The 60,948-nt window shown below is 42.2% G+C and overlaps 1 protein-coding gene across 2 annotated transcripts; it reads left to right on the top strand.

Moving 5' to 3' along the window:
* The first annotated feature begins 205 nt into the window (after window positions 1–205).
* Window positions 206–59,740, top strand: NUF2 (NUF2 component of NDC80 kinetochore complex). Of its 2 annotated transcripts, XM_043490850.1 has the most exons (15): window positions 206–344; window positions 5,318–5,449; window positions 6,161–6,235; window positions 8,101–8,177; window positions 10,711–10,772; window positions 12,169–12,266; window positions 14,299–14,372; window positions 18,441–18,537; window positions 19,874–19,936; window positions 21,937–22,074; window positions 23,559–23,699; window positions 24,770–24,945; window positions 28,470–28,605; window positions 50,458–50,536; window positions 57,704–59,740. In XM_043490850.1, the coding sequence occupies exons 2-14, from the start codon at window positions 5,327–5,329 to the stop codon at window positions 50,527–50,529; spliced, it is 1,332 nt and encodes a 443-aa protein (XP_043346785.1). In that variant the 5' UTR covers window positions 206–344; window positions 5,318–5,326; the 3' UTR covers window positions 50,530–50,536; window positions 57,704–59,740. The 2 variants fall into 2 exon arrangements, with proteins under 2 accessions (XP_043346785.1, XP_038269197.1); XM_038413269.2 differs by lacking the exons at window positions 50,458–50,536; window positions 57,704–59,740 and adding an exon at window positions 29,964–31,467.
* The last annotated feature ends 1,208 nt before the right edge of the window (window positions 59,741–60,948 follow it).

Below are 60,948 nucleotides of genomic sequence, written 5' to 3'. Positions count from 1 at the left end.
ACGCATCCGCACGGGGCCAGCCTGCACAGCAGCCTGCCGTAGGGGGCGCTGTGCGCACACGCGCCCGGAGGCCCCCCCGACAGCCTCGCCAAGCTCCGCGGCGCCCCGGGCACGCGCAGGGCGGCGTGCGCGCGAGAGGCGCCGGCAGCTCCCTCGATGGGGGCGGGCCCGGAGCGTTCAGGCACCGCCCCCCACCGCTAACTCGTGCGGCCCGGCTTGCGGGCAGGGACGCAGTCGCGCCGGAAGTTACGTCGCCCGGGGCGGAGCGCCCGCCAGATTTGAAAAAGTGACGTAACGGGCGGCGCGGCGGCCCAGCTGGGTGGACCTCACTCCTCTCGCGTCAGGTGAGCGGCGCGCGCGCCGGCAGTCACCCCTCCCCCACGCCGGGGCTTGCCGCTGCGGGCCCCCGGCTGCCCGGGGGGAGCGCGCAGGAGTGTCAGCGCCTCGCGGGGGGCGGGGGTGCCAGTGCCTGGTGCCCCGAACATAAGAGCGGCCAGACTGAGTCCCACCATCTCGCCCAGCATCCTGTCTTCCCCCAGCAGCCAGCGCCAGCTGCCCCCGAGGGAGTGAACAGAGCAGGGCAGTTAGCCAGGGATCCGGCCCCTGTCGTCCGCTCCCCGCCTCTGGCAGTTGGAGGTTTTGGGACACCCAGAGCATCGGGTGGCGTCCCTGACCCTCTTGGCTGCCAGCCGTTGATGGACCTATGCTCCATGAACCTCTCTGGCTCCGTTCTGAGCCCTGTTCTAGTCTTGGCCTTCGCAACGTCCCCTGGCAAAGAGTTGGCAGCTTGACTGTGCGCTGTGTGATGACAGGTGTCCGAGTAGCAGCCGTGTTAGTCTGTATTTGCACAAGGAAAAGGAGGGCGTGGGGCACCTTAGAGACTAACCCATTTATTTGAGCGTCAGCTTTCGTGAGCTACCTGCATCCGATGAAGCGAGCTGTAGCTCACGAAAGCTGATGCTCAAATAAATGTGTTACTCTCTAAGGCGCCCCACGCCCTCCTTTTCTTGGTGCCTCGTATGAAGAAGTACGTCCTTTTGTTTGTTTTAAACCTCCTGCCTATTGATTTCACTATGCGAGCCCTGGCTCTTGTGTTATGAGAAGGAGTAAATAACGCTTCCTATTTGCTTTTTCCACACCATTCATGCCTTTATAGAGCTCTGTCCTCCTTCAGAGTCTGTCTTCTAAGCTGAACAGTCCCAGTCTTTTTAATCTTTCCTCATATGCAAGCTGTTCCATACCCTGATTCATCGACCTTAAGGCCAGAAGGGGCCATCATCGCAGGCCACAGAACCTCGCCCACCCATTCCTGTAATAGACCCCTGACCAGGCTACAAAAGTCCTCAAATCACAACTGAAAGAATGCAAGTTACAGAGAATTCACCAAAAAGAAAAGGAGTACTTGGGGCACCTTCGAGACTAACAAATTTATTTGAGCATAAGGTTTCATGAGCTACAGCTCATTTCATTGGACACATGCGATGAAGCGAGCTGTAGCTCACAAAAGCTTATGCTCAAATAAATTTGTTAGTCTCTAAGGTGCCCCAAGTACTCCTTTTCTTTTTGCGAATAGAGACTAATATGGCTGCTACTCTGAAACCAGAGAATTCACTCTTTACTCTGCTTCAAACCGGCACGTGACATGTGCCCTATGCTGTACAGGAAGGTGAAACTCGCCCACCCCATCCCCAGGGTCTCTGCTGATGTGACCTGGGGGAAAACTTCATGACCCCAAATACGATGATTTAAACCCTCACCGTGTCTGAGAGACCTACCGGCCAGACTTTCCAGCTGGGAAAGAATTCACTGTAATAACTCAGAGCCATCCCCATCTAGTGTCCCATCTCTGGCTGTTGGAGATATTTGCTACTAGCAGTTGCAGATAGCCACATCCATTGTAAGCAATCTAGCACACCATCTCCTTCTTAAACTTATCAAGCACAATTTGAAGCCAAGTAGGTTTTTTTGCCCCCACTGCTTCCTTGGAAAGCTCTTCCAGAACTTTACTCTTCTGATGGTTAGAAACCTTTATCTAATTTCAAGCCTAAACTTGCTGATGACCAGTTTATATGCTTTTGTTTTTGTGCCAGCATTGGCCTTTAGCTTAAATAACTCCTCTCCCTCCAACCATGTATTTATAGAGAGCAATCATATTTTCCCTGACCCTTCATTTGACTAGACTAAACATGAGAGGAGACTCAAAGAGCTTGGCTTAAGGTAGGTTTTCCATTCTTCTGATCATCCTACTAGCCCATCTCTCCACCTGTTCCAGTTTGATTTCATCTTAAATATAGGAGACCAGAACTGCACACAGTATTCCAGATGAGGTCTCACTAGTGCCTTGTATAATGGTAATAACACTTCCCTGTCTCTCATGGAAATACTTGCCTGATGCTTAGAGCCCTGCGTGGATACAAAAAATGTGGATCTGCATCTGCCAGAATCAATGTGCATCCGACCTACTATCCACTGGCTGTCTTTTATGTGTATTTGCACCAGCGGCAACAAGCTGTCTCACAAGGGCCAAAGCTAGTGACAGGGCAGAGAGTGCAGATGAGTGAGCAGGGAGCAGGGTCTTGCAGTGAAGAGGTGGTATGAGGGCAGGGACTGGGCATAGGGGGTGGCACGGGGGCAGGGTCTCAAGGAGAAGGGGTGGCATGGGGATTGGAGGGATGGGGCATTGCATACCGCTCCCTGGGGGCTCGTGTGTGATGGCAGCAGCATGGTGTGTTGCATCACAGCAGGGCAGAGGGATGGGGCATTCGGGCCCCACCTGCTCCAATCTCTGTGGCTGGGGTAGGCCCTGCTGCCCAAGAGCCAGCGGGCTGGGAGCGTGGCCAGTGTTGCCTGGCTGGGCCACGGTGGGAATGCTGGCGTTGTTTGAGGGGCCAGAGCTTCTGGATAGGAAATGGTGCGGTGACCAGGTGCTGGACATCAGTGACTCTGACCTGCTCCCCAGCTGCTGGCTGCCGGCCCCGAGCACACTGCATTCCCCTGGATGCCGAGGGTCAGGCGCCGTTGGTGAATAGAGCCATGCACAGTTGTCTCCACATCCAATCCACTAACTGCAAAAATGGACTGCAGATATGAAGTGGATATCCGTGGATTTTCAGGGCTCTACTGATGCATCCTAGGATTGCATTAGCCTTTTTCATGGCTGCATTGTATTGTGGCTCATAGACATCCTGTGATTGATCAATACAGCCAAATCATTCTCTTCCTTTATCACTTCCAACTGATATATCCCCAACTTATAGCAAAAATTCTTGTTGTTAGTTCCTATGTGCATGATCTTGCAGTTCACACTATTACATTTCATCCCATTTGTATTTCTCCATTTTTCAAGGTCATCCAAATCTTCATCTATGATATTCCGGTCCTCTTCCATATTGGGAACACCTCCCAACTTTGTGTCACCTGCAAATTTTATTAGCGCACACCCACTTTTTGTGCCAAGGTCATTGATGAAAATGTTAAATAAGATTGGTCCCAAAGCAGAACCCTAAGGAACTCCGCTAGTAACCCCTCTCCAGCCTGACAGTTCACCTTTCAATATGACACATTGTAGTCTCATCTTTAACTAGTTCCTTAGCTGTCTTTCAATTCTTGTATTAATCCCCATCATCTCCAATTTAACTGATAATTTCCCATGTGAAACTGTACCATGTGCCTTAGTGAAATCTAGGTAGATTGTATCTACTGGATTTCTTTTGTATAATCATTTTTGTTGTCCTTTTCTATATGTTCACCAATTCTAATATATTTTTTTTTGAGACTGGCTGACCAGAATTGCACACAGTACTCAAGATGTGGGCATTACCAAGGATTTATATATTATATTTTTATATTATCTATCCCTTTCCTAATGATTCCTAACATTTTTAATTTTTTTGACTGCTGCTGCACATTGAATAGGTGCACATTGAATAGGCACATTGAATAGCCCATCCTGGAGCCGGAGGGGCTGTCAGTGCCTGCAGGAGGAGTGATGGGGCCCTTTGGGGTGCCTGAGGTCCCTGTCCCTTGGGCAGAGATATGATGGGTCCCTTGCGGGGGGAGGCGGGGCACGTGTCAGTGCCTGGTGGTGGTGGCAGTGCACCTGGGGACCTGGTGACTGGGGTTAAGGGTAGGATGGGTCCATGGGAGGACCTGATGCGGTGGGGGGCTGTCAGTGCTTGGTGGAAGGTTGATGGGGGCACTAAGAATCATAGACTTTAAGGTCAGAAGGGACCATTATGATCGTCTAGTCTGACCTCCTGTACAAAGCAGGCCACGGAATCTCACCCACCAACTCCTGTAACAAACCCCTAATTTATGTCTGAGCTATTGAAGTCCTCAAATAGTGGTTAAAAGACTTCAAGGTGCAGAGAATCCTCCAGCAAGTGACCCCATGCTGCAGAGGAAGGCGAAAAACCCCCAGGGCCTCTGCCAATCTGCCCTGGGGGAAAATTTCTTCCAGACCTTTAAAGGCCATCAAGACAGGTGTTATGCTTCACGGCACAGTTTATTCACTCTGAAGTTTTAGCAATGGGACAACATTTGGTGGTTGTGTCTTTGGGCCCCAAAGTATTGGGGTTATCTAACATCATGAGTTTAGGCTAAAAAAAAAAAAGCAGTTATTTTTTACCTTTGTCCTATTTTGTGCATACAAGCTGCAAAAAACATTAAACACAAAAACTTTTTCCAAGAAATATGGCAAGGGAGTAAGGAGTTTGATTAGGTCAAAGGAAAGTGTATTTGCTGTTTGATCGCTGATCTGTATGCATCATAAAATAATCCTATAAATAAAAATAGATCACATCTTAATCATGTCCCATCAAATTCCAAATGCTTCCCAATTATTTTCTCAATATGTGTCATGTAACCTCAAGATTTAACATTTTATTTTAAAGGTTTACTGCTGCTTGATGGTAATTTAACTGGATATACGCTTTATCTAGCGCTCTTCATGTCTGGGTCAGGTCTGTGGAGGGCCCTGGAGTGGTATAGGGGGCCGTTAGTGCCTGGGGGAGGAGTGTTGGGCTATGTGAGGAACAGTTACAGGGAAATGGGAGTGGGTGACAATTCCACATGGGGAGAAGGGATTTTCTGTGGTGGTGCTGGATCTGTTTGGGACCAGAGCTAGAGCCCATAGCAGCCATCTACCTCTATGATAGTTCCATTGAGGACTCTGCTGGGAGGCTGCTTGGTGTCATGCAGAGGTCCTGGGGAGATCAGCCAGTGACCTGTGCTCCTCTGCATAATCTCCCCAGCCTGTGCTCTGACAGTTGTGGGGCTTTAAAGGTGCATTCTTTGTGCTGCTGTTTTTTCTTTGCAGACCTGCAAAATGGATCTCTTAACGTTTCCCAGATATAATCCCAATGACATCATAACTCACATCCGCAATCAGATCCTAACAGGATCCGAAGCTAAAAACCTCTCCAAAAATGACTTGTTTCCAAATCCCAAGGTAAGAATGCTCTGGAAACAGAGTAGCTTGCTGCTGGAGGACAATGTAAATAGAATAGTGTATTCAGGATTTTACCACATAACACTTATTTGCAAAAGTAGTCCCACTGGCTGTGGTAAAAATATTCACGTGAGAAATATTACAGATGTGGTCTGCCATCTTACAGGTGAGCAGACAGACCCCTGCATCTGCATGCAATTTCATGATTAGGACACTGGAACCCATAACTTGGTTTTATGAAATTGGGAAACCTGCTTTACTAGGCCATCCTCTGCGTAACAGATTTAGCCTAATGATAGTGAATGCCATTTGTCTGTTGCTTAATTGTTGTTAGCAACAGTTCTTAAAGTCTTAAAGACTATGCATTTAGCCAGGTGAAGGTGCTTAGCCATGTATTCAGTAATGTGAAATTTGAAGCTCTGGTATTACAATACAGAAGTTGCAGAATTCAGATAATGGAATGCACTGTATATCTGAATTTCTGTATATTTACACATTGTCATAAATCTTCGTAGTCTTCATGAAAAAATGAAATGGCTCTTCATTTGTTAAAGGCAGAGTACTACTTGTTTGTGATATATTCTGTGTGCTATAAATCACAAGGAAGTCCTAAATAGTAATTTATGGAGGGGAAGCTCATCAATAGGAGTCACTTGGTATTAGTGTACTTCTTATTACTAGAACTAAATGTTCTCTCTCTCCCTCTTGTAGCGTGAGGTATTGCACATGATCTTCATGAGAACCTTGCAGAATGTGTATGGAATCCGTCTGGAGCACTTCTACATGGTGTGTATACAGTTGTGCATAATTCAGTGGAAAAAAAAGAAAGTGAAACTCAGCTTCCAGAATAATGAAAATTAACAGTTATTAAAGCACTGGTTTTTTTGAATTTTTAATTAGCTGATCCTTCTAGTACTTTGTGTAGCTGAATGTGAATTTGAAAGTCCTGTGGTATTTTGCATTGAATCCACAGCATTTAGTTAACAGATAACTTCAGGTATAATACAGCTAGAAATACTGGATACTATTATTTTCCCAGTCTGCTGTGTTTTGGGTTTAATCTTTCTTTCTCAAGATAAAATAAATATAAAAAGTACTTTAAAAATACCACTAAAAATAGAGTTGAGGACAAAGCAGTCAATGAAACGGACAGCCTGGGCAAACTAAAAACTGATTCCTCATTAATTTAACATTATATAGATTTCTATCTCCAAAGTTACAATAATAACTAATCCCTAACAGCCCTGTGGCTAAATAAGTATTAGCCACATCTCTCGTATGGGCAAACTGAGGTACAAAAAGTTGCAACTTGCCAAGGTCAAGGGAAGTCTATCATAGCCGTGAATAATGTAAGGATTCCTGGCTTCCAGAAACTTTGGTTTCAGGGCAAAACTCCAAAAATGAGCCTCTGCAGAATGTGCGCAATGCATGTTTCAGTGACCACAGAATGTCACCTTGAGTCACCCAGGTACTGTGACAAGACTGCCTGGAAACCTTGCTTCAGCAGAGCCTGAGACTTGCTGCCTACTTTTTTAGGCATGTCAGTTTGACATGTGCTGATCTGGAGTTCTTAACTAACATTGAGTACCTTCTTCAGTATAATGTCCTCCCTTCCCACCAGGGGCAGTGGGTGCCATGCTTTAGCGGAGATAAATCCAGAGCAACTGAGATCAGTCTGGGGAGGATTAGAGCTGTAGTCTGAGCACCAGATATGTGCAAAAAAAGTAAGAGGAATAAAATGATTTTGTGAAATGTTGTTTTTTGGGGGTAGGGCTATTTCTTGGGAGCCACTTTCTCAAACGACACCAACTTGGCTCACGGACTCTACTCAGCACCCCCATGAGGCATAGCAAATTTCAAAACAAGCCTGAGCCAGCATGTGGATTTTAGAGCACTTAGAATAGTCTGCTTTCAAACAGAAAGCAACACTCAGCCTTTAATTATAGTGGAGTTGGTACTACGCTGTAATATACTTGAATGAGTGCATTAAAATGTAATGCAGGCTTGTAAAAAAAAAATACTATAACATTACATGGCAGCACAGGAATCCAGACCCACATTGTTTTGAGGGGGTAAACCAACTATTTCCTTACTAATTATCAGCTTGTGCTAATATCTAAGGCTCAATTCTAGTCTGAAACATGGCAGTGCATCATAAATCTGTTATTGCACTTGAACATTCACACCTGTTCTAGCCTGTAATGTTACTTGACCATAGCCTTAGTTAACTGTATTTCTTTGATTCCGTCTAAAGGATTCAGTGGGCCAGTTGATTATTTTTTTTTAGTTAGGATGCTGTATTTTTGTATTGTGTGAGCAAACTGTTCTTGTTTCCAGGTGGTATTGACTAGGCAAGAACCTTCCAATGTTATCACTTAGCAGCTGTTTGAGAAACCCCCTCCTGGAAACACCAACCTTCCCACCCTGTCCAGTTTTCAACTACTTGGTTCTCAAAACATTATTCTGTGAGCCACCAGGACAGGGATCCACAGGCTGCAGTTTGGGAACCACTAACTTGCCTTTGCCTTCACGTTTAGTGATAGTTCCTCACCCATGTTTATCACCTCTGAGTCACTTTCCCATAAAAAAGCTAGTATTTTCCCCATATGAATACTCCTTGTAATAGTCTATTTATTGACTCTTGTGTTTAGATGCCGGTCACTGTTGACATAATGTATCCACAGATTGTTGAAGGCTTCCTACCTATTTGTAACTTGTATATTAATATGTGAGTACAACAAATGGATTTTTACAAACCGTTCATTCATTATTTGATTGTAGTTTAATTAATTTTAGGTGATTGGCCTCTGTGCAATTGTGGTGGTCCTTCAACTTGTTGAGCTTGTGTGAAATAAAATTTATCAGACTAACAAGAGGCAGTTTAAAGCGGCTAACAGTTTAGTAGACTAATAATCTGCTGCCAGCTGCTTTTTATCCGAATGTGTGAGATAGCTTTAATACTTTAGGATTGTGAGACTGAGGTTTAGGTCAACAATAAACAATGGCAAGCTAGTGGGCATGCAATTGCATTGGGAATAGCTTGAAGCAGTTCACGGAGACCTATGGCATATGATATGGAGGAGGATCTTAGAGTAGCTGTTACTTAAGCCTGAAGTATCACCCCAGTTACGTCTATCATTGTTAGCGGCATCTAACGGACATTGCTCTATTCAGCGTGTGGTGGAATAATTGACATTGGGCAGAATGATTTATAAGTTTCATATTAGACCACTCCTATTTCTTTTTCTGTTTCCATTTCTAAGGCTCTGTCTACATTGCACAATTACGTCAGTGTACGACAGCTTATGTCCAATTATGTCAGTGTACACTACACTGTTTTCCTGCGGATGTAAGTGTAGACACTGTTTTACTTAGGCTGTTGGCTGTCTTGTCAATTTCATGCTGGAGCCATGAAATTGACAAGAAAGCTGGGCAGCTAGAGGCCTGCTGCCCTTGGCTCTCTGCTCCCAGCCAGGCTGCTGCTCATGGAGATCAGTAGCCGTAAATGGCTGCCCCCATTTCCTGGCTGGGAGGAGAGAAGTCCCAGGTGGCTGCCACCTCCCATCTCTTTCCCCCCATTCCTGGCTGGGAGCAAGGAGATGAGAGCCTGGAGGGGCACCTGTGGTCACAGCAGGAAACTGTGCAGAGCTGAGAGCCCTGGCTCTCGGCACCCCATGCTGCTCCTCTTCAGTTGATGGAAGTGATCATGGTAAGGCCACACACCACTGACAGAAGGAGGATGGTGTGGACATCAGCCACAGCAATAATTACTGCGGTGGCTGTAAGTTGACCTAACGTAGTCGAGTAGTGTAGTGTAGATATGCACTAATACACTGAAAAAATAAATTTAAGCTTCTGAGAGAAGCTGGAGGGTGTACTATGTTAAAAAGGAAGGAAATTACAAGAAAACAGTGCAAAACTGAAGAATGCATTTAATGTGGTAGTCCCCACAAGAAGAGGATGTGCTCTAAATGGGCAGTTAAAACTCAGCATTTACTAAAGATATACTAATATAAAAAGCTACAATAAGAGAATGTTAAGGTTGTAAAGTAAATTGCTCCATGGTATCTGTCTCCTTGTGTACTTACTTTCAACCTTGAATAAAATGAGCATATACTATTTTTTTTTTCTGCCTTACCCCTCCCTATTTCACTGTGCACGGTGGGATGGTGAATGAGGCAAAGATCTACAGTGGATCAGCATTTGAAAACCATCTTAGCAAAAACACAACTGAAAATTAGTATGCTGGATATTGGAGATCACTTTCGGGTTTGTCTACACAAGCACTGAGTTTTTGGGAAGCTGGGGTGTATATCTACCCTGCTCTAATCTGCTGCTCACAAATGTCCATGTTGACCCTGCTGTAGCTCACTAAAAGTTTCCTAATGCACTTTAATCCATTCCTGTTCAAGTCAGGGTAGATCAAAGCACTCTACAGAACTTTGTTTGCCACAGTGGAGTTTACACGGATGCTTGGTGCATGGCAGGCTAGTGTAGGATATATTTACACCTCAGCTGGCCATGAACTAAGTTGACAAGCCCTTAGTTGAACAGAATGTGAAGGACATCATTCCGATTTGGTAGGCTAGTATAGAAAGTTTTCCAGATCTGACAAATATTGTAGTTCTTATATGCCAGTTCGTGGAAGAAGCATTGAAAAATCCCTTTCTTGTTCTACTGCACTAATAAACAACCCAGGTGTGTAAAACCAAACATTCTGTCTATGCAGCATGCTGCAACAGAACCAACTGAACTGAATACACTCTTACAGAAGTTTCAGAAAATTTAAATTGAGTCTACTGAGAGACCTATTTGTTTTGAATAAGTTATCCATCTTTAAAGAAAAGATCCCACAAAATAAAACATGAATGGAAGTTCTTTCTTCAAATATCTGCTTAAACATTACTAGCACCTCACAAAGCATTGGTTGATACTGCCCACTAAAATGCTCTAAATTTAAGTGTCCTGTGAAAAGTAACTTAAAAAAAAAAATCCTTAAGCAAGGCACTGTAACAACTCAGGATCTATAATGCTAGTTTGTGAATGCAGTACTATTAAAATGCTATTTGTGAGTTTATTCTGCCATATCTGATCACCATTGTGTACAGTACCAGGATACATTCAGACTCTACTGTTGTGGGAGAACATCCATGTACTCTAGATTTGTATAGGGCAAAAGTACTGTAGTGGCCATTTGAAGTAGGCTTGTTCACAGAACTAATAACAGTCAGTATCTTTAACATTTTTTTTTCTTCCCACAGGGAGCGTTTTCTTCCAGTCTGCCGTATTAATGACTTTCAGCTTGCTGATGTCATAAATCCAAGTAAGCAAGCATCTGTTAACTCATCCATGTCTCCACATGCTCACACATGATGCCTGGGCCATTTCTATGAAATATCTTTGAAGATTCTTGGGTTTTACTTTCTACACTGGGGTACATAATTGTGGTGTAGTGGAGCCAGTAGCTGCCTATTTTTGAACCTCATGTTATGGCCTGCAGAGAAGACCAGTTCAGTAAAGAGTTCTTACAATGCTTTAGCCAATCCAGTTAATGCTAATTAGTTGTTAAATCTCAGCTCTCTTATAAAACATTACAGTTCTGTCTTGCTACTAGGTTAGATAGTAATCTTATGTTTTACAGTAGTTTTGCAATATATGGTGGTTATAATTACTCTTAAAAAGTAGAAATAATTATTAGTAGGTGACAGGATTGGAACTTGATAATGTGGATTTCCTGGGGGAAATATTTCTATAGAAAACACTTGTATTTCTTCCTTTCTTCCACTCTCTTGCCAACACAGTGTTGCAATTCTGGTGTGGCACAGGCCATTCAGGAAAGACTTTGTGAATTTGCTAAAGAAATTTCTTTAAGTTGATTTTTGCATCTTCCTGTTTTCCTGCCAGAGCATTTGAGGTTGGCCAGGAGTGTCCTTGTTCTCTATTCCAAAATTCAATTTGAATTGAGCTCCGAGAAGGGCCTTCTCAGTTCAGGGACCTAGCTGTGCATTCTCTTTGAATATGTTTGCTGAAGTCCCTGTGTAGCTGTCTTCAGGGTTTAGTACAAGGTTTTTCTGTTTGGGTTGCTGACCTTTTTTTGCCTCCCTTCTTTCTTTTTATCAATATTTTTTGTACTGACATTAGTCAGTGCTCAGTGTTTTCAGGGGAATGGCTGTTTTTCTGAGACGTTATGCCCAGTTTAAAATTTATTTTTAGATTGTATAAGGTCCTTGACAATGCATTTGGATGCATCATAAATCCATGGCTTGGTGCAGTTGATTGTACAATCAAATTATATCTTTTTCAGATACTGGTAAGGTAATAGCTATAAGACTTGGGTTTTGTTTAATTTTTTTCGGAGATTGACATGACTTAATCGTATCAATTTAAGTACATTTCATGACAGAGGAAGATTTGTTCCTCTCTAAAACATAATTGGTTCAGTAATAGATACTCTTAAAATACCCCTCTCCCCCCAACTGGCATTGAAATTCTGTAAGAAATTCTCTTCTAAGTCAATATGGGTAAATTAACCTCCTAACTTTCTTTGGAGTATAGTACATTTGTAATATTAAAATATCCAGAGCTATCTTTAACATGGTATTTTTCTTCATTCAATCTTTGCCTCCATTTAGCTGTTTGAGTTTTGCTATGCTCAAGTTTTCCAATTATGGGGCTTATAGAGTCCAAAACACTCATTCTTTGCTATTCCTCTCTTTTAGAAGCAAAGCGGACATCTCGTTTCTTGAGTGGCATTCTTAACTTTATTCACTTCCAAGAATCGCGCCGCGAGATCTACATGGAATTCCAGTGGTCATATGTAAGATTATGTATAGTTTGTAAGAAACAGCTCAGATAAGACCATCAAAAATATAATTAATATTAATTTATATCTGGAAGTTTAGAGGTTTAAGTACTGTTTGGAAATTAGACTAGCCTGCCATGTATTACAACTTTTTTCAAAGGGGCTGTAACAACTTTTTGTCTTTCTGTAAGACAGATCTTGAAGAGAAAAAAATATAAAATTCCAGGTGACTCCTGCCTATGCGTTAGGGAAAACATTTAAGTGTTTTTATAGGATAGGAAGGAGTCTTAATTTTTTCCAGCTGTTGGAAAGGCAGCACCTACAGGTACCAGCTGAATACAGGCAAGTCTTATTGTGCCATTGAGCTATAGGCTTTGATCAAACATGAGGCACTGGTAAATGGTTTCAGAAACACTTTGGTGTGGTACTCTGGGGAAACATGTCAATTCTTGTTTTCATCTAACTTCAGCCCATTTAAGCATGCCTCATGTCTGGAAGAAATAAACATAAAGCATGTCTGGAAGAAATAAACAGCTGTATAAAGGACAAGCTGGGTCAAAGTCAGTCTAGGAAAGACAGTAGTGGTGATAGGAGGAAGGGGAAATTAGGAATTTGCCTATTCTCCTACCTCACCACTGAATCAATGTTTTAGACCACATATTGTGATGGAAGGTTATTACATGGTTTCCTGTTGGATGATCGGGCTTGGATGATGTACACTTCGATCACCTCCAGGTAGACTACTCTACCTGCTGTACCTGGTGTTGAATCTGACCAGTATGTGGAAAATTCAGCTGGTGAAGCACACAGTTCTCTGCATCCTAGCCAACAAAATCTGACTAGTGCTCCATGATTTCCTCTGGTTTCTTTTTCATTTCCAATCTGAATTGGAAGTGGGAATGCTAACCTACAAAGCCACAACTGGTTAGAGCCCATCTGTTATACGGACTGCCTTGTTGGCCATGTTTTGACAGTTGCACTTACAGGGATGATGCAGCTGGTGATACCCAGGATAAGACTTGGGCACTTAAGGCAAGATGCTTTCAGCTGATAGAGCTTGGGTATGTAACTTAATGCCAGAGAAGATCAGATTGAGCCCAAACCTAAACACATTCAGATCAAACACTTAGACCCACCTTTTCAATAAAGCCTTTGCCTAATAATGGCTTCTAAAAAACTATGGTGTAGAAATGAAAGGGGAGTGTGTTTCTACTCAAGACTTGGTTATTTCTAATATGCTTGCTGCCTTGGGAGTTAAGATAAAGTACATGAACTGTATATAGCTTTTCTGCTGATTCTGATATACATCCTAGATTTCATCACTTACCTACAGGGTCTTTGGCAATTGAAAGGCACAGGATAGACGTAACAAACATTGGTGACAGACCCTTGCTAACTATGTGGAACAGTAACTTTAAAAGTCACATTTCTTACAGGAGAGAATGGGGGTTTCTGTAGGCATAGGAGCCCATTCTGTGACAGTATCTTAAAGAACACCAGTTGCCACATAACTGCAGTTTGTTATAATCAATATTTGAATATATCCATCCTTGTAACTTGGTATGAACTAGACCACCTGTCTATCAATGTGCTTGTTTTTCCTGTTGCACGTTAAATTTAGTATTTGGATATTTCTGGAAATAAACATGCTTACTGGGATCTTTAAAATATGGGCTTCAGTACAGGGTAATTGTCAAGTCAGTTTTTAGGCCTAGCAATTGGGGCCCTCTTCTAGTATCTCGTGAAATATTCAAGCACAGGGAGCAAAAACTTGGACACTTGGAAATCTTTCACTTTAAGGAGAGCGTGACAGGTAACAGTCACTACGCAGAAACTATGAAGCTAGAACAACAGACCAGTAACTACCAAGAACTACCAGTAATTATCTCAACTGGGTAGGTTAGCAGTACAAATAAATTATGAAATGCACATGGATTGTAGGACCAACCTGGCTGTGTGACGAACATGTTGTAGGTTGATTATAAATCTGCTTGTTCTCCCATATAATGTAAACCAATCACTAAAATACCTTAAATTTAATTTACAGAAATCAGCTCTGGAAAAAATACAGCAACTGCAGACAGCAAATCAGGAGGCAGCAGTGAAGCTAGAGAAACTTGAGTGAGTATGGAGTTTAGTAATTGACTGCTGTGGATTTTGCAGTTATAACATACATGCACGTGACATCTAACGGGGAATATTAAGCTGCTGTCTTAGAACAGAAGCGATGTGGCTGTTGACTGACTTTTCTAAATCAACTGAGGCATTATATGGCCTCATCAGTGTCTGAGAATCTATTTTAAAGATAGAGGTAGCCATCTTTCTTCCTTCCAGGCTGTAGGAGAAATAGCTTGGTTAAGTTGTTTTTAAATTGACTTATTTTTCTGTGTAAAGCAATTGAGGGGAAAGTTAAAAGATGAGGTTTGCATTTAATTCTGAAATTGATGAGGCAGGTGATCAGTTTTTCTTATTTCCATAGTTGAGGTCCAGCTCCTATGAAAGTTCTGTCTCCTGAGCTGATCAACCTTCTTCTGTTGGTCAAATGTTTCATAGCTGTGAAGAGAGGGAGGGACTCTCTTGTATCTAGTGCTAATCCTATGGGTGTTTTGATTAGCTAGCCCATAACTATAATTCAGGCAAATGTAAAACTTTTCCCATGGCATCTTTCTCTGTTTGCTGGTGGTTGCTCTTTGAGTTGTTTCCCTAAGAGCTTGTGGGGGTTACTTTCAATGCCCTAGTGAGTCATATTCAGAGTTAGAGATTTGATATTCTGAGCATCTTGTTAGCATTGATTGTGGGAGATAGTAACTTCAGAAACATAGTACCATTTTATTAGAATGAAAGAATGCTGTGTTCAAGAGCATATATACAGTGGATATAGTTTAAAGTACTTTAAAGTCCTTTTCAGAACTTAGGATTCATGGTGGATAACCAGCTAAATGTGACCTTCCATTGGCTGATGGCCAGTGTGACTGTTGGATATATAAGCAGAGGAATATTGAATAGGAAGTGGTATTCTCTGTATAACCTTTGCATTAATGAGACCATTGCTACACTAGTATCCATTTCTCATGTCCACACTTCAAAATGGATGTGGAAAAGATTCAGAAAAGAGCTATAAGAATGATTCAAGGTCTGGAAAATATGCCTTAGTCTGAGCTTACGTCTGTCACTGTATTTAGCTTAATTAAGAGAAGGTAGAGAGGTGACTTCATCACAGTCTAAAGGTATCTAGATGGGGGAGAAGATGGCTGATAGAGGGCTCTTTAATTATGCCTTTGCCTGCTTGACAAGATCAATAGCTGGAACTTGAAACTAGACAAAATCATACTAGAAATAAGGTACACATTTCTAATATGGTAAGGGCAATTAACCATGGGGACAAGAACTAAGCTGGATGTGTAGTGGATTCTAAATCACTTGAAGTTTTTAAAGAACTAAACAGATGCTCTAGCTCAACCACAAGTAACAGACTTGCTACAGGAATTTTGTGGCCCATGTGTTTTCAGGTGGCCAGATTAGGTGATCACAATAGTCCTTTCTGGTGTTAAATCTGTGAATCTATTAATAAAAAATGAAAACCAAAATGTAGCATAACAAGTAGCTGTTTGACAGATAGGAGACAAAGGATAGGAATAAATGGTCCATTTTTACAATGTACAGAGGTGACCATCGGAGTCCCCCAAGGGTCTGTACTCCTATCTGTTGTTCACTGTTCACCCCCTTTTCCAGATGATTAATAAATATGTTGAAGTGGCAAAGTTAGCAGATGATTCATAATTATTCAAGAGGTTAAATTCAAAGCAGACTGTGAGGAGTTAGAGGGATCTCATAAAACTGGTGACTGGGCAATAGTAAGGCAGATGAAATTCAACGTTAAGTGCAAAGTAATGTAAACTGGAAAAAATAATCCCAACAATCCCTATACAGCTAGAGTGATGGGTTCTAAATTAACTGTTACCACCCAAGAAAGATCTTCGAGTCAGCATGAAAATGACTGCTGCATGCACAGCAGTGGTCAAAAAGGCTCACTGTGTTAGGAAATGATAGAAAATAAGACAAGTAGCATAATGCCATTATATAAAGTCATGGTGTGCCCACACCTTGAATATTGTGTCCAGTTCTGGTTGCCCCATCTAAAAAAGGATATAGTGGAACTGGAAAAGGTTCAGAGAATGGCAACAAAGATTGTCACAGGTATGGAACAGCTTCCATATGAGAAGAGACTAAAAAGATGGGGTCTGATCAGCTTAGAAAAAAAATGGCTTGTGGGGGTTATAATAGAGGTCTATAAAATCTTGAATGGTGAGGAAAAAGTGGAGAGAAGTGTTTACCATTTCATACAACACACAAACCAGGGGTCACTTGATGAAAGTAATAGGCAGCAGGCTTAACACAGCAAGAGAGAGTGTTTTTTCACACAGCGCACAACTAAAACTGTGGAACTCATTGCCATGCGATGTTCTGATTGCCAAAAGTATAACTGGGTTCAAAAAAGAACTGGATAATTTCTTGGAGCATAGTTCCACTAGTGGCCATCAGACAGGATGGTGAGGGATGCAATCCCATGCTCGGGGTCACCCTAACCCTCTGACTACCAGAAGCCAGCAGAGGAAGACGGGTGGATTCCGCCATAATTGCCCTGTTCTGCACACTCCCCTGGAAACTCTGTCACTGTCAGAGATAGGATACTGGGCAAGATGGACCATGGTCTGACCCAATATGGCAGCTCTTACAGTTGTATGTAAATTTCCAGTCCTGCCTCCATTTACCTTCTCTACTAATAGTTATATTTATTGTATACATTAGTATGTGCTGCTTGTATTATCTGAACCAGAGTCAGCTTTTTTTCCTCAAACTGCAGCATGCAGAGGAAGGGGAGCCACATCAAAGCGCCTGCTCTGCAGCTGTACTGTCTGGTAGCTCTTGGTGAACACTACTGGAGGAGGGAGCACTGCAGGACCAGCTAGCAGTGTATGCAGCTGCTCGCCTTAAAGGGAACTATGCTACTTACCTACCTCACAGGAGATGTTGAGGGTTAATTAGACTAGTATTTGCAAAGTACCATAGAAAAGCTAAATAGTTGTCCTGCATCAAGTTTTCAGTGTTCTGTTCTGTATCTTTAAGACTTTGTCCCGCTTTACTTTTTTGTCTAGTGTTACTTCTCTGCTCTTGATTTCTCGTTCTTTTTGCTCCCTTGTCTTACTCGCTCCCTTTGCATATTTAAGCAAGTCTGCATTCCTCCTGTTCCATGGACTTTCCCTCTCCTCCAGCCCTCCGTTAGCTTCCACCCCATCAGATGGGGCTCTCTTATGCCCATTCCTTTGGAAGAGTACTCAAGTTTATCATCACTATACTTTGTCACTGTTATGGACTGCAGGTCAGTTTTTCTCTCTCTGGGATGTCCCATCAGTGACTTGCTCCACTATCAGTCACTAGTTCCAAATTCGGGTTGTTTGAAATAAAAGTATATTAAAGATGAAGATCATATTTTAAATATGCCTCAGACTAATATTTGTAGAGTCTTAGTTACAATTATACAACTACTTCTGACTCCCTCCATGGGGTTAGCTGCCTCCTTTACTCATGTTTTCTGGCCAATTCTCATCAGTCCAGCTCCCCACTGTATCCCCCGTCCCCTCCCCCAATATCCATAGCCACTTCTTGTTCTTCTTTGCTAATTTCCAAGACCAATTTGAAAACTGAGAAGTTTTCCAGTACCCAAGAATTGCTCTCAGTACTCACTGGGAGAGTCTCCTGTCTGATGTTAGCCCTGTGCTTTAAGTCTACCACTTTAAGCTATAGTGCTACAAAAATATTGCATTTTATAATTAAAATATCTAGATAGATCAATGTGTCATAGTATCATTCCCTCACTCTTGTTTTTGCACTTTTTTCCATGTTGCCTCTTAAACATACAGATCTCACTCCTTGTGCTCCTTCTTTACTTAAATCACTCCTTAAATCATACTGGAGCTATGAAATCTTTCAACAATAACCCACCAAAGCAAGATTAAAAAGAAAATGATGTGAGATTAGGTCTTCAACTGTTTATCCAGGTCACTGTCTGTAGCTGATCCTAAGACCCTTCAAGGCAGGAAAAGTGTCTTTCTTTCTGTACTACACAGCCTTAGCTCACTGACACCTGACGTGCACTAACAAGATCAAACATCATATCTTTGTGTTTAGCACGATTCCAGTAGAGCAGAAAGCAGAGTTCAAGCAGCTGTCTGATGATATTAAAGAACTGCAGCAAGTACTAAACCAGGACTATCGTCAAAAAACGGTATGCCCTATTTATGTGTGTCTCTGAAGTTCTGTCACAAAGTACAACTACTATGGCTTCTGATTGCGGGCATTTATTATTTCTTTGGATTTATCCCATGAAAATTTGATTAAAACTAAAAGCAAGTCAAAATATTTAAGGTATTTACGTCTATCCTGGTCTGAGTCCTGTGGTACTCCCTAGCATTAACTTGTGCTGGTACCTATGAGGGAATGAAGCTATCGGCTGGGCCCATAGGGATCAAAAGCAGTGTGTGAAATATAGTCTGTTTTTCATTACAGAAAGACATTGCTTGTGTGAGGAACTGAGATCTGCTGCATTATAATGAATATTGTGAGACTGTTTCCTCGTTTGTGTTGCTGCCTACTTGAACTGAAAGGGTTAAGTCAAACCAGAGCTGGGGATTGGTTTGGGCAGGAAATAGGAACTTAAGGATGAGTCTGCAATGGAGTTTGCGGTGTGATGGCAGCTTACGTAGATGTACCTGTTCTAGTTTTACCTGTGCTAGCATGGCTAAAAATAAGTGTAGATGTTGTGGCAAGGGCTGTACAAGCACACCAGGGGCCCTGGCTACCTGTTCAAACCTGTGCTGCCGCATCTGCACTGCTTTTTTAGCCAGGCTAGCACAGGTGTGTTTACCCAAGCTGCAATTACTCATTTGATTGCAGTGTAGACACCCTAAGAGATAAGACAGCAGCAGGTACACATCTTCAAAGCAGCTAAGAGTACCATGGGGCTATCACTGGGACATGCTAAAGATCAAAAGACCCTGACTGGCTAAAAGATGTCCCTAATAGAAAGGGAGGGGGGGAAAGTAGTCAGCATGCGCACATGGTTGGTGGGGGGAAGAGATAGGAACTGCAGGCAGGCATGTTCTCTCTAAGCAGGGCCTAAGCATCTAGGCCAGGAGTAGTTAAAAGGCAAGATCCACGTAGTTAGGTCTCCCTTTTTGTTGTTTGTAGCCCATCATGTTTCTGAAAGCTGTTCTGTTAATATTCAGCAATACTGTTGGAGAAGGCTGTGTGGCCCCTGTGCATAAATCAATAGTAACCACTCCCAGATGCATCAACGGCAAGATCCAAACCCCAGCTGGACTTGCTGGTTGGTACTCGGGGGCTGTAACACAGGTCCTCGTTTAAGAGTGGGTGAACTGTGGAATTCCACCCAAAGTCTGACACCTGTGGGGTGCACTTGCTGAGAAGGGATAGCTGTGCAGGTAGCTGTTAACTGCTTTTTTCAGTAGTCTTTTCTCTGTAGTAAAAGTTCAAACTTAAAACCAGAATCCATACTAATAATTCTCCTCTTTTAACTGTCAAACAATTGTTCTCTTCATTAGACAGCTTTGCAAGAAGTGACTTCCCAAAAGAAAGCAGAAGTTGCAGAGAGAACTCGAAGTCTGGTAAGTATAACTCAATTTAAATGAGATTTGAACAGTAGCCTGCAGTAAGTAATGGAGCTTCTTTTAATATAGCATCAGATTTTTCTGCCTGACTTCTGCTAGTTATGTGCAGTGTGAATGGTTCAGATAATGAAACTTGATTGCATTTTAAAAACCATGTCTATATTTGTATTTCATGGAAACTTGCATGATAAGAATAAAGTTTGGTTTTGATATATCTGGGACTCCAGCCCTTGTAACTAAGGTTTCTAACTCCAGGTCTAAACACAATTTTTGTACCAGTATAGCTGTTTAGTTTAGGATGAGACTTTTATATACCAAAATAATTATCCCAGTACAGACACTAACGTAGATGCAGCTATACTGGAATAATGGTGCTAATACCAATATAGCTTATTTCCTTTCCCTTACAGGAATAGCTATACTGGTATAAGCATCTTTATACTAGTATAACTGTGCCCACACAAGAGGTTTTGTAACATTACTACTGTACTAATATAGTAAAAGCAGTACAACTTTTGTTTGTAGCCAAGGCCTAAACACTTCCATTCCAAACCCCTATTTTCACCTTTCAGGCTGAAATTTTCCAGGCTTGATCTCTGCCCATAAGTGATACTTTGGGCAAGCTTGAGTTGAAAGATTTCAGCCATTTGCGTGTGAAGAGTGCGGGGGAGGTGGGAAGCTATAAAAACCAAAATCTTACAACTTTGTGAACTGCTGTAATAATGCTGACAGAGCTGGAGATGTAAAGTTGAAATTTGGCACAGAAGAAGCCCTCATGGAGAAGTCCCTTTAAGCATTTGAAAATTGGGTTTTAACTTGATTAAATTATGAGCCTTTGAAAATTTCACTTTATATGTGCATAGTGCAGTTGGTATGATGCCCATTTTGTATGTTGCACATCAAATGAAGCTGAGCTCCTTCTTACTGATCCTGTAAGGTGACTGGGATATATTATTCCCGTTGTACCTTGCCTCCATCTTTCTTCTTTGGAAAGAAAAATATGTAGGTGTTAAGTACATCTGGTCCTAAATCAGAAAAGATAATGGACCATTATAACACTTAAAGTTGTGTAAGTATGCAAGGTGGAAATATTGCTGGTATCTAAAGTTGTAGAACAGCTGTATTTTGCACTGTATTAAAGAAATAAATGATCCCATAACTGAAGACTATATTGTTTCATGCAAATAAAAGGATAGCGTTAAGGCTGGATATGCTACCTTTAGAAATTCCTGATTTGAATGCCTAACTATAGAACTGTGACATCCTTTTAAAGTAATTAATTCTTGATGGACTAGCTATATCACCTTTAAGTCTTCAAAGAATGTGAAAACACTCTAGAATGAGTGGGAGGAAACAGGGCATCCCCTAAATTCTTAGCAGTAGCCCGTACCTCTTTAGATATTACCTATTTTACACAGAGAGAGAGAGAGAGAGAGAGAGAAAATTGGCCAGGACTAGAACTGGGCAAATGGAGGAAAAAAATTATGAATATTCTTGTGAATACAGCTGGCTGTTTAGCTCTACTGGTATTTGTGACCTCTTATTCATTAACATTTGGGTAGTGAATTTCATTGGCATGAATGTTTGCAGCAAGCATGAGTGCAGCAAAAAATAACATGCAGTCCTTAACTCAAAATTGTACCATAACACACATACAAAAGGGAGCAGAATTAAGGCAGCCTTCACTTCAGCATTTGCTGACCTGAGTGCTTTGCTTGGCAACTGTAACATTCTTAAGAGAATTTAAAAGAATTTTGTTTTTTTTAAAGAAAAATACTAAAACAAAAATGTTATGATGTAGAACAACTTGCTAGATAGCAGTAAAATGCTCTCCTGCACAAGATGCTCACTGCAGAATCCTGCCTCACTGAACTTCTTTTCTCCCTTCTACTTAAAGCATCAGAAGGCAGATAGTAGCTGTATCACCTTTAAGTCTTGCAGCATTATTAAAATTGAGTAAAATTGAGATATCACATTTTAATTGTCTTGCTAATTAGAATCAGCTAAAAGTGACAATGGCTACTTTGAAAGAAGAACAAGAGCAACTGAAATCAAAAATTGTAGAGTCTCCAGAGGAACTGAAGAATTACAAAGAACATATGAAGGAGACTGTCCAGAAACTCAAGAAAACCAAGGTGAGTCTTGATCGGTATACTATGGCTGCTTTGTTCTTAGTACAGTCTATTAAATTTCCTCTGTGATGGCAAGACATGAGTCTTGATGGCAAGATAAGACTCTGTCTTCTGGCATAATATTGAGAGCTGCTTGTACATCATTTTCAAAAAGATCAGCAATAGGTGACTAGCAGGAAATTTAAGAATTTAGTTTATAATGAAAGAAAACAAAGACATCTGATATTTAGAGAACACCTCCTTTAAAGATGGGATCATAAGTAGTGCTATTGATCGTTCCACCTGTAACACTAAACTTAGAAATGTTGGGTCCTTGAACCTGTCCAGCTGATTGCATCCATCATCCTGACACTACCACATATGGCTGGCACTGTTTTGACACCTCTTCCTAGGCCCTGGCCTTTTGACCAGGTGCTCCAGGGTTACCTCTGTTCTCACTCAGTAGTTCTGAATCTGGAGGCTTGCTTTCTTCTCTCTGGGAACACTTTATCCCTAAATAACAATCTAATTCCAAAATCATCTCACATAGGTTCACTCCAGTTAAAATAGAGGAAGTAAATCAAAAGGAAGCTGATAATTTAAGGTACACAATCAACTTGAAATCTTAGTAAACTGCAAAAAAAGGCAATAGTAGCTTCAGGAACTAAGCTGAGTCCCCTTTCCACTTTGTGGTTTTCTAATCGCTTCTTTGTATTCTTAAATGTTTGACTCCTGCTGATGTGTGAAGACTCATGATAAACAAGAAGAAACTAAGTGGCTATTCAGGGGCAACACTGGAACCTGCCCCTCCCCCCCTCTAGACATATAATCTGTGAAATGCACAAACTAAATAGGAGAAAAATACAGGAAAACATTCCTCTACCTTCTTCAATTATATACCTATCTTTTCAGTTACCTGTAAAAATAGTTGGCAGAGAAAGTTCAGACAGTATATATTTAAGTACAACAGCCATGAGGTTCATGTTTGGCTGTGTCTTGTGAGCAGACTGATTCATCTATGCGTCAGTGAAGCTCACAACGTGCTCTTCAGATTTCTCTCTCTGTTTGTATGGTTTGTTTTTAAGGTGTGAAGTTGTTGCCATCTGACTCTAATCAAACATTCCTGTGTAATGCTAGTTGAGGCTGAATATAATTGCACTTCTACTGACATAGAATTTTCCATTGTATAACTTGCATTCTCTTCCACAACAGGCATTGTAGCACATTTAATGGATACATTTACTTCCTTATATCTGAAGGTTGAGTATCGCATCTAGGTGTCATCCCTGTCTTCCCAAACCAACGGCTTTTTCATCCGAAGCATAATCTTGTTAGCAAACTCAAAATTTAATTATTTTCAGCAACAATTGTGAAGTTACTTGATTTCTTTAATTCCAGACATTGAAGGGTTAGTTACAAGAGCAAATATGCTTACTACAGAACATAACAGAAACCACATTTCACTCATTTCTTTAAGTAAATATCTTTTTCTTGTTTTTTTTGTAAAGCAAGAGGTTATTGAGAAGTATGAAGGTTATCGAGACCTAGTTGAGATTCTGCCATCATGTCAACTGGAGGTGCAATTATACCAAAAGAAAATGCAAAGCCAAGGCGCAAATGTGGAGAGAATGGCTAATATCTCATCAGAGGTTTGTATTATGTACTTGTGTGTCCCCCTCTAGCTGCATGTAAGAAATAAATTGCTCTCAATTAAGTACTGGGTTTTAATTTCATGCAAGTGCTGCTCCCTGTTGCTCTAATGTTTTTGCTTAGGATATGAATCTGAAAAAACAAACTGCTATGCAACAGTACAAATGATATTTGCTAAAGTGGAATCTGTTTCAAAGCAAAGCATGTTGCCTTCCAGCACCTAGACATAACAGCCAGTACCGTAGCTATTTTCTTAATCATAATCTTCCATTTCAGTAGTTCCTGTTATCCTAAAGGATCCGAAGTTGCTTCAAAACTATTTATAAGCAGCCCTATCAAAATGCAGCTACTGTTGGGGTTGAGTACAGTAACTTCCCGTAGCACATCTGTAGGTAGGAGGGAAAATTTTGTTTTAAGGTCACAAGGACAAACTCCTGTAAATTTGTTGCCATCTTTAATAGTTGAAGCACTTATTACCATAGAAACATAAGCCAAAATAGCATGTAATGTCTTCTCTTTTTCTAGAAGGTTGTTTGTTGGGAGGAGGGAAGTTTGAATTTTAAATTGTTCTTCTTCTGGGAAGAGCGGAAGCCAAAAGGAGGAAATATCATTGTACCCAAAATGATCATTTTAACAAGCACCTTAATTTTATCAGTATTACCAGCTCATTTTTCACTGGACAAAATTTTTCATCATGATATATGGTACCTTCTTAATTAGGACTAACAGTTTTGGAGAATGATAGAGTATTTTAGTAAGTGAAAAGAAAAATAGCTACCTTACAGTTCACTTCTTTTGGCAAAGCATAGTAAAGTTTTGAATATTTGTCCTACATAATTTACTGTTGTATATTGCAGTAATTACTGGAAGTCTAAGTGATGTAATCCACCAAGCCTGATCTGTAAAATATTTACAAAGTGTGTTAACAGTTGCATTTCTAGGAAGAATTAACTGGGTTATCAAAATGAGAATGAACAAAGTTCTATTTTGGCAAATATCCAATAGAGGGACATTGCATTTCTTTGATTTTATAGAATTGCTTTTCAGTCTTTCTTTGAAAATACTGTAGGTCAGAAATCTCGAGGACCAGATTGAGAATGGCCAGATAGAGTTGAAGAATGCTGCGACAGATGAAATGTCCTTAAAGAGACTGGTCAACGCTAAGCGTGAGAAGCTGTCTACGGCTGAAATAAGGATAAAGAAGAAACAGGAGGACGTTGAGCAGTACAAGCGCACAGTATTTGAGTACGGATGAGTTGGCATTTCTGCCTGGCGCTACTTTATCTGACATACACTTACAAAAATTCACATCCCTGATACAAACATGTAACAAGTAGTATAGATGGAAATGGGAGTGATGGGGGATAGTTCTGTGAAGAACAGTAATGCTGTGGGCAAGCACTTGGGGACTTGGATCAATAATTGCAATGTGAGTTGACAGCAACTCTTTCAGTGGATTACTAATTCAATTTATAATGCTTAGGCTTGATTTTTTTAAATCTTTTTAAAGAAAATGTCACACTGGGATAATTTTCCAACTCATCAGACTTCAACAAAGCCCCATTTGCCTTTCATGAATTTTTCATAATTTCCCTTGCCACTTTTGCTCATTATCAAAACCATTCAAGACCCACAGGGAAATGGGGTCTTGTATCTCAGGGGTGTATTATCCTGATGTGACACGTCTAAAATAAAAGGAAAAGTGTCATTTGATCAAAGCTTCCCAGCTCATCTTCCTTCCTACGTGATGCTGCAGGCATGTCGTAAGGCTGAGCTTGGAACATCACAATCCTTTCCATGATGGCAGACTCTAATATTGTAAACACAGGGCTATGATTTTACTACAAGACCTAGGAGGAGCTGGCCCATGATTTAATTTTAAACTCCAATCCTCAAAAGTGTCAAAGGGGATACAGAACATTACTGGCCAAATGAATGGAGTGTTGTATAGGAAGCATCTTCATTTAGATGGGGAAAGTTAACTGAGTGCTCTGGTCCTACTTAAGGGCTTCTGTTCTCTGCAGAAAGCTGGGCCTAGAATTTGTGGCAGATCCCCCTGATTTCTGTCACTCGTCTACTAAATTTTGAAGTAACTTAAAGTAAATGGAGGTTTTAATTAAATCAAAAATGAAGGCAGCACAATATAGAATTGTTTGCTTTAGATATTAAATGCTCTTCTCAATTTTTAGTGTAGCTGTAGATTTTTGCATTAACACATAATTGCCTTGTAGATGTTTCCTGTGTTTTGACAATTATGGGATTTAGCAGTGAAGAAGGGGAGGGAGGTGGCTTTGGGTTTTGGCATCCAGGAGAGCAGAAGGGTTTTTGGTGGTGAGCAGAAGAATGCATCTTTTCTTTCCCTTTGTGGGTAGGGGCAGAGATGGCTTAAAACTGTTTATTAAGCTTGAACGCCTTGTCCCATCTGACAGCACACAGCTGCCTACTGCCCCCACAGTGGGGTGGGTCTACCCTGCACTGTTCTGGGTCCTGGGGGATGCTGGGGAGGGGTGGCATTGGCTGGGCCCATTTTACCTCCCCTCCTACCCCCACAGTGCATCTCCAGGAGCTAGAGACTTAATACAGTAACTCCTCACTTAAAGTCATCCCGGTTAACATTGTTTCATTATTACATTGCTGATCAATTAGGGAACATGCTCGTTTAAACTTGTGCAATGCCCCCTTATAACGTTGTTTGGCAGTTGCCTGCTTTGTCCACTGCTTGCAGGAAGAGCAGCCCTTTGCAGATAGCTGGTGGGGGCTTGGAACCAGGGTGGACCGGCAGCCCCCCTATCAGCTCCCCGTTCCCCTAAGTTCCCTTTGCAGCAGCTGCCCAGCAGGCTATCAATTGCCTGCAGTTCAGCGGTCCCTCCCCCCGGCATTGTGCTGCTCCTGCCCTCTGCCTTGGAGCTGCTCTCTGAGCCTCCTGCTTGCTGGGGGGTGGGAGAGAAGAGGGGGGATTAATGTCCCCCTCCCCCTTGCTCGTGCCCCCCGCTTACCTCATCTCCATAGAGCAGGGGGACACATGACAGGACTCAGGATGGAGGGAGCTTCCTGGCAGCAGCTGTGGTCTCAGCTTGCTGATTAACTTAACAAGGCAGTGTACTTAAGAGTGGGTCAGCGTACTTAAAGGGGAAATGCACATCACACACACACACACACACACACACACACACACACACACACACACACACACGGTGTGTGTCTCTGTCTGCGATGCTGTCTCCCCTCCTTCCATTCCTGCTGCCTTGTAGAATGTGAGGCTACATTAACAACGAGTTAACCCCCTGAGGGCTCAGCCAATTGCTAATTCATCATTTAGCAGTAAGGCATTCCCTAGGAGATATCCCACCCTCTGACTTCACCACCTCAGCAAAGCTTCACAATCATCATTGCTGTGTACAGTATTAAATTGTTTAAAACTTGTAGTGTGTGTGTGTGTGTGTGTGTGTGTATAGTCTTTTGTCTGGCAAAAAATATTTTTCCCTGGAACCTAACCCCACCCCCCCACTTACATTAATTCTTATGGGGAAATTGGATTCGTTTAACATCGTTTCTCTTAAAGTTGCATTTTTCAAGAACATAACTACAGTGTTAAGTGAGGAGTTACTGCACTTTTCAAATTAAAACTTATTTTGTGCAGCACAGCTTTCTGGTTGGTTGAATTGTATGGCCAGTTCCATAGCTAGAGAATGGTGCAAAATACACAAGTCTAGACACAATAGCAATTTCAATTAGTGATGGTGCAAGTTCAGTGCAAAACCTAGCTATATTCTGTCCTGAAGTATTTTTTGAAAACATGAACTATCCAAATTCTTTTTCAGACCTTGCATTGTCAGACAGCTAATCTTTAAACTGTTTTTGAAGCACAATACTAGCTAATTCTCACATCAGTGATATGGATCAGTATTAAGCCCATTTTAAAGATGGAGAGACTGAGACACAGGAAAAGTTGAGATCACATAAGCCCGTGTCTGAGCTGGCCTTTGAACTCAAGATTCCAGTCCCACTACACAATGCTGCCTCTAGTGCGGAGGTTCTCAAACTGGGAGATTCAAAATGTATTCTGCAGGGGCATGAAAAGCTTTGGGAGAATGGTGGCTGCTGTCGGGATGCCCAACTCTAAAGGCAGCAGTGGAGAAGTAAGGGCGGCAATGCCATACCATGCCACCTTTACTTCTGCACTGCTGCTGGTGGTGGGGATGCCTTCAGAGCTGGGCACCTGGCCAGCAGCTGCTACTTTCCAATCTGCCTTCAGAGCTGGGCAGAGGTATATGTACTTCAGTGGCATGTGTGTTTGTAAATGACTATAGACACAAAGAATGGGGCACAATCAAATAAGTTTGAGAACCTCTGTTCTAGAGTATGATGAATGCATCACTCAACAGTAGAAAAACACTTAGGGCCAGATTCTCAGCCAGTTTAAATTAGTGTAGCTCCACTGAAGTCAATTGAGCAATTTCTGTTTGACAAGTTATGTTAACTCCTTTGAGTTTTGTTTCTTGATGCTATATAGCTCTAGGATTTAAGAATGAGTCAACTTTTCTGATATCAGTGTGATGGAGATAAATTGTACACCTAGATGGATGAATGTTACTTATCCCACAAATGCAGCTTTTCCTTCACTCTTGCAAATGACTGTTCTAGCTGCAACTTAGAAAATCACTTTCCTTGACATTCATATTCAATGTAGAATCCATATCGGTGTTTGTATTTAATTTGGGATGATGTGATTGGTTCAGCACGAACTATTTCATACCTTCTTTCTTTAGGTATTGTAACAGAGTTCAGGAGAAGAGAGGGGCTGTCTATGAGAAGGTGACGGTGATTCACAAGGAAATTCAGCAAGTCAGATTCAAAGTCCAGCAGCTGAACGAGAACACTGAAAAGGAAAAAATGAAAGCACAGGTAAGCAGGAATTCTTCTCTATTAAGTACTGGGGAGAAGAGTGGCCAAAACTGTTTTTATTTGCCAGAAAATGCAGTTTCAGGTGACCAGAAACTTTGTGAATTTGACATAAAATTGCCAAATAGTTTCACCCCCTCCCCCCCCGCCCAAACCACCTCTTCCCCCTCCAAAACCTCTTTGGCACTTAGACACTATTCACAAACCAGGGTGCGGAAGTGATGGTTCTTTCAGAACTTTAACTAAGTACTTAGGGCACTCACTTGGGCTGTGGCAGACCTAGGCTGAATTCCCTTCACTGCCTGATATGGAAAAGGGATTTGTATTTGGGTCTCCCACATTGCAGGAGCACACCTTAGCTATTAGGCTATGGGATATTCTGGTATGAACGTCTGTCTCTCCTGTTGAATCTGTTCCACTTCTTATAGTCAAGGAGCAAGAACTTGAACGTGGTTATACCAAATCCTTGGGGAGTACCTTAACCACCGGACCATAGTCATTCTTACTCTTTCCCTGGCCCAATGACTGTAAATGGACATTCATAGTGGCAAGTCACAGTGATGACAAAAGTTCTGAGGGCCTGACCACCTCTTCCTCCTGCCCTTTAAAAATGCCTGTAATCAAATATTTTGGGTTGAATGACTTGTTTTGTTCAACCCCAAATGGATTTTTTTGATTCTTCTAAATTTTTTCACAGTAGTTTTGGATTTGGTTCAACCTGAACTAATTTGTTAGGTAGCTCTGATATAACTAGCCAGCTCCTGTGCCTACCCTTTCCGCCCCGAATGCATGCACTTTTCCCGCAGCAGACCTGATATCCACAACAGACTTGATGCCCTGCTCTATGCCAGCTAAAGACCATATGAGCTAGGCTCTTCTCAGGTGACCCCTAAGTAGTCTGTGGGAGGGAGAAGTGGACCAAGGGGATGCTTTGGCGCTATGGCGCAACATATTTGGTCTTTATAATACTGCATGAGAGCCCCAATTGTGTGGATAATCGGTGGTCTGCTGAATCAGTGCTCTCCTCTGAACCTTACAAGGATCAGCAGGCTTGGGAAGGGGAGAGGACTGCATTGTTGCAACTGGGAATTCCCCTCCTGTGGCCCTTCTGAGGTGTGCAGGGCTTGGGGGAGCCAGGCAAAGTTGAAAGATGAATTCTAGGAGATGGCAGTTCCCATCACCCTCCCGTCTCTGTGATCATCGGCTCTACCTTTCCCCTCCTGTTCCACTCCTGAACAGCACTGAGCGCAGCTCTGATTCACCCAAAATCTTCCCTGCTGTCTCTTAAATCCTCTGTAAGGCATCAGCATTAACAATGCTGATTGGAGAACCTAATTGACTGACTAACTTTCTCACCTTAGGAGATCTATCTTAACCTGAGGGCTGGCTTGGAGAAATACCATGAAGCTTTGGCAAAGATAGCAGAGAGCTATGCAGTCTCACGAGATGAAAAAACTGCTGAACTAAAGAGGAGAATGCTTTGAGTTCAGACTTCCTGAACTAGCTGTTATACTGGCTTTCATTTGGACTCTGCTTATTGAATTTATCCTCATGTTTGGGTTTAAAATACTGCATTTTATGTGGGAAACTTCTTCTAAAAACCACCTCAGAACACATTTAGTATTATAGACAGGCCCTGGTATTGTCAGCTGATTAACCTTGGTAAAAATGGACTTGGACATCCTGTCTGCATTATCTTTCTCAGATAAGATAACTTCTATCGATAAGTTTACCAATTTATCTTATATAAAATAGTTTGAGGGTTAATTTCGGCTTCTAGCATAACTACAGTTTTTGCAGAAACTACACTGAGGATGTTGGTTTGGGGTAGCTTTGGTTTGAATGGAGGTATCTTCTTGGTTGTAGTATTTTCCAGGTAATTCAGACTGTGTTCAATATATCTTAAGTTCCATCTGATTCTGGGACAAGTCTTATGATGGGAGAGTGGATTCTTATATGAACTCTGGCTTGCTCTGCCTCTGATGTCCAGCGATAAATAAGCCCTTAGAGGAAAGAGTCCTATTTGGGGAACTACATAATTTCAGTTGGTGTTATGTCTCTTTCTGGAAGCTTGAATCCATGGTTTCTGCTTGGTGTGTATTGAACACCCATTTGTGTTTGTACAGGATAAGTCCATGTTTGGGCAGATAACTGAATTAAAATTAAATGACATGGATTGATATTCATTGTACGTTTCTATTGAAACTGCTCTTCTAAAATGTTTGGCCAGACTGCCTTGGGAACATAAAATGCTACATTTAAATAGCTGCTGTAAAGATTTGGATAGCCTAATTTCTCTATTGTGTTCTTTCAGCGTACTTGTTTGTTCATTCTCTACTTGGTGTAATTTTTAGTTTTTGAGTTTTATCTGACCTATGTTTATCCTGAGACAAAGTGTGTGATGTAATATCTTTTTTTATTGGACCAACTTCTGTTATTGAAAGACAAGCTTTTGAGTTACTCAGAGCTCCTCTTCAGATCTCATTCTGTTTATCCTGTTTCTTTGATTAGATTTTCTACTTTTTCTGTGCTCTGTTCTTGTAATTCTTCAGGACTGAGACTTGAAATATTAGTTTGTCTATTTGTTGCCTCTCTTTTCTGCATTTGGATCTGTTTTTTTCCCCCACAATGTCTTTTTCTTAATCATTGAGACTTTCTAAAGTCACCATGGGTAAAGTTTTCAAAAGCACTTAAATAACTCGGATGCTTTTGAAAAGAGGATTTGATAATTTTTGAAAATGTTACCCTTAATCTCAAATCTTCCATTAGTTGAACTGTTGGAACATTTTTGTTGATACAACTTCTGGTTTAGATTATTTTAGCCTGTCTCTGTACAATATAAATAAAATTAAATTTGATAACTCATTGGTTTCAGTATATTCATAAGAATGGATATAACTAAAAAGGTACAGGAGAAATGTCAGTTATTTTATAGTAGTTTTAGACCTGTATATGCAATATCCTTTCAAACTGTGACCAAAAAATCTTTTAAGTGTTTTAAGTGACTTGCAGAGGTACTGACAATGCATAGCTCCCAATGATGTCACTAGGAGTGGTGGATATGCTCAACAGCCTCTGAAAACCAGGTCACTTCATAGTAAGGCTAAGATTTTGTCATGGATATTTTCAGTAAAAGTCAGGGACAGGTCATGGGCTTCTGTGAATTTTTCTTTATTACCCATGACCTGTCCGTGACTTTTACTAAAAATATCCATGTTAAAATGGGAAGGGGCTGGGCAGCTGTGGGATGGCTGGGAGCTCCTGGGCCCCCACCACCTGTGGGGGCTCAGAGCTGTGGGGGTCCCCCTGCCCCCCACCCCCCACAGCAGCTAGGGAGCTGCGGGGGTCCCCTTGCCCCTGCCCTTGCAGCAACTGGGGAGCTGCGGGGGTCCCCCTGCCACCCCTGCTGCGGCTGGGAGCTTGGGGGCCTGCTGCCTCAGATGGTGGGGGTACCTCACAGCTCCCTGTTGCCGCAGGAGGTGGCGTGATCCTGCATCTCCCAGCTGCCAGAGCTGAAGGCTTGGGGGTCCGTGACAAAATCGTAGGTCCCCTCTGCCATATAATAGATAAAAAAAATTCTTATAGTATGTAATTGTTAAATAATGTATCTTTCTCTATCTAGAACAAAGTTACAGGAATAATACTTTTCATATCACCTAAATATACTCTAATTATCACAGCTGGATATTTGAGAACTAATGATCTAAACATCAATCATTTTTCAAGCGAGTGAATATAACATACTATAATTTTCAGTCCAGTAATTATATGTTACATGCTCCACATCTTCATTGAGTTCTGAGACCATAAAATATTTTAATATTACCAAATGTGTAACTGAAACATGGTCCTCCTCTTATTTATCCACAGGTTGCAATACACAAGTTCCACTGTGAGATAGGCATGTATATTAGTACAGTCCCATTTCTCAAATATAGAGACCGAGATACCAATTAAGTGACTTGTCTATGTAGCAAATGTAAGTGTCATAGGCAGGGTTAGAATTCTGGAATCTGCTTCTAGTTCTATGCTCAATCCACAAGATCATGTTGCCTCTCATTACCAGTTATTACAATTAATTTACTGCCTCGGCAACCTGCAGTACATGGAGCAACATTTTGGGGTTATATTGTTCCAAGGCATATGTCCTGATATATAGGTTTAATATGCATGTGCTACAGTTAACATAATATCTATGTAGTTGTCTAAAATGTGTGTAAACAAAACATGGGCAGAATTATGTTGTCCTCAAAGAAGTAAAATAACACATAGGTGTAAGGTTATAAACCCTGACAGGTGACCCTGATCCTGTACTACTAGACAAAGGAGGGAAGCAGTTTTCTTTCATTTGTTTGGAATACCAGGGAAGGGAGGAGAGCTTTGTATATGACTATACTGCTTCAGAGATCAATAGAGGTCACACAAATTCAGGTGCTTTTTGGTGGTGGTGGGGAATAACTATGCTTCTGTCAAGGTTCCTTCCCCACTCTGAACTCTAGGGTACAGATGTGGGGACCTGCATGAAAACCCCCTAAGCTTATTTTTACCAGTTTAGGTTAAAACTTCCCCAAGGTACAAACTATTTTACCTTTTGCCCTTGGACTTTATTGCTGCCACCATCAAGCATCTAACAAATATATAACCGGGAAAGAGCCCGCTTGGAAACGTCTTTCCCCCCAAAATCCTCCCAAACCCTTCACCCCCTTTCCTGGGGAAGGCTTGATAAAAATCCTCACCAATTTGCATAGGTGAACACAGACCCAAACCCTTGGATCTTAAGAACAATGAAAAAGCAATCAGGTTCTAAACAGAAGAATTTTAATTGAAGAAAAAAAGTAAAAGAATCACCTCTGTAAAATCAGGATGGTAAATACCTTACAGGATAATCAGATTCAAAACATAGAGAATCCCTCTAGGCAAAACCTTAAGTTACAAAAAGACACAAGAACAGGAATATACATTTCATTCAGCACAGCTTATTTTATCAGCCATTTAAACAAAACAGAATCGAATGCATATCTAGCTAGATTACTTACTAAGTTCTAAGACTCCATTCTTTTTCTGTTCCCGGCAAAAGCATCACACAGACAGAGAAAGCCTTTGTTTCTCCCCCCGACCCCCCTCCAGCTTTGAAAGTATCTTATCTCCTCATTGGTCATTTTGGTCAGGTGCTGCCAAGGTTATCCTAGCTTCTTAACCCTTTACAGGTGAAAGGGTTTTTCCTCTGGCCAGGAGGGATTTTAAAGGTGTTTACCCTTTCCTTTATATTTATGACACACACCCCAAATCACAGACAGGATGAAATGCTGGCTGTGATTTCTTCCTGGAGCTCTAGGAGAAAAGAGTTAATAAGACGCATGCACCTCTAAATATACTACCAAGTATATAAAGACTAACAATATTTTCCACATCTCAAGGATGTTTTTAACCAGTTGATTCTGGGAAACTTTCATGGGAGAGTGCATCAGTCACTTTGTTAAAAGCTCCTGAGATGTGTTGTATGTCGAAATCAAAATCTTGGAGAGCTAAACTCCACCGAATAAGTTTTTTGTTATTTCCCGTGGCGGTATGAAGCCACTGTAGTGCAGCATGGTCAGTTTGCAGGTGGAAACGCCGTCCCCAAACATATGGGCGTAGCTTTTCCAGAGCGTAAACAATGGCGTAACATTTTTTTTCACTGACTGACCAGTTGCTTTCTCTCTCAGACAGCTTCTTGCTGAGAAACACTACAGGGTAGAATTCTTGATCCAGTCCTTCCTGCATTAAGACTGCTCCCACACCACGCTTGAGTGCATCTGTGGTTACTAGGAACGGTTTGTCAGTCTGGGGCCCTTCGTACAGGGTCAGACATGAGTTTCGCTTTAAGCTGGTTAAAGGCCTTCTGATACTTTTTGGTCCACTGAACGGCATTTGGCTGTTTCTTTTTGGTTAAGTCTATCAGTGGGGCAGCAATTTGGCTGTATTGCAGTACAAATTGCCTGTAATAACCAGCCAAGCCTAAGAAAGATTGGACCTGTTTCTTTTCTGCCACCTCCACCCATTTGGCTCCAATTACAGTTTTGGGCTTCCCATCTAGGATGTATCTTTCTATTTCCTCAGGAACACCCTCTAAGAACTGCTCCATTTGCATTAGGAAGGGCAAATCTTCTGGAGATTTAACACTTGCTCCTGATATCCACGCATCCCAATGTTTCACAATGTGGTAGGCATGTCGGATAAATGACACGTCTGGTTTCCACCTTAGGGCTCCGAACCGCTGATGGGAATACTCAGGTGTTAGCCTCATTCTGACTCTCGCCTTAGTTTTAAACAGTTCCTACTGGTTCATGTGTTCCTTAGGCATTTCAGCCGCCACCTCAGCTAAGGGTCCACTGCGCTGCGGCCTCAGGTCTACCATGTATTGGTCTGTAGAGATGCTGTACCCAAGGCAGGCCATTTTAAAGTTTTCTAAGAAGGCCTCGGTATCATCACCTGCCTTGTAAGTGGGGAACTTTCTGGGATGGGAAGTAGTACCTGGAGAAGGATTGCTAGGGTTTGTTGGTATATTTTGCTGAGCCTTTGCCTTCTCCATCTCCAGTGCATGCTTCCTCTCTTTTTCCTTCTCCTCCAATTCTTTGTCCCTTGCCTCCATAGCTCTCCTGTGGGCAGCCTCTTGGTTTTTTTCTGTCTCTCTTGCTGCTTCCAGTTTTTTATATTTATGACAGCTTCTTTTAGGGGGAAAGTGAGCTCTCTGGAGGATATAACTCTGTATGTATGAGTGAGCATATCTCCAATACCTGAGGAGGGAATGCTGTTCATTTATACTGTTGTCTGAGATCTCATTTATGCCATATTGGTGTGTCCACAGAGAAAGGTGGGCTTGCATATCTCTTGTCATACTCCTTCGATCAGTTGATCAAAAACAATACCTCTGCATGAGTCAGTCTCATTGCAGGATTCTGTAATCATTAGTCCATGGAAAAATTACCTGAAGGGCCATCTTCAATGGAGAAATTTTGGAGATGAGGATGGTTTTCTGGGCAGTTAGCTGCTGTTCTAAAGATGGTCTGCAACACAACCATCATAGATTCAAGGCCAGAAGAGCCAATTGTAATAATCTCTTCTGACCTCCTATATAACACTGGCCATAGAACATCCCCAAAATAATTCCTAGAGCAGATCTTTTACTAAAACATCCAAACTTGATTTAAAAATTCAGTGATGGAGAATCCACTACAACCCTCTGTAAATTGTTCCAGTTGTTAATTACTCTCGCTGGTAAAAACTTGCACCATTTTTCCAGCCTGAATTTGTCTAGTTTCAGCTTCCAACAATTGAATTGTGCTATACCTTTCTTTGCTGGATTGAAGAGCCCATTATCAAATATTTGCTCTCATGTATGTAGTTACAGACTGTACTCCAGTTCCTCCTTAACCTTGTTGGCTAAGCTAAATAGATTCTAGGAGCTCAATCTATCACTATACGGCATGTTTTCTAATTCTTTAATCATTCTTGTGGCTTTTCTCTGAATCCTCCCCAATTTATCAACATCCTTCTTGAATTGTGGATACCAGAAATGGGGACAGTATTCCAGTTGCAATCACACCAATGCTATATACAGAGATAAAATAACCTCTCTGCTTCTACTTGAGATTTCTTTGTTTACGCATCCAAGGATTGCATTAGCTCTTTTGGCCACAGCATGGCACTGGGAGCTCATGTTCGTCTGATAATCTACCACAACCCCCAAATCTTTTTGAATCGCTGCATCTCAGGACCATCCCCCATCATGTAAGTATGTGTTACATTCTTTTTGTTCCTAGCTGTATACATTTACATTTGGCCATATTAAAATGCATATTGTTTGCCTGAGCCCATCTTAGAATGATATAGATCACTTGGTATCAGTGACCTATCCTCTATTTACTTCTCCCACATTTTTTATGTGATCTGCAAACTTTAACAGTGATTTTGTTTTCTTCCAGGTTCATTGATAATGTTAAATAGTGTATGGCCAAGAACTGATCCCTGCAGAACCCCACTAGAAGCACACCTGTTTGAGTCCACCTGTATAATTACATTTTGATATCTATCAGTTAGCCAGCTCTTTAATACATTTAATCTGTGCCATGTTAATTTTCTTTCTAGTTTTTTAAGCAAAATGTGCCTAGATTCATAGATACTAAAGTCAGAAGGGACCATTCTGATCATCTAGTCTGACCTCCTGCACAACGCAGGCCACAGAATCTCACCCACCCACTCCTACGAAAAACCTCACCTATGTCTGAGCTATTGAAGTCCTCAAATCGTGGTTTAAAGACTTCAAGGAGCAGAGAATGCACCCTCAAGTGACCCATGCCCTATGCTACAGAGGAAGGTGAAAAACCTCCAGGGCCTCTCCAATCTGCCCTGGAGGAAAATTCCTTCCCAACTCCAAATATGGCGATCAGCTAAAACCCTGAGCATATGGGCAAGATTCACCAGCCAGATACTACAGAAAAATTCTTTCCTGGGTAACTCAGATCCTATCCATCTAATATCCCATCTCAGGGGATTAGGTCTATTTACCCTGAATATTTAAAGATCAATTAATTACCAAAATCACATTATCCCATCATGTCATGCGGTACCAAATCAAATGCCTGACAGACGTAAGTATGTTACATCAACTCTGTTACTTTTATCAACCAAACTTGTAATCTCATCACAAAAAGATATCAAGTTAGACAGGATCTATCTTCCATAAACCCATGCTAATTGACATTAATTCTATTACCCTCATTTCTTTATTAATCAATTCCTGTGTCAGCCACTCCATTATCTTGCCTGGGATTGATGTCGTACTGTGAAGCCTATAATTACCGAGTTCCTCTGGTTTACCGTTTTTTAAATATTGGCTTAAGATTAGCTTTCTTCCAGTCTTCTGGAACTTTCCTCCTGTTCCAAGTTTTAGTGAAAATCAACATTAATGGTCCAGCAAATTATGTAGTCAGCTCTTTTAAAATTCTTGGATGCAAGTTATTCCAACCTGCTGATTTTAAAAATATTTAACTTTGGTACTTGCTATTTACCATTCTGCTGAAGCTCTACTGGAATGGAAAGAGTTGTCATATATGACTAATCATGTTTTTCCCCAAAACAGAACAGAAATAATTATTAAATACTTCTGCCTTTTCTGCATTATTATTGATAATTCTATCATATTCATCTAGTAATGGACCAATAACATTGTTAAGATTCTTTTTCTTCCTAATATACTTAAATTTTATATTTTCCTTAACTCTGCTGGCCATAGATTTCTCCTTGTGCCGCTTAGCTTCCCTTATCAATTTTCTACAATTCCTAGCTTTTGATTTATATTCATTACTTTCCACTCCCCCTTTCTTCCATTGTTATAAAAAATAAAATATATAACTGCCTTCACTTGCCCTCTAAACCCAGGTTGATTTTTAACCAATACAACCTCCTTCCTTGATTGTGGCTTTTTTGGCATTTGGTAAAGTGTTCTTAAATAATTCTCAATGATCAGTCACCTTTTTCTGATAAAAATTCTTCCTCCCAGCTGATTTGGCTCAATCATTTTCAGAGGTGTGAAATTGACCTTTAAAGCACCCAGTATCTATATCTATAGATGTATATCACTAGTCTGGACTTTATTCTCTTTACACATCATACTCATGATCAAATAATCACTTATACCTAAATTACCATTAATTTTTAATTCTGTGATCAGTGCCTTTTTAATTGTCAAGCCCATTATAATTGGAAAAAGAGCTTAACTCCTGTGCTGGGACAATGGGATGTAAAATTGAACACTTCCACCCATCACTTATTGGTGGAGAAAGAGAAAGCAATCGAACCCGATCAGCTAGCTAGTAATAGACCTACACAAGTGAAGGAGATGAGAGAAAATCTCCTGTTCAACCTCAAGGGCTCTCATAGCGTGAGACAACTTTTGGCTTCTTCTCTGGAAGATGAGTGACCAGTCCCTTCAAGATGAGTTATGATTTGCCTGATCACTTGATCAGAGTATCTCTCTCTCTTGTCCACGTGGCTTCTGGGAGGGTTTGGTTTCTTAAGTGGAACGGATCACCCTTTACTAATGAATTTTGAGGCCCTCTACATCAGGATTGTTACAAAACTCTACACAAAAGCAGTGTATGCTTGTGTGTGGTGTATGAAGATAATATTGTGTGTAGCCAGTTATTTTGCTGTTGGTATCTTCTCAGCTTCAGTTCCCCAAGAAGGATGTGAATATGTGAGTGCTGGACATTTTGAATTATCTCTGTCTACTGTGCTGTAGTGTTTGAACTTGTTGATCTAATAAAACTATTACAGTTCAAAAAGTCTTCCCTAAGTGTTAGTACCTCTCCATTGTACACCAGAGTCCTCATTCTAATAATTCTGTGGCTGATATAGAGGCAGCTGAACCCTGACAGACCACAGCATCTTACATTGGAGACTCTAAAGGATACCTAATAAACAGATCAGGCAACAAGTGACAGCCACTGCCACATAAGGATATGTAGCATTGTTCCTAAGTTTGTAGGGTCAATAAAATTGTTAGGCATTACAAAAGGCTGCCTGCAGCTCTGAACAATCTCATGTTTTCTGTACTGCCTAACTGATGCGTTTACTCCCATTTCAAAATGAGGTGGCTAATACAGTAGCCAACCCTATTGCAGAGAGGCACTGAGATGTGTGGTTAGAGTCCTTTTTAAAATATTTAATAGTGCTGTATTCTGTGTACCTCTAGTGAGGAGGCAAGCACCATTGGGGTTCCAGCTCTAGGCTTTCGTGGATGCTAGCTGTGATGGTTTTGTATTGAGCACTTCTGCTAAGTAAAAGGACTCTGCTCAGACTGACAGGAAGAATAAGGCTACAAATACCCTAGGCACAATGGCTTAATTGTGTTGTGATTGCACTACTCAATGCCAAGTGCACACAATTTGTAACAAGCTGTGTTACAGTGTTAAGATTATGTAGGTGTGAAAAGTGATGCTTGGGGGAGCTGATCAACTTACTAATTAAAAATTATATTTTCCCCATTTGGCAGGTTTTCCTGCTCACAAATCACATGAGCAGACTTTGATTTTCCAATTTTAATCACTATTCAGTGAACCACTTGAGTTCACTAACTTTAACTACTTGCTGACCAATGGTGTGTGATTTGTGTCTTGTAACCATGATATTGTTTCTGCTGCCTGACAGGCAGGCAAACTTTTCAACCAGAATAGTATTATTTATTTGTATTACTGTAGCAGCTAGAAGCCATAGTTATGGACCAAGGAACCTATTGTGCTAGGTGCTATACAAAGATTGAACAAAAAGGTGATCCCTGTCCCCAGCCGCTTAAAAGTATGAGATAACAGATGGATACAGACAGATGGGGGTGTACAAGGAAACGAGATGCTATTGGTCAGCATGATAGGCTGTGGTCAGCACACAGTGGTCTAACTGTTGTCATGTTTTTTGTAGGCATCATGGGAAAGGTGAGTATTTAATGAGGGGAACGAGGAGCTTTCTGAGTGTTTACAGGAAGTTCCTTCCAAGTCTGAGAGAAAGCATGAAGGTACCTGTTTGAAAATTTAACAACTGGATTATAGTACTGGGTCACGTCAGTAGCCCCCCTTACTGACTGCTGCTATGGGGGCCTGGGCTTGGAAGCCCTTGCTTCCCTTGAAGGTTCAGCTTCAGATTCTAGCTGTTCTGTCCTTTGATATCATTGCTTGATTTCTGCCAGATTCAACATCATCCCCAGGACTCCAGACATCTTCATCAATGACCATTGCTGTGCTGCTACAGGTTGTTCACCTGCTTTATCACCAATCAAAATAGGCACAGGCTAAAAACAATAAAGCAAGAAATACCTATAAGAATACCAGAAATAAAATAAGGTTAAAAATAGCAAGTTATTTTACTGATTAAAAATGGGTATGGTTCCAATAAAAGAGGGTAATAGTTAAGGTAACGTAAAGAAATAGGCAAGGGTTAAATATGAAAAGCAATATAGAAAATACTGGGTGACACAGAAAATGGCAATAGTTAAAATAAACAGGAAACAGCAGGGTAGGATTAATAAATCTGATCCTACAGATACGTCTTGAGTAACTTTATGCAATGCATGTAAAGTTAAACTTGTGCCTAAGTGTTGGCAGTATCTGGGCCAAAGACTCTAGTTTAGAATTAAATGTGGCATTGTAATAAAAAGCATCATTCTCGGGAGGGTTTACAGTAAATACACTTTGCTACTTGATAAAGTTACTGTAGATTCTTAGCATGTGAGAGAACACACTTTCAATGTGTTTGCAGTTGGGTTTATGTAAAAAGTCCAAGGCCCCAATCTTGCAAATGCTTAGGCACCTGTGTAACTTTACTCACATGAGTAATGCTATTTAGGTAAGAGAGGGTTCCCCATTTCTAGACCTGTCAGGGTGTGGTACCTTTCACTAGCACTGAATTAATACAATTTAAAGTTTCTATTGAAAGGGAAGACAGCAGTGAACAGTGGGATATGTTGTTTCCACATTAGAGGGAGACAACAATCTCCATTTTATGCAGAATTGAAACAGCTGTGTGGATCCTGGCAAGCTGCAACTGTAGGCAAAATGGGGTCCTGCAATATACTCTTAGAGCAGCAACTTGGGGCGTGTAAACAGGAGCAACACGATTTTAGGATTAAGAGCCTGTGCATCCCCCATCTTTGCCTTCACTCCACCACTTGCCCATAGGGAGAGATTTGCAGATTTTCACCTTGCAGGAAGGAATGAACCCCTTTAGACCTGTCTAGAATGGAGCCTTGCTCAAAAAGCAGTTGTCAAACACTGCTCAAGGAGACCCATTTTGGACATGGTATATCCAATCAAGGTGGTAAAGACTAACCTGGGTTTGGGGAGAGGGGTTTTTAAACTGTTCTAAATGACTAAAAGTGTCCTATCTTCACTGTACATTATGAGAGAAAAAGGAGAATGTTTGCAGCGGTGTTGTACCCAGGGTATATGAGAGACCAGGTGGGTAAGGGAATATCTTTCATTGGACCAATGTCTGATAGTGAAAGAGATGAGGAGAAAGCATAGGAAAGATACAAGTGTACATATGGCCACTTGGTGGCACTGTTGTCACAGGGAAAATGTACAAGCCCAGTCTGACCTAATCTTTGTTTCTGCCTCCTCCCCCTCCTCCCCGATCTGCTATTGCAAAGGGGATCTCTGCTGAATCTGCAGACCTTGGAATAAGACTTCGCAGTTTCAGGCTTGTATGTCTTTTGAAAGGAAATAAATTTTTATATATATAAAATTTATATATAAAATATATAAAATTTATAATTTTTATATATATATAAATAAATAAATGCTAAAATATTTGTGTTCTACTAGCTACATTAAAAGCATTTCCATACAAGAGAGGCCTTGAGGACTGGTGAGAGCAGGCTACCCCAAGAGGCTGGGAAGAGGCATCTAGATTTTCTGGGATCATTGTTTTGCCAGAATAGCTATCATGTTTTGGAGGAGACAGAATTTTCACGTCACAAATTAGCTTTCATGATCCATGAAAAATTATTGCATTGCAACAGGATAACATGTCAAAATGCCTTCTCATTTGGTCTAAGCCCTGACCCACCTTTAGCTTGACAGCCCTGGAACCTGCAGTCCTCTGTACGGACCAGGTACGATGATGATGATGGCAATACAAAGTGGCTAGCCAAGGGAAGTGAGCAGGTACTGTAACTGCTGGATTGTGGCTCACCTCTTGCAAGGAAGAGAGAGATAGCTTTGGGACCAGGTCTTCCACTAGCATAGATCAGCGTAGCTCCATGGTCCTTTATGTGAATGAGGTAATGATTTATATGGAAAGCATAAATCTCATGCAAATATGGGATAGACCAGTCTATTGGTATCTGTTTCCATCAGTGATCGTGCTAGATGTGAGAGTGGAGGGCTGGGCATGTGCTAACGGGCCGTGCTGCATTGCATCTCTGCAGTGTCCGCCCATGCTCAGGTTGTGCCTGATGTGGGAGAAGCTGTTCTGATCATTGTGACCTCATGCCCATAGACTATGGCAGACAGGCGTGTTATCTGTGTTGAAACATCACAGCCAGAGGAGTGGGTTCCCTGGGGAGGAAAATCCCTCAATTTTCTATTAGACCCCCCAGGATAATCCTTAATTTTCCCCGTTTCCCCCTCACCTGCAGTTGGCTACTGTAGTTATGGCCAAGTAGGATTTTATGACACCCACTGGTATGTGTATGTTGTTCCCTAAGAGGAGTAATTGATGTAATGACTCCATGATACTTCCAGGGCAGGGGGGTTTGAGCTTGGATATTGATCTCTGGTCTCCTGCATTACACTAATACACCTTACTTAGGAATAGCCAGGCGGAATCAAATCCAAGGTCCATCTAGTGCAGTGGCCTCTCTCTGGCTAGTACTAGATGCTGCACAGGAAGATACAAAAACTCCACAGTCGGTTTGTGTGTGTGTGTGTGTGTGTGTGTGTGTGTGTGAGGGGTGCACCCAATAGAAATCACATAGGGTGGGCCAAGGGCTATACCTAGGATAGTAAACTGACACACAATAGTGGGATGTAATTAAGGAAAAATTAAGCTGGATGTGGAAGATCTACTAGGCCGCTGAATGTCTTACTTTCCCATGGGAAGTGGTGGAAGCCCCTTTGCCCAGTTAGACTGCACAAAGCAGGATGGAAGGATGAATTCTACTGTAGCAGGGTGGTGGGACAGACTAGGTCACTGCATGGCACTTAGATAGCATCTTCCCTTTGGCTGTCGAGGCCTTCTCCATTTCTATTTTCTGTGATTGTATGGTACCTCTATGGGCATTTACAAGGCACCAATTGTTGTGGAGTCTACTACCAGTATGTGGAAGAATATTCACATACAGGTGGATGCATGAGTGTACGGTCCCTGAATTATCCTGTATGTATCAGTGCTGCTACAGTATCTTTGTTCTCCTTTGCCAGTGGCTTTCCATGAAAGGTTCCATCTCTCTCCTGGTTCTTTCTTTGTGCTCTGGTATTCTTATTGGTAGGAGCAGTTAGGGCAGACCCACCAAAGTGGTAGGATCCAGTGACAGCTCCCAGAAGCTGCATTGGTGTTCACAGATAATGTGAGAAAGTGTCTTCAGTCTGGTGCAAGAACTATCCGTGCTGGGCTTGGCTCTGGTATTGTTCTTTATTTATCATTAATATGGCAGTGATGCCTAACGGCCACAATCAGGCTGCACTAGGTGCTGTGCAAACATACAGTGTGTGACCGTCTCTGCCCAAAAGAGCTTGCAGTCAAAATAAGATGCACTAGGTGGATGAGGCAAATAGGTGTGCTGAGTGGGAGGCAGGGTAATAAATGTAACACCATGTGCACAGTCCTTAGCCTGACAACAGTGATCATGGCTTCCCACCTGCCTAGCCATTCTCAAGCTGTTCATGTTGCTCCCAGAAAGGCATGGGTTAGAGAAGAAACAAAGTTTCATGGGATGTCATGTTGTGTGCAAGCAGTGTCAGAATGAGCTCTACCCTGACATCTGGTGGTGAGCTGTGGAAAAGAACTTCAGGGGCTAGTTTGCATGGGCACACTCACCCTGCCTAACATGACGAACTGCCTGCCCAAATGGTCGCTTTGGCTGCTGTGGGATCCCCACTCTCTTTGTTATTGGGGCAGGAATAATAATGGGTTGTTATCCTGGTTATGTGAGTCAAGGACTGTAGAACTCTACTTGGCATTTTATGATGAAGGGACTCGTCCTCAACTAAGCAGCACTTGCTAGGCCAGGGACATGGGTTCCAAAACCCGATGAATTGAGAGAGAGGCTGGGGATAGGTGTGTGTACCTGGTAGTGTGGGCTTCTTTTCAGGGTCCTAAACACTACTTTGACCCTTCCTCTCTACACCATGTAATAACGGATCTAATTTTGACTCCATTAGGAGTCTTGTTACATGCTGCAGAGCTGAAATCACTGATACCTAGGTCTAAGTATTGAACCTACTTTGGCCTAGTGATGCACCAGCACTGGGGCTCCCCTACTACCAGCTGAAGTCACTAAAGAGCTGTAGTTACTAAGAGCTGAGATCACAGAGCTGTGTTAAGGTGCGTGGGCCTGAAGACAAGCTGGTGAGCGGCTAGCAGGGTGGTTGGCGGAGAGGAGTGGACAGCAGGATGGCTAGTGGAGAGGAGTGGCGAGAAGAGTGGAGAGCATGGTGGTTGGCGGAGAGGAACGGAAAGCAGGACGGGTGGCGGAGAGGCACAGCTGACGGTGAAGACTGCAGCAGAATCCTATGGAGAGGCATGGCACTCAGCCGTCGACCCGAGCAGTGGAGCATGTAAGATGCCCCCCATACTCCCCTCCCTTCCACCCAGGCTGGTAGGTAAACTCTGCAGATTAACTTCTGAACTCTGGGGCTGCACTGACCAAGGTCAGAAACTGTGGGTGGGGTGACTGTTCGGTTGCTGGACTTAGGACTCTGAGGGGAAAAGGACACTGCCAAACTTACTTGGGGATGGGTCTTTTGCTCATGGTTTGTGTTATGGAATCCTGTTTGTGGTGTTTCCCCAACATAATGCTGCATTGTTTCCCTCCTTTATTAAAAGGCTTTTCTAACTCGGACTCTGTGCTTGAAAGAGGGGAAGTATTGCCTCTTAGGGGAGCCCAGGGGGGTGGTATGTAATTGACTTAGGTCACTGGGTGGGTGCTCGAGCCGGTTTTGCATTCTGTTATTGAAACGGAACCCCTAGATACTGAGCCCGGTCCTTGTTGCTGCCGACTCTGACGGGCAGAAGGGTTACATGTGTAAGGTACTTATCCACCCCCCACTCCTCGGTCACCATAGCATCTGAGCGCTGCAGAATCTTAATGGATTTATCCCAAAACACTCCTGTATGGTAGGGCCTGGCTATTCTCCCATTGCACAGATGGGGAACTGAGGCCCAGAGACACAGGCCCAAATTTTTAAAGGTAGCTGGGGATTGCTGCATTCAGCAGCGTAATACCTATCTGATTTAGGAACCTAAATCTAATTTTCAAAAGTGCTATAGGCACTTAGGAGTCTAAATCTGAGTGACTGTCAATGGGATTTTGGCTCCATAGTACCTAAATCCCTTTTGAAAATGAGGTTTAGGCTCCTAAATCAGTTAGGTGTGGCACAGCAACACCTAATGACCTTTAAAAATCCAGGTCTAAGTGACTTGTCCAAGGTTACTGAGGGAATAAAGCCCAGGTCTCCTAAATCTCAGGTTACTGCTTTAACCGCTGGGCCAGCTTTCCTCACACCTCCCTTGCTATGATTTAACGTGACTGCTCTAATCACACGCTTGCCCTGTTGCAGATGCTGAATCTGTTTCCTCTCCTCGCCAGCTATTTCATGGATCCTGCCTTCTGCGTTTGGTCTCATTTTCTATGCACATTTTCAGGGAGAACCGGTGGAGTTCCTGGGAATGAAAGGCTGAAGTATCTGGACTTGGACTGTTCCTGACGAGCAGAAAGACTCTCAGAGTAACAGTGCAACAAGGGTAGGCAATGGATTGATCTGGAAGGTAATCCAACAGGGGAAGAGTGCAGTGGGTTTCTTCCTGAACAAAGACCAAGTGTACTGTTTGATTCACATATGGGCTCTTTTTCTTCCCATAAGGAAAAAGCACCGGAGCTGTAACAATAGCTGAGACTGGCAGAGGGAAACAAAAGCCAAGCCAGATGACTTGCCAAAGAAGGAACCCTTAGAGCTTGCAGGCTGATATGCAGATTGGTATGTAGAGAGGAGCAGGAATGTAGATGAAAGAATGTAGCAACTGGCAGAAGCAGAGGAGAGCAGTTTATTCTAGTCTCCCCACAGGAACCATGCCCCCATTTCGGGAGGAGCAGGAGCAGACTGAGAAGAGGCCAGAGACTGTAGAAGATGATGGCCCTGCAAAGAAAAAGATGAAAAACCCAGGTTACGGTGAGTTTCCATAGCAACGCAATACTTTTCCTGGGAATTTCAAAGGAATAGATCAAATGTCTGTTTAACTCTCTAAATTCCAAATCCTCCAGCTCCAGGATTTGCCCACAACCAATTGCAGTGGTCATGTGATCACCAAGAGCTTTGGTGGTGCAATAAGATCACGAATGATGGACGCAGACTGAACAACCCGCCAGACCCTCTTAAGGACCTAGTGGGAATCGCATTTGATCTGCAAGGAGGCTATAGCAGTTTGGGATTTGCCATGGTGGTGATGAATAGCAACATCCAACATGGTAAGCTCTGCCCTGACTTTCAAAGGGCCAATTTTTGAACAAGTTTCTCCTTTCCTTTCCTGTTGTATTTTGGCCTGGACAGATCTGGGCAGCCGATAATGATGATTTTTGCAACATAGGAGGCTGAGGGAAGGCCATATATAGGACAGTTCAAAGGGAGTAAAGCATCCTAATTACAACAGGCTGGGTCAGCTTTGGGCAACCTCCTGAAGATCTGGGGAAGGTGTGAGCTGCTCCAGGTGGCGGGAAGAAGACTAATTGCCCCAGATGTTTTCACATGGCAGTGACCTCTGTCCACATGCGCATAATACAATTAAAGCTGAATTGATTCGGTCTCAGTCCAGGTTAACCCTGGGGAAAGACTAGGCTACCTGGTATGACCTAGGTACAATTGAGAGAGATTTGTGTTTACATGCAGGGTGTGCTACAGTGATGCTAGGGGAAACTATGGGGATTTTAAACCTAACTAATGTCTCTTACATTCAGCAAATGCATAAGCAATCCTCTGTTTTCTGATAGGTGGTTCATACAGAATCATAAAATATAAGGTTGGACGGGAGCTCTTGAGGTCATCAAGTCCAGCTCTGTCCTGAGGCAGGACCACATAAACCTAGACCATCCCTGACTAGTGTTTGTCCAACCTGATTTTAAAAACTTTTCTTTATGTTCTTTGATCTGATTGTTCCTCTATTACTGGTTAGTTTAGACTTACTCGGTCTCAAATATTTGTACATAGAAATAATTATCGTTTAGAATATAGCCATGAATTCAGGAAAAAATCCCAGTCCAAGTATATAATACCAAATAAGCATCAGTACTTTAAACAAGGCAATCTTAAACCCTCCCCCACCCTTAAACATTTATTATATTTCCTCATATTTCTCCTGACAACCACTTGTTCAACTTCTGACCTGTTTGCAAAAATCTGCAGACCATCTATCAAAGTGATACGCGTGCACACGCACACTTGCAAACTTCTGTTCTATGAGCATTAAGTAAATTATTTCTTTAAGATCATATGGCAGATCTATAATTAATTAAACCCTCCAAGATATTAGTGTAAAATAATTTAGCGTTTCTAAAAAGGTAAATGTAATTTGCCGATCTGGTATTTGGAAGAATGCTTTCCCCAAAATCAATTCCTTTAGTTTCTAGAGAATAGGAATGAGAAGCAATCTCATTTTAATTGTATCCCTTTATTGCTAACAAAGGAATGATTTATGCAATTAAATTAACTGGCTAGAAAATTATTCTCAGCTGGGCTGTCCTAATTCTTTGCTTTCTGAATTGCAGGCTTTTACACTTTTCTATGTAGATTAATTTTTCTGATATGCAAACAATGCTCCTTGTGTTCATTTTTAACATTTTCTATTCACATCTTCCCTTTTCTTAGTGCTGATGACATGAGTAATATTTGTGAACTGCTGGGCTCTGATTCATAGGGTTTTTTTATGCAGAAAGATAGGAAAAAATCTTTTCTTTTGAATCTCATTATTGCCAGCACAGAGCAAGGTTTGGAAGTTTTCTTATCTATTGCCAAGAAACAGCAGCGGGAACATGAAGAAATTGCAAAGATGTCAAAGGATGCAAACTTTTAAAGGGAAGCACTTTAGCATTGGAGAGAGAGGTGATTTTTGCAGTTGGGGTTTCTTAGTATTTTCTTCCATGCTCCCTTTGTCCCCCTGGTAAAAGGGAACTGAGGGCAAGCTCCTATCATGTGTTGCATGAAAGCAGTACTGGAGAAAGAGGTTCTGGGAGAGTTTTCCCTGCAACAGCTGGACAGAACTCTATCTTGATTGTTAGGCGGTGGGAGAAGCTAAACTGCATGTTAGCACATCATGATTACAAGGGGGCATAGTCTGGAGGGGCAGGGGTATCCTTTGTATAGGATAGGGATTGGAGCGCTTTGCTCTGTTTTAGAGAAACTGTGAATGTGCTGGGATGCAAGTTCCCCCAGGTCCTCCTGAGCCTTCCTGCCCTGCATCAGCTAGGATGGCTGGGCTAGCCAGTGTCTGGCCCTCTTGGCTCCACCCCAGTTTCCTGGAATTGTCCAAAAGATTTAGGCCTTGTCATTGTGCCTGTGCTTTGGTTATGTTGCACCTAGCTGCTGATTTGAAGTTCATGAGATTGGGAGTTCGTGTGGGCTCAGGGTTTGTGGGGCCTTGAAGATAGAAGGATTAGGCCATGTATTGCCTCTTCTGCTCCTGCTGCCAGGGAGGGGATTGGGCCAGCCTGGGAGTTGGATAGGAGGAGAGGTCGCCAGAGGCCCCTTTCTTTGAGTATGCTTCATCCTGGTAGATGGTAAATTCAGGCTAATGGGAGATGCTGTTGCTCAAGACCTCTCAACATCGGGCCACTGGGCACCCATGTTTGAAAATGCAGGCCTTTAAACTACTGGAGGGGTCTTTCTTCAGAACCCCAGCCCTGCACTTCCCAGCTTCCTCCCTCAACAAAACTAGGTCCCTCCTCAGATCCACTCTCACCCCTGGATCACCCTGTGTTCCCCAGCCTGAAATGGACCAATGGCTTCCTCATCTCTGTCCATCCCCTGGTCTGAATGCACCCAGGGGAGGAACCAAGGGGCAGTGTGCTCTGGGCCCCCCATTTGGGAGGGCCCTTACAATGACAGAGGGGTGGCCAGGCTGAATGTGAGTGAATGGCATTGCAACCTGGCACACGGGGGCACAGCACCACTCAGGCTGGGTACCTGCCATTGATTGCACGGAAAGAGGTATGGGGGGATAACCTGGGGTGATCCATCAAGCTGAGAGCCCGGAGGTAGTAGCAGAGTTGGGGATAAAGCCCCCACTGTCAACAGGGCTGGAAGTCAGGGAGAGGCAGGGCTGGGAGATGGCATTGACCCCACAGGCCTGAGCTCCCTGATCCCCTCCCCTCTTAACAGTTCAGCCTCAACCTCAATGCCTGCCAGCTCCTGATATGAGGGTGGAGTCAGAACTGGAATTGGGTTTTGTGCTGGCTGAGGGAAGATGAAGGTTCCTATTCCAGCTGCCATTGAGATTCCAGACTGGCCTCACCTATCAGTGGCCAGAAATCCTCCCTTGTCTCTGGCACAATCCGCTCCCCCTAATGAGTACCTCCAACAACTAGACACGGGACAGTTCCCAGATGGCTTCTCTCCAGGGCCTAGTTAACTTCCCACACATTCCTCCTGTGTCACTTATTGTGAGAGGCATCACTCATTTTAGTCCCCAAGTTCCTGGTGTTCCACATAAATTTGGTGTCCCCTCCCTTTGATTGTTGGAAATGTATTTACAGCAGAAAAGATTTAAAAACAAGTACAAAACAGCCACGAACTGAGACTACAGAAGGCCATTTAACCTGAAGGAAGGAGTCCTGAAGTTTTCAGTTTTCTGCATGGATATTTTTTTTTTCCATGTCCCTCATTTTAGGTCTTTGTCCTCTATTACATCCCACATCTAGGCCTTGGCAGTGTGAGAAGTATGTACTTATTAGATCATCTGTAATTAGTAATGGGAGCATCTTGGTAGATTCAGACACTAGGTTCAAGTGCTTACCCTAAGCTTATCTGAACTTTCTGACTTTCTTGTGGTTGAAAAATTGGGCTATCAAACTTACCAGCATAGATTTTCTGTAATTTCTATTATTTCTTTCTTCAGGATAGGTCAAGATCCCAGCCAGAACAGCCTGTATCACAGGATTCCAGCAATTCCATTCAGGGCACGAGGTAGCAGCGAGGTAAAGAAAATACTTTTAGACATGCAAAATGCATTGACGTCAGTTCTGTTCAAAATCCAAGCAAAAAGTTCATCTCGGTGCTTAGATCAGAATTTGTATAATTCTGATTTGTATAATTCTGTGTCCTGTAAAGGGTCGTCCCTCAAACTGTGATCTGTGGACAGAGTGCATCTGAGAAGTCTGTACAGTTGCTTCTTTTAAAAGGCTGAACTTGATGAGAGTTTTCAAGCTGGGGATCGTCTGCTAGTTCCAGTCTAGAGCCAAAGCTGGTTTTAAAAAAAAAAAAAATGAAATTTTCACAAAAATTTCTGTCCACCATTTTGACTAGTTTTTTTCCTTCAAAATTAGAAATTTCAATTAAATTTTGTCAGCACGGCACATTTTGGGGAATTTTCAACTGGCTCTATTCAGAACTTTTCGGCTCTGGGGAGCTTTTTGGTAAACAATTTTTTAAAATCAATCAGCTGTTTTCCCCGATGTAGCTGCTTCATTTTTTTTTTTTTTGCATATAGGAGATGTGAATTTTATTGTGATTAAATGTGTACGTGACTTCAAAATTGGAGGGGATGCAAACACAAGAAGCCAGAATCAAGCTGCAAAGTAACCACAGAGATTGGGTTGGTGGGAGAGGGGGATTGGAGGCAATTAAAGGTGCATAGTCCTAAGAAACTTAAACCCCCCCATATAGGTGGCCAGATTCTGATCTGGATCACACCATAGTAAATGTGGGGTTAATACCCTCAAAGCCACCAATGTGAGTTCAGATTGCAGGGAAGGGATGTAAACAGCAAAATACGCAGAAGGAAGGGACCATAACCAAGCACCTGTACCCATCACATCAGATTTTGAGCTTACTTTCCTCTTGTGTCTTTTCTACAACCCTACAATGACCTACCAAGCACCACAGTTGCTCAGAGAAAATGTGGGATCACGGCAGGGAGAAGAGGGGGTTGTAAGTGGCTCACAGTATGAAAATGTTTGAGACCCACTGTTCTAAAGAAAGGCCTGTAATCAGGGCTAATACATGTCATGGCAGTGCTGCATTGGTATCTCAACCCCATGCAGGGGACCCAGTCACAGACTCAGTCACTTTGGGAACATCCTTGCAACAAAGCCCGTTGCCAACTCTGTCCACATATCTATTCAGGGGATACCATCATAGGGCCTAATCACATCAGCCACACTATCAGAGGCTCGTTCACCTGCGCATCTACCAATGTGATATATGCCATCATGTGCCAGCAATGCCCCTCTGCCATGTACATTGGCCAAACTGGACTGTCTCTACGTAAAAGAATGAATGGACACAAATCAGACGTCAAGAATTATAACATTCAAAAACCAGTTGGAGAACACTTCAATCTCTCTGGTCACTCGATTACAGACCTAAGAGTGGCTATCCTTCAACAAAAAAGCTTCAAAAACAGACTCCAACGAGAGACTGCTGAATTGGAATTAATTTGCAAACTGGATACAATTAACTTAGGCTTGAATAGAGACTGGGAATAGATGAGTCATTACACAAAGTAAAACTATTTCCCATGTTATTTCTTCCCCCACCCCACCCCCCACTGTTCCTCAGATATTCTTGTTAACTGCTGGAATTAGCCTACCTTGCTTGTCACTATGAAAGGTTTTCCTCCTTCCCCCCCCCCTGCTGCTGGTGATGGCTTATCTTAAGTGATCACTCTCCTTACAGTGTGTACGATAAACCCATTGTTTCATGTTCTCTGTGTGTGTATATAAATCTCCCCTCTGTTTTTTCCACCAAATGCATCCGATGAAGTGAGCTGTAGCTCACGAAAGCTTATGCTCTAATAAATTTGTTAGTCTCTAAGGTGCCACAAGTACTCCTTTTCTTTTTGGGAACAACAGAACAGGAAAGATCACTTATCAAAAAACCTTCCCTGGGCCCTGCTGGAATGTAGCAGCATTTAAACCCTAAACTGAAATGTTAGAAGCTGAGTTAAGGTCCCAGCTCCCTGCAACCAAGTGTGTTCCCTTAAATAATGTTACCAGCACTGGGGGGAAAAAAGCACCTGCAGACTTACAAAACCCAGGAAATGCAGAGTCACGGTGCTGCTGCCCACACACGCATACCTTAAACGCAAGCAGTGGAAAACCAGGAAAGGCAGATTTTAGGTGACTCTTCCCACACAGCTTTAATCTTGCCCCAGCAAGGATGGCGGCAAGAATGGAGACTATAACAATACTTTACCTCTTCCTGACCAAACCTGCCATTTTCTGTGCCCAACATTCCTGCTCATGCAGTCCGATGGACCCGTATTGTGCTCCGTGCAGCACCATTGCTCCGAGGGCTACTTGCTGCTGGCTGACAGAGGCTAAGGGGGGGTTATGGAACTGTGATCTCCCAAGAAGCAGAGTTAAGTCCTCACCCTGATGTTGCACAGCAATTTCCCAGGCCATCAGCGTATGCATGAAAGTGTTAGAGCATTCACCTCTAATGCGAAACGCCATTCCACCCTAAACTGTGGAGTCATGGCCACGCCCCCATTGATAACAGAAATAACTGAGTGTGAATGACCACCAGCTCCGCTAAAAGAATTAATGCCTCTCCCTGTGGACAGTGCCCCGACTCTACCAGCATTTCATCTCAAGTATGGTAATATTTGGATGAACAGTTGCCTGTTCTGGGGTAATAAACGCTCATCTCCCGCAAACTGGTACTCTAAGGAATGGGAAATGTGCCCCAGGGAGAAGATTGTGGTGAGAAAACAAATGGAAGTTACCTAAGTATCTGGCTCTTCTTTGTTGACTAGCCTGCCTGGCAGTCAAGCTGCCTAATTTCTATTTGACTGCTACATTCTGTAATCTCTCTCCATGCAATCTAGCTGACATAGATACTTTGGAACTCTTTATATACTCATTCCTTCCAGACCTCCGGTATTGCTGAGCTGTCAGTGACATTCATAAAACAAGCAACAAGAGTAATCCTGCATAAAAAAGGGATGCAAACAAGGGAGATAATGGTGGAAGTGATGCTGTTAACAATGTATATATGTGCAGGGTGTTGTCTTACTAAAGGAGATAGTGTTGTAGAACTGAAAATGTTTAGAGGGGTATTAGTGTGACTATGTGGTGGTAATGTGATAATGGGCTAATGCTTTGAGATTGGCATTGAGTTGGGCATAAATTAACTTCTGATTTCTTGTCTATTAGTGTTTCATTTTGAAGAAATGCACTTGAAGAACCTTAACTAATTTTCACAAAGTTTTTTGTGTGGGAATTTCCTAGTATTGGGCTGAGGGCTGGATAGAGTGATTAGCTGCAGAATGGAGCGGTGGGGCAGGTCAGAGATAATAGTGTCTGCTGTATTTAAAAGTTAGGGCTTGTCTACATAGCAACTTACTGTGTGGCAAGCCAGGATGTTTATCTACAGTGTACCAACTTACCACACGGTAACTTCTCTTGTGGACACTGCTGTAGCGCAATGAAAGATCCAGAGTGCAGCTTGGTGTATTGTGCAGTAAATTCACACCCTGTCTTGCTGGCAGTAATTTACTGTGTAGACAAGCCCTTAAAACTCTTTCATCCCTCCATCCAACTGTCCCACCAACACAACTCAGTTTTCTCCTTGCAAACTATAAGGGTTTAAATCTGTATGTATAAAATTTTGATTTTTATCCTTGAAAAGTTTATACTTCTAAAAAGTATACAATTAAAATGTACATGCTTATAATTTTCAAGTAGAAAATTAGATCAGATTGCAGGGGTTGAGTGTTTCTATTTGCGACACAGTATAGCTGGAATTTTATTTTGATTTTAAAAATTGTTTGGTTACTTCCTAAAATTTGAAGAATTTTCAAAATCTCATTTTACTTTTCGCTCTTTTCACTATTGATTTCTTTTTTGCATTTCTAAAGAGAAACTAGGCTTGTTTGACTTTCCTAGTCAGTTTCACTTCCTGCTTCTCATGCAGTAGCCCAAAGCTGTTGGGCTTGGGTTCCAAGCACTACAAAGGAAGGTTTAATTAAAAACTGTTTTCAGTCCACTTTAAAACACAATGATCACATTTCTATTCATATCATGTTTTGCAAACAAAAATCTAGTTTTACACTCCTCTTGAATTTCCATTTCTTGTGACTTTTTCGTTTATATTTCTGTTCATCCTCCCATAAATTAGAGATAATGATTAGCTATTGATACCTTATATGCAACAGAATAAATGTGTAAATCAACATAGATCTATAATCAATATTCAACCTTAAATGATAACTATATATATAGTTTTGTATATCTACACTGTGCAATAGTCCATACAGTTATTTATGTATGATTTTTGCAAGGCTGGATGGGATTAAGCAACATGATCTCCCTTTAGGAGAGAGTGCAACAGATTGGAGACCTTTGAAATATGCACTGTGAATTCTGGATTTTTGGTTAGATGACTCTTTTTTAAGGTTTTTTTCCTCAGTCCTACATGCTGGGAAACTTGTTTGACCTTGGTTCTAAGACCTGTGCTCCTGTTGATATATCTTGAGACTCCCCAGGGATGCATTATATGTGTAAAAATCTTTTGGGCTAAAAGACTACAGGAAAACTGATCAGACTAGTAGTTTTCTATCGATCACAGCCATGGAGTTGCTTGCATTTTACCAAGCAACCCCAGTCAGCCCCAGGTTTGGGTGTGCCTGGTCATCTGATGGTATCTGGAACAAGGGTCTTGGTGGATTCTCTATCACTTGGTAATTTTTAAATCCAGATTGGATGTTTCTTCTAAAAGATCTGCTCTAGGAATTGTTTTGGAGAAGTTCTAGGGCCTGTGCTAGGTCAGGAGTGGAGGATCACAAATAGATTCCAAGGCCAGAAGGGACCATTATCTCCACCAGAACCTGCCCTTGGGGGAACTTCATTCAATAATGGCACTTCACCTCCAATCTAGCCTTTCCAACTGGATAACAGATTGACCACAGACCCTGCCTACCCAAAGCAAAGATCCATGACCCTTGTCTGAAGCTATCTACCACCCAATAATGGATCTAAAAGGAGCATCCATTTTTTACTTTCCCCTTCTCCTGATTTCTCTTGGTCTTTGTGTGTTCGGGGGAATTGACTTATCATTACTGGAACCTTTGTAAGTAACTGAGAGCAATTTGGTTGTGACATCATTAACATTCAATTATCCAAGAAAAGGGCTGAGGGACAAAGCTGGTTTTCCATGTTGCAATTTTTTATGCATATTTAGGTCAAAAAGCTAGAAGGAGTAAACATCATATGTACTGAGAATTAAGTCTCGAACTCTTGAACAGAATCCTAAAATACTAGCTGTGGGGTTCAAAGCTAACATTTAAATAATCCATGAACCACAACAGGTAGCGCTGATTGAAAAAATTAACGTAAGAAACCTAAGACTGACCATACTGGCTCGGACCAATGGTCCATCTAGCCAGGTATCCTGTCTAGATGGACCATTGCCAGATGGCAATGGCCATGCCAGATGACAGTGGCCAATGCCAGATGCTTCAGGGTGAATAAACAGAACAGGGCAATTGAGTGATCCATCCTCTGTCCCAGCATCTGGCAGTCAGAGCCATTGTCTGGAGAATAACTTCAACATTTTGAAGTTGCCTTTTTTCTGAGCTTGGAATGACCCCTTTTTCCAAAACATTTTCCTATTTTTAATTAGAAACTTTAATCAAAACTATTATTGAAAATTTTCAGAAAAAAATTTAATTTTGTGGAACAGAAACAGTCAAAGTCATTAATTTTTTTTTTTAAATAAAGACCATTTTTTAAACAATAGTTTGGAATTTTTTTTAATATTTGCTGAACTCTAACACTAAGTCTCTTGATTTCTTAGGCACTTTGGTTGAGCAAATGGGAAATTCTGCTACAGAGTCCATGAATATGAAAATAAAGTATGGTTGGTAGACAGTTGCTTGAGTTATTTCTGTTGCTATCAAATTCTGTTTGTTGTATCCTGTCTCCAAGTTTTCAGCATGCTGCGGATTTTCTGCATTGGGAAGTCATGATCATGCTGGGGGGAAGTGGGAGACATGAATAGGAGAGGCTGTGGGTACTCAGGAAAGTGCAGGAAGTGGTTTTGATTTTGAGAAGGCAAATGGAGGCTTTGAGTCCTGGACAGAGGATGTGGCACATTCTTCACACTGTTAACTTGTCCTTCTAGCTTGAATGAAATTAATCCTGTGCTCATGAAGCTAAGGGGCTAGTAGCATTTACCATCATCTTGACGTGGTCCAAGCAGATATGGCACAAAAATCCCCTGCCCAGCAGTGCCAACACACATCAGTCCTGAATTCTGGCACCCTATTCTGGGCCCCAAGACAGCTCTGCTACAGGGCTTCCCTCGGGACCTGCTGTAAATCTGTTGGGGCAATGAGATCCAAACCATGATTATTTTAGAAGGGTCTAGTTCAAATCTCTCTGCTGGAATCTGCCATATCCCAGTTTCATCTCAGCACAGTGCTGGCCATTTTATTGATTCTAAATGACTTTAGGACATTTTGAATATGCAAATAATAATAATAATAATTACTCTAACAGGGGAAGCAGCTTGGGATTTCTTCATGGTGGTGTTTTTTTTAAGACTCCTCTGGCCTCTACAGACCCCACTTTTATGCAAATTAAACTTTGCTGGATTGTGTTACTATTGAAAAATAGTTTCAATTAGAAATTCAATTACAGTGTCTTGGGGAGATGGAACTGACAGTTTCTTTGAATTTTGCACATTATAGAATGCTTCGAAGTGCCATAAATCTGCTAATTGATTTCTGTACCTGTAATGTTTGATTAGGTGTATTTTATTGTCTTCTTGGTTTTAATTAACCCCAGGCTTGTCAAAATGCTTCCACAGACAAAGGATATATGATGAACTGAGATAAACTCTATTAACAGAGGCTGACTTTTGTCAGTAATTGCTATCATGCATAAGAGTTATTAGAAATTAGCGCACAGAAAAAAGAAACTGTACTTTTGGTAACAACTTTTATTGGCTGCTATAAATCCGTTGATTGCACCCTACATGCTGGAGATAAGCACATGTGAATGACCAAGGGGTCCTAAGGAAAATCAATCACTCACCAGATGTCTTATAAATATTAAGAGTGACAAAACGAGAAGAATTATGAAGTCTAAGTGCTGAAAATTAAATGGATGCTAATGCTCCTAAACTTGTTCATATTACAGATGCTGAGGAGGCAAGGGCAGTTGTGTACCCAAGGCAGCTTCAACTGTCAGTGAGGCAGAACATGCTAACTCAACTAGATGGCGTGGAGAGATTGCTAATGGAACATTGAGCTTTTCGCTCAGTCGTTGGTTTGGATCCAAACTCGGGTTGTTACTAGGGTTGCCAATTTTGATTGGCAACCGTGGTATTCCTGGAGGTTTCATCATGTGACATAATCTTTAATTAAAGATTAATCTTCAGCTCCTGGAGGCTCCAGGACAATCCTGGAGGATTGACAACCCTTGTTAGAGCCTGAAGGTTGTTCACTGGCTTAGAGGGGAAGTGTTTAACACACTCATGCTGTTAACACAAGTGGCATCTCATTAGTGAAGACAAAGGATTTGAGTGGACAAGGAGAATGAACTTCACTGTCACCCTAGAAGAGGTCCATGTAGCTTGCATTTGAGACATTTGTGAGGGATGTGGGGCTGCTCTGTAATTATTTATGAATAGACTGTTGACCTGGTTATTGAGATGCTTATTGTAGGACTACATTAGTTTAATAGGGGGCTGTAAGGAGAACAAGCAGGAATGGAAGAAAAATAGCTCAAGATGAGCCACTCCTTTACAAACACTTGAGGGTTGGTAAAGGATAATGGCCGGAGCCACTGGCTCTGAGGAGACGGGCTCAGCATCCTGCAGAGCCTAGCAAACTGGTTTGGGCAAAGTCCAGGAACAGACACGAACAAAGATATTCTGGCTGGATTAAAAGAGAGACTCTTTCCAGTGGGGAGGCAGTTGCTGGGGAGCTGTTCAGGGAAACCAGGTTGACACAAGCAGCTGCTGGGGTGTCTGAAGAAGCTAGGGCACTGTGAGGGGATGGTAGGATAGATGTGTGCAAACTGTTTTGAAATCCTTTGATCTCTAAATATTTTCTTTGTTCCTACTGTTTAGGAACAATGTTTTGGTTTAAACAGGCTGTCTGGTCACTCTGATCCTCATCACAGACTCTTGAAGGGAAGAGTCTCAGGGGCCAAATAGACCTGCTGGGTAAGCCTGGTGGGATACTGTCTGTCCCACTCTAGGGAGGTGAAGGCACAAAGCCTGACACCTTAAGGGGTGCACTAGCTCTGCAACTGTGACAATGTTTTGGCAAGGTAATGTGAGGAAAGACTTAGGCTTGTCTATATTATACACTTAATGTGATACCAGGCTCCAGCCTAAGCCCCAGTGTCTACACCATGATTAAACAGCTCCATAGCCTGAGTCAGCTGACCTGGACCAGCTGCAGCTGTGCCGTGGATCTTTTATCACAGTGTAGACATGCCCTAAGGGTTTAACAGAGAGACTAATTATCTCATCAGCTGAGGCTAATTGCTGGACTTTTACCAGCTAGGGAGATAAAAAGGCTGCAGACTAGAGGACAGGGGTGGCTGCCAGAGAGGCTTCTGGGAGGGAACTCCTCCAGCAGCAGATTGCCAAGAAGCCTCCCAGGAAGGTGGACTTCTGGAGCGGGAGAATCAAAGCATGAGTCGGGGAGAAGCCTACTGAAGAGGCAAGGTAGGAAGTAGCAAGGGAATGGGAGAATTTGGTTCGAGCGGCTTCCTACAGAGTCCCTGGACTGGAACCCAGAAGAGTGGGCAGGCCTGAGTTCCTCTACCATCCCCAGCAGAAGGGCCAGTAAGGACTTTGGAGCAAAAGGGTCAGGACCCCACAGGAGGCCTGGGACTATTGACCCTTCAAGTAGTGTCGCTATGGGTGCTCCACTGGAGGTGTGTCTGCATCCCTGTGCTGCTGATGGGAGAACTTTGGTACCAGTGTCCATTGGGCCTGCACATGTGTTGTCTCTTCTCGTGCTGCACCCCGGGGCTAGCCAGCATGCATAGGCTAACCATCCTCAGTTCCTTCTCAACCACCCTGGCTAGAGATGGAGCCTTTAGCTCTCGGTTAGCAGATTGTTAACTCTCCTTTTCAGTTGTTAATCTTTAGTTTTTAGAAACCTTCTTGCTTTCTTCTGAATTTATTTAGCTCTGCCTTAACAACAAGAAAAAACAAGACAGAAAAGACTTTCTTCTTGTGTTGACCCTTGGTGGTGGCGGTTGAGGGGAACCCGCTGGACAAAGGTATGCCTGGCTCTCTGGGCTTCAAGTGTTGCACTTGCAGCAAGGTGATCCTGGTCGCGGACAAGCACTCCCAGTGCCTTTGCTGCCTCAGCGAGGGCCACATCCAATAAAAGTGTTCCCTCTGCCAGCAGCTCCGACTGAGATCCCACAAGGACAGAGCGCTCTGCCGGAAAATCATCTTTATGGCAGCGGCTCTCTGACGGGCCTGAGTCTTCCCCTCAGCCTTTGACTTCAGAGGATCGTGGGTCAAAGAAATGGTGTGTGGACTCCTCTCACAAGTCAAAAAGGAGAGTGGGAAAGTCCCCTCAGCAAGCCCAGGGATAGTTGAACCTCAGAACTTGGCAGCACTGCAGACATTTTGTGTGTTAAGCCACTGCCAGCTAAAACCAAACATCACATAGCTAGGAATAATCTTGAGCCTTTGTGAGACAGTCAGACAGCTGCACACTTACAGTTTGCTAATCAGAATGGAACAGAAAGTTATGGAAGAGTGAGTGAGTAGTGACCTTGAGTTTAGGTGCCTCAACATATTCTGTATTGTATTTCTAGCCAAAACAACTGAAATGTTTTGAGATGAGTAGTTTGTTGAAATTAGGAGAATTGGAGAGAGGTGGTTGTGCTGTCCCACTAGGAGTCACTATAGGTTATGTGCTTTGTAAGTGTTAGCTATAAAAGATTGGGTAAAAGTAAATACCTCAGAGCAGTCCGAGGGAGCTTTTCTTAGGGCAAGAAGCTGATATTTAAACTGGATGGAAAGAGGGCCCATGGAAGCCCAGCTGGTGATCACTCAAAACCAACTCAGACTATGGGTAACTATATCTGGGATGTCCTAAACTTATTGTGCGCGCGCGTGTGTGTGTGGGTGCATGCTTAATATCTAATAAACAGTAGTTTTAGATGAAAGCAGGCTTGCTTGTATCAATCATTTATCAGATGGAAGCACTGTGTTCCCATTGACTTATTCCTGACGCGGCCTGGGGAGAAACAGTTAAGTTACCACTGTTTTGGGGTCTGAAAACCCCAGGTAACTACTCACACCCAACCACTGAGATGTTCCTTAAGGGAATAACAAACCTCTTCCCTCAATCTCGACTTCCTGCCCCCTTGTGGGACCTAAGCCAGGTGCTGAAAGGGCTAACTAG

The sequence above is a fragment of the Dermochelys coriacea genome, chromosome 8, assembly GCF_009764565.3.
Source record: "Dermochelys coriacea isolate rDerCor1 chromosome 8, rDerCor1.pri.v4, whole genome shotgun sequence".
NCBI classification, from domain to species: domain Eukaryota; kingdom Metazoa; phylum Chordata; order Testudines; family Dermochelyidae; genus Dermochelys; species Dermochelys coriacea.
This window is presented reverse-complemented; position numbering and strand designations above follow the sequence as displayed.

Coding starts and splice junctions, on each gene's coding strand:
- NUF2 (XM_038413269.2), top strand. CDS start 5,327: ATGGATCTCTTAACGTTTCCCAGATATAATCCCAATGACATCATAACT. Junction 14,373..18,440: donor GTGAAGCTAGAGAAACTTGA/GTGAGTATGGAG, acceptor CTTTGTGTTTAG/CACGATTCCAGTAGAGCAGA. Junction 23,700..24,769: donor TGGCTAATATCTCATCAGAG/GTTTGTATTATG, acceptor AAAATACTGTAG/GTCAGAAATCTCGAGGACCA.